This window comes from Silene latifolia, chromosome 1, assembly GCF_048544455.1.
Source record: "Silene latifolia isolate original U9 population chromosome 1, ASM4854445v1, whole genome shotgun sequence".
NCBI classification, from domain to species: Eukaryota; Viridiplantae; Streptophyta; class Magnoliopsida; order Caryophyllales; family Caryophyllaceae; genus Silene; species Silene latifolia.
In genome coordinates this window covers 172186172-172258260 of record NC_133526.1, presented here as the reverse complement: position 1 = coordinate 172258260, position 72089 = coordinate 172186172, and the positions used below count along the sequence as shown (strand labels likewise).

General features: G+C 40.4%; 3 protein-coding genes and 1 non-coding gene across 4 annotated transcripts; 3 read left to right on the top strand and 1 right to left on the bottom strand.

The window, feature by feature from the left end:
• Positions 1–18782: 18782 nt before the first annotated feature.
• Positions 18783–18889, top strand: LOC141619917 (small nucleolar RNA R71). Its single transcript, XR_012531839.1, has one exon. It is a non-coding gene; the product is annotated as a small nucleolar RNA R71 (small nucleolar RNA).
• A 3861-nt stretch (positions 18890–22750) lies between these two features.
• On the top strand, positions 22751–25821 carry LOC141587685 (uncharacterized). Its single transcript, XM_074409162.1, has 5 exons — positions 22751–23917; positions 24344–24672; positions 25192–25275; positions 25368–25605; positions 25666–25821. Exons 1-5 carry the CDS (start codon positions 22751–22753, stop codon positions 25819–25821), a joined length of 1974 nt encoding a protein of 657 aa, XP_074265263.1.
• A 2620-nt stretch (positions 25822–28441) lies between these two features.
• On the top strand, positions 28442–31756 carry LOC141611839 (U-box domain-containing protein 44-like). The gene is made up of 4 exons (XM_074430484.1): positions 28442–28623; positions 29042–29599; positions 29672–29987; positions 30072–31756. The coding sequence occupies exons 2-4, from the start codon at positions 29042–29044 to the stop codon at positions 31634–31636; spliced, it is 2439 nt and encodes an 812-aa protein (XP_074286585.1). The 5' UTR covers positions 28442–28623; the 3' UTR covers positions 31637–31756.
• A 134-nt stretch (positions 31757–31890) lies between these two features.
• Positions 31891–34802, bottom strand: LOC141611848 (F-box/kelch-repeat protein At5g42350-like). Its single transcript, XM_074430496.1, has 2 exons — positions 34606–34802; positions 31891–33982 (listed from the first exon to the last, which is right to left on the bottom strand). The coding sequence occupies exon 2, from the start codon at positions 33889–33891 to the stop codon at positions 32152–32154; it is 1740 nt and encodes a 579-aa protein (XP_074286597.1). The 5' UTR covers positions 33892–33982; positions 34606–34802; the 3' UTR covers positions 31891–32151.
• Positions 34803–72089: the final 37287 nt, after the last annotated feature.

Sequence of the window (72089 nt, the reverse complement as noted above, 5' to 3'; positions counted from 1 at the left end):
TGAGAATCATTCTAGACATAGAATGCTAAGGGTAACGAGTTCTTGGTGTTCATGTCTCTACTTTGTGTCTTGACATGGCACGTGGTATTCGAACGGTTTCCAATTTTCCACAATAAATTGGTGGCGACTCCACAAATGCAAACGCTTGTTTCCCAAGCGCCCCCGTGGCCCATGTGCACAATACGCGAAATTGAAAATGTGATGAACACTTCATAACCCAATGAAACTTCTAATAAAAAAATAAAAAAAATTAGTTAATAATATCGGTGACACATACCATTTTACTAACGATAGAGATAAGAAAGTTTTTGCTTACAAATTTTGCCTTCCATAAAAAATATATAAACAATTGAGGATGCGTTTTATGGCTATTAAATATTATTTTTTCATTATTATCAAATTTAATATAGGTATAAATAAAGATCAAGTTCATGACTTTTGAGCATCCATTTTTCATTATTATGAAGTTTAATATAAACATAAATATGGGAAAAATGAGAAATGGTATGTAAAAGGTTTGCATTGTTATTATTTTTTATTATTATTATTATTATTATTATTATTATTATTATTATTATTATTATTATTATTATTATTATTATTATTCTTGTTGTTGTTGTTATTATTATTATTATTATTATTATTATCATTATTATTTTTTTTCTTACAAACTCCACTTTGCATGAAAGTCGTTTAAAAAGTTATCTTGTATATGTAATTAAAATATGACATATTGATGATGATAGATATTTTGGTTTTACTTTTAATTATATTTATAAATTTGTAGATATTAGTAGCTTTATAATTCAAATTATTAAATTTTTTGTTTACTACATATCAGACCTTTTAGCTACTATCTTTATGGTTAAGAAGGAGTTAGATGAACAAATTGAATGATTTAAATGATGAGACTAAATTCTTAATTTATTTTTATAATTTAAATCTTGATCTTATGGTTTCCACGCAAAAATAAATATTACTAAACCTTATAATGAGTTTTAATAAATTTATTAAAGTAGCCTTAATATTAACAGAAAAAAGTAACTTACCACCTCCTATTTACCGTATTTTATAAACTACCACCTTGTATTTCGTTTATTACAAATTACCACCTACATTACACTGTATATATCCGAACTCCCACCGTATTTCATTTCCGATCATAATTAAACTTGATTCCCGACTCATTAAGTGAATAAACTATGGAGTGACCAAAACACCCTTGGCGTAATTCTTTCAAAACAGTCACTACTATCTAATTAGAATACAAACAAAATCAAACTTCTTGAAACTAGAAGTAAATCAAAGAAAAATTATGTTTAATGAATCAACATCCAACAATCAAAATTAGGCAGACCTTCATGGCTTCATATGTAAAGAAAACCAACAATCATTCATCCCATCTATCTTACACAATCTCAACGAGGAATTGGTATGTAGTTTACTTTGAATTACTAAAAATTTTCCACATTATACCCCTCACCATCCAATTTATCACCATAAGCCGGCCTCCAACTTCTCGCCACGATCACCCTGAATTCACAAAATCCTCTCCCCCACACACAAAAACCCTAGATCTAGGATTTTCGTGGGTGATAAAGACGCTTTCATAGATTTGGGATGGTATTTAAGAGGAATCAGTTTGTTCTGATGTGGTGGTGGAGTATCGACTGAAAAGTGAGCTCGCGGTTGATAGTGGGAAAGGGATTGGTGTGGTGGGTTTGAGTATGTTGCTGGAGGTGGTATTAGAATGGTGAAGAGTGAAGATGGCGGGTCTAGTGCAGGATGGGTTTAGGGATAATTAGGAGGATAGGTGGCAGATGAAGAAGATGAGTTTGTGAGGTCGATATTTGTGAAAGGGTTGACAACGCAGAGGGTGGTAGTGAGGCGGTGGTTAGGTGGTGGTGGTGGTGGTAAGAAACGAATCAGTTGGGGGATGATGATTTGAGGAGCATGATTTTTTTTCTGGGTGACTGAAATTTGTTGATGATGATGATGAATTATTGGAGTGTTGAGATGATGAATGATGTTCTTTATCTTTTAGTTTTAGTGTTAGTATGTGTTTTGAGTGAATTAAAGTAAGGGTATTGTCTTTTTATAGTTTGTTAATTTAACGAGTCGAGACTTGAGTAACTGATGTGCGGGATTGAAATACGGTGGTAGATGAGATATATATGGTGTAATGTAGAGGGTATGTTGTAATAAACGAAATACAAGGTGGTAGTTTGTAAAATACGGTAAATAGGAGGTGGTAAGTTACAATTTTCACTAATATTAACAATATTAATTAATAGAATTTAATTATGATAATCCTACATGGCAAAAAATTAAATGTATTAGGTTACCTTTTAACTATATAGTTAAAATATGACATATTGATGATGATAGATATTTTGGTTTTCCTTTTAATTATATTTATAAATTTGTAGATATTAGTAGCTTTATAATCCAAATTATTAGATTTTTTATTTACTATATAAGACCTTTTAGTTACTATATTTATGGTTAAGGAGTTAGATGAACAAATTGAATGATTTAAATGATGAGACTAAATTCTTAATTTATTTTTATAATTTAAATCATGATCTTATGGTTTCCACATAAAAAAAAATTACTAAACCTTATAATGAATTTTAATAAATTTATTAAAGTAGCCTTAATATTAACAATATAAATTAATAGAATTTAATTATGATAATCCTACATGGCAAAAAATTAAATGTATTAAGTTGCCTTTTAACTATATAGTATAGATTATATAGATTTATAGATGTGGCATTCGTAATACACGCGTGGCTTTTTCTTCGCATATGTGACTTTGTCTACGTGGCCTTTTAAGGATGCCCTTTTAACATAGTTTTATAGATAATATTATATTTAGTAATATTATATCTTGCAATTTAGGCAATTGTCTTATACTATAAATGAGGATCTCTTGTAATTCTTATTATTCAACCAATTCATAACGTCAATAATACAATCAATTGCTCTTCCCTTTTATATTTTATACAGTCATGATGTCTCGGGTGATCCTACGCAAGAAACATCTAGTGATCGTACTCGAGAACCTTATCAAGAACCATCTGGTGATGGTGATCAAAGAAAACTCGATCTTGAACATGGTGGTCGAACAGAAGCCCAGATCCTGGATGCTTATATTCAGTACCTCAACTACAGGGATATTGGCTTGATTGTCAGAGCAACTGAAGAGTTTATCAAAATAAACCATCTAAATATCTTCATGCTCGAAAAACTGCTTTTTTTCCGACCTGAATTTGCCTTCAGACAGGCGGAAGTCGAGGCGCTCCTTTCCTTTGCAGAAAAGGAGCTCCCTTCTCACCTCTCAACAGAGATCATCACTCCTACTCCTTCTGAAGTGGCGCTCCTATCCGTTAGTAGCGCAACATTCCGGGATGTCCTGCGGGGGTTGACAGTTCACAAGCTGTGGAAGTGGATTCTTCAGCAGCCTTCCCTGGCCTCACTATCTATGCATTAATAAAGCATCTCACCTATGCGACATTGCTTTGGCAAATTTTTAGCCCTCTGTTCTGGTTTTCAGCGGTTACCACGCCAGTGACATCCCTCCCACCCCCTCCACCACTGCCTCGCCTCTAGGTCGATCCTCCCTCCCTCTTTACATTTCGGGTCATTTAATTAGGTATCTCATTCTGACTCTGTTTATCCAGAATTTACACTCAATATTCACTAGAATGTTATGCAGTAGAACTATCCAATCGTAAGCCAACTAGTTATACAAGATATTGTCTGAAGGTCTGCTTGTACTCTTAGAACTAGTCGATATAATAGTTAGGTTTCTGAACTAGTTGCAGAATGATTGTTAAAAGGGTATATACGGTATTCTACTATCGAGTAATAATTTTGTAATGGTGTGTTTCTTTGATAGAATGTCAGATTAAGAGTAATGTTTGTGAATATGAGGATTAGGCATTGTAATAAAATTGGTTTTGGAATACTTGACTTATTTTATTTAATAGATTGGAGAATTTATTTAGTAAATTTCGATGCTTGTAGTATATAATTTGGTGTCGAAACAGAAAACGAAGGCTGCTTATTGTCACAATTGGCTTCTTGGCCAACCGAAAGAAAAAATCATTTCGTGATAGTATGTTACATGAAAACGGAATTTGGTAATAACATAGGTTTCTGACCACGGGTTACTCGGTCGAGTAAGGATTACTGGTCCGAGTAGGGTGTCTGGTGTCCTGAGTTTGGGTTCTGATGTCTTGGAACTCGACCGAGCTTGTTGTTACTAGGTCGAGTAGTGCGTACTCGGTCGAGTACATCGAGTACTCGGACGAGTAACCGGTCTGACGGGTTATTTCCGCGGTTTGATTAGAATAATAAGGGAGATATATATAATTCGATAATCATTTCGTTAATCAGTTTCTAAAACCTAAAACATTTCTCTAAACTCTCCCTAATCACTCCAACCATCAAGCAATAAAGGATCTAGCATTTGGGTTGTCGGATATTGTATTCCCATGTCAAACAAATTGTAAGTATTTGTTCTTATTCCTATTACTATTAGTTTGTAGTCGTTGTAACCCTAATTTGGGTTAGTTTGGGGGTAATTGGGTTTTAGGGATGGTTTGTGATGTAGTATTGTTTGATTATCATTGTTATAGGTGACGATGTGGCACTCGTTATGCATTTGTATGATTGATTGCAGCGTAGCGGATTGCGAAAAGGTAGGGTTTTCCCTACTCAGTTGGGTGTGTAATTGGTTAAGTTGTTTGTGATTAATTGTTGGCATGTTATCTTTAGATTGGAATTGATGGAGGTTTATTGGATTATAATGTTGGTTGGTTGTTGTTGTGGGACCATGTCGGGAGATGGTTCCAACCCCATGTTCGCCTCTTGTGACTCCCGTCACAAGGAGGATGTGCACATCAAGGAGCTGGGTAACCCCGATCGGGGACACCACACCTCGATCGGGGTCGTGTGGTTTTAGTCCGTTTCTCTTAATTCCGTCTTAATTTGTATAGAGAATCTAATGCTATGCCTTAGTGCCTCTTAATTGCTCCGGTTGAAATGCTCATATGGAATCCGAAATGGCATCCTAAGCTTCTTCCTCTCAACTTTTTTATGGGCTTTATTTTATTTATCTTTATCCATTGACCCATTTGGATATCTTCATGCTCGGATTTCCAATTTCTTCCCAAAAGCCTCTATGCTTCCCGGAACGCCCTTGCATGGTCAAGACTTGTTCTCATTAGCCTCGTGAACTTGGGTAAATGCTAATTTGACGGGAAAAAGCTACTAACGGCTTCATTTCCTACAAAATGTAATGAATACGAGCAAAAACACTTAGAACACGAAATTAGCTCACAAATACACTAATAGAAGTGCAATAATCAAATAAAACCGAACTAAAATAGAGAGTAAACTATATATAAAATGGATCTATCACTAAACTAGTTAACATCTGCAATAACGCTCCAGGGATGAGACGTACTCTCCCGCTCGTAATGTAAGAGCATTATTTTAATTCCGACGTAATGTCGTTGATTACTCGTGTTATAACTCCCTATGAATTTATGTGTGTGTTACTTTAATAATATTCCACGTCCACATTAATGAGTCATAATTATATACACATTTATGCCTCTCCTTAGTTACTTTTGAGACGGTTTTGTGCTTATATATGTCATTTATATGCCGTTATTGCTAGAATGTCGATACTTCCGCCTTTTGTTGTTTTAATGCAGATTGGATACATTCGAGGAACAAATGGTTGATAATGAGCACAGCGGGGTCGGCAAGACGGAGTATAAGAAGGATGGCACAAGAATCAAGAGGAATAAAAAGGAAAGAAAAGGAGAAAACATGAAAAAAAGCTGAATTCTGAGGTTCCTCGATCGAGTCTTCCAGCACTCAATCGAGTGTTGAGTGTGTACTAGATCGAGTGCACTTGCACTAGATCGAGTATCCTACTTGCTGAAGACTTTTCGCGCAATTTCCTAAAGTCGGTTTATGTTTTGTATAAATACTAAACTTGTGCCCTACTATTGTTTTACCCCTCTTTTACATTAAAAACTCTTAGACTACTTTAGACTTAACATTGCTTCCGGATCTACATACTTTAATTACCGTATTCATTAATCTTTCCTTAGTTATTGTTAATTCAATTTCTAGTTTACACAATTAATTCATTGTTAAAAAATGGACTAAAAAATGAAGAGATAGAGAGAGAAACCCTTAAATCCTAAAAAAAAATCAATTAACAGCTCAAAAAACCCTAAAAATGTCGATTGATTGTTTAAATGTTGAACAATTTCCCTCTCTAATCTCTGTTTTACCAAAAACAAACACTGTAATAAGTAATAATACTGTAGTGGCGTCTACTTCTATGGATTCTGATCCTAAAATTGTGGTTGGGGGTCCTGGAAGTGCTGACATTCGTAAAACTAAGAGTATGAATCAAGTTGTGGGCGTTGATAAATAGGAAATTTGTCGTCTACTTCCTATACCAAAACTATTTGTAAAACCCGAAAAAGCGTAGTATTTAGTCGGGGTCGAACTCAAGGATGGCGGGGGTTGCTACAAAGTTCGATTAGGAGTCAAGTTTAATCAAAATTAAAAGAAAGGGTTTTGGTTATAATCACTAGAGCAAAAGACAAACAAGTTGATGATAATGAATATGGTTAATTAAAAGCTAGGGCCTTCGGGGTCATCAATATGGTTTAGGGGCAAACATGAAGATCAAAAAGGGTCAATGGTGAGAGATTAACCTAAGATGAAGAACCAATGTCTTGGCTATCTTAAAGGTGGCTACTAATTTTCATTAAGTATCACACCCCTCCTAGACACACATCAAGACCCCCAAAAACTTTCATTCCAAGAGAGAATTAAGCAATAATGGAAGAAAGGCAAAAGCTTTCACTTGAGCAAATCAACAAACACCTTGAGTGCAATGAATAGGAAAGTTAAACAATTTCACCAAAGACCAAAATATTCAAAGAATCATGCCCATAAATTCCATAAAGAATCACCCTAAACCCTAGAAGGGATCTACTCACTCATGTTAAGGGAAATTATGCTAAATAGAGAAGAAAAGCAAACAACACAAGGAGGAGACATGATGAATGTTATAGCAATATCAAAAGACAAGGAAAATGTAAACAAATGATAAACAAGTAAAAGAAAGGAGAGGAATTATACCAACAAAAGGAAAGATGAATGCTTGATTGATTAATAAGAAGGAAAACCCTTCAAAATCCCCAATACAAACTTCAACAAACAAGTGTAAACAATTGACTATTACTAGAACTAACTAAGTCTTGCTAAATATTAATAATAATTATTGAAAGATTAGAACTTGATTAAGGAGGTATTACAATAAATATGGAATGTTTCTCAGATCTAGGGTTCTGTGCAAAAGGGTTTAAGGAGGAGGTATTTATAGGCTATCATTGGATTAAGGGAGGAAAGAGTGGAAAAGCCCATTTGCGTGTAAAGTGCTCTGTGCTTGGCGGGCACGCCGCCAGCGTTCTTTCAAAAAAAACGAGAAAAATGAAGGTTGCGTAATCCCCTGCCGGTGGACCGGCTGCCGGCAGAGGATTTCCTCTTCTTGAGATTTTCTTCCAATTCTTCATATCAGGTACCCTCTGCCGGTTGACCGGCTCTGGCCACTACAGGCCGTGTAGCGTTGCTTGAACTTTGGCCAAAAACTTCTTCAAAAATTTGACTAAGTATGGGATTGTGTTCCCTGCCGGTGGGCAGGTCGGCCCCGACGACAGAACATCTGCTCAGCTTTGTTTCCTCCTTTTTCTCCTCATAGCCATATCCCACGCCGGTGGGCGGTGGAGCCGCCTTGCTTAGGTAGAGGATTTCTTCTTCAAAATCCTTCATCTCCCTTTTCTTCATGTAAAGGCATTAGAATGCCTTTTCTTGCCCCAATTCCTCCATACTCGACTCGGTTCCTACAAAAGGACACACAAAATGACAAGTACGGGGATCGGGCACAAATGCAAGGAAAGGCACACGAAACCGACTCGTTAGGAGCCGGAATGCGTAAAAGAAAGAGGGAAATGAGGTGTAAATAAGTCGCATATCAACCTCCCCACACTTAAACCTTACTCGTCCTCGAGTAAGTCCAAAATCAATGCACAAGTCCCTACTAAAATAGACATGGAGAGTGAGTGCACAATATAAGCATCACTCAACTAAACTACTACTTAAGCCGATCGAGTATTAGCGCACTCAACGCCCCTTCAACTCACAATTTGACACTCATGAGGGGAGAGTGCCCTATTGCAAGGCAAGTTGGGTCTTGCTACAAAATTTTTGATGCGATCACTCAATTAAACACAAGTCGACATATACGATGCATCACAAAAATCAAACCGCTTTCCTCATCTAAGCGGCCGTTTTACTTTGAACGATTAAAGGTTTTGGTCGGGAGATACCGTCTCATAGTCTCGGCAGGGTGTCAATGCCCTAATGGTGGCTCAAGCAACCTAAATTTGACAACCCAATGCCTAGGAAACAAATTCAAAGGCGGGGAAGGGGGAAACAAAGCCTAACCTTCGAGAATCACATGACACACTCAAGATTCAACCAAATTGACCCATGACTAAGGGGACCAAGACTACCGACTTCCTCACGGTTTTCACTAATCTCTCATTTCGTTTTTTTTGGACCGGGTGATTTTTGTGTAAAAAGTAACCAAAATCACTCATCTACTCGACTCGTGAGACATGCCCGCAATCTAACATGGAATTCTCTCCTACAAGACCATTAGTGAGATGCAAAAAAAGGAAAAATATGCATACAAGAAACAAGGGTTGTAATGGGGCTAGGCGAAGGGTCGAAACGGGATTGGTGCAAGCACCGATATGGCTCATTTGGAGTTTAAGATCAAGTAGTTGTCAAAATTTCCCTTTTCTTCCCGACTTATTACAACAAATGAATGAATCAAAAAGAACATGATATTAGTTGCCTAAATCACACAAAAATTTGAAAATCCGACTCATTTGGAAAAACATCATTTCCCCTTTATTTTTGCAACGGCTTTTTCTACTCCTTTGATGAAGGAGTGTTGCTTGGCTTTTTCTCATCAACAAAGTAATAGTGCAAATTTTTTTCTTTTTTCATTACATTTTTCTCTTTTTCTATTTTCTTTTCTTTTTCTTTTTCTTATTTCAAAAACCTCTTTATTCAAAGCAAACCAAACTAAACCATCATTCCGACTCAAATGGATTGTGCACATCCACTAAACCAAGATTCAAATCCCCTTGCTTCATACTACCCCAAACTCATAGACAACTTTCTTGATCAAGGTCGGTTGTTTTTGGGTTGTAGTTAGTATTGTAGGTATCAAATGAAAGGTCAAGGCTCAAAAGGGGTAAACAAAATCGGTCCTAGTCTAAAGGGTCAAAAAATTAGGCTTATTTGGCAATGTGAGGCTCAAAAATTGAAATGCAACTTGTTGTTTCAAAATATGCATATAAATGAACATCTCATGGTCTAAAAGGAAAGGACGCCATGCTTGTGCATCGTGATGTGACACGCCACGCGAGGAGCCTACTCACACCTAAAGGGGGACCGGGTATGGATGTACCGGTCCCAAGGAGGCTCTAATCCTCACATTTGAGTAGCTAGGTCGAAATCTAGGCCTAGTCTACGGTCTATGGTCTCACAAGGTGGTCAAAACTCTCCGGTCTAGCCTCATTTCCCGTATATAACGAGGATGTCACAAGGTGCAAGCCAATAGGAGGGGAAAGACGTGGCCAAGACAATATCATCATTGAGGTATCATACTCCCTTCCTAGACCAAATTTGTTCAAAAATTTATATACAAACTCGATGCAAAATGTAAATAAAGCAACAAACACGTATTCACAAGGTACGAAATGCATTTCTAAGTACTAGCAACCTAAATAAACATGCAACAATTGTCTAAACCTAGCAGCACGTAAGCAACACACACCAAGTTCCAAAATGGAACATCCTTATCAACATAGCCCATCCTCCTCCATACATACAACAATTGTAAAAGAAAAGGAATGGAAAAGGAGAAAGAGATAAGAAAGATTGAACCGAGCGGTCTTCTAGTCTCCTAATGCCTCAAATGTCCCGTATGTGCCTGCGCCACTTGTTAGACAAACATATATATACAATGCAATTTTTTTTTTTTTGAATTTTTGAAATTTTTCAATTTTTAGGCATTTTTTGAATTTTTATCAAATTTAAAGGTGCAAACAAATATTCACAAAGTGGATATTTCCCTCCCCACACTTGAAATTTACATTGTCCTCAATGGAACAAAGTATAGGGAGAGAATAGGAAAAATAAACAACATATTTTTGGTGGTTGTTGAATTTTTTTTTTTTTTGTTTTTTTTTTTGAAATAAAAATAACATATTTTTGAGTTTTGAAATTAAAATGCATATTTTTGGGGGTTTTTTTTTTTTTAGGCCCTCCCCACACTTATTCATTTACATGGGAGGGCAATTGAGTGAAAGAAAATAACATGTTTTTGGTGATTTTAGTCATATTTCAATTTTGTAGTTGATTTTTATGTTGAAAATGCAATGCATGCTCTATTCTATGTGCAAAATTTAAATGACAATGCAAGTTATCCTAGGTGAATGCAATTACTAAATGTGACAATATATTACAAATTAAAATCTAATGCAATCCTATATGAATGCAATTATATGAAGTTCTAACTAAATGCATACAAAATTTAAATATGAATGAGAAGTTTGGATTGTTGGGGGACATACTTGACATTTGGATTGAATGTGGGGAGCATACCGAAGGCTTTGGATTGAAAAGGGAGGAAAGATAGGCCAAACTCGAGGCCGCCTAAGACTCAAAGTCCCCGTCATCATCATCATCATTATTATCATTATCATCATCATTGTCATCTCCGTCCACCGCTGCAAACGCGGACTCTCGAAGGAAGTCGTCGGTGTTCATGGGAGCGGTGGAATCGCCGAAATTCCCGCCGGACGAAAGGAAGCCGCCGGAGGCCGCCCCGGAGCCACTCCCAACCTCGGGGTGGGATAAAATGGAGGGTGTACCCCCGAACCATTGAGCATCATGCCCCTCCTCTTGAGAAGCGGGAGGGGGAAAAACGGGTGGGGCAAAATAATCCGGCCGGATATTGATGTCGGCGTAGACAAACCGGTTATCCTTGTGGTAACCACCATCCGGCTCAAGGTAGTAGGAGGGGTGGAGATGTTGAGGGTGCTCGTAGTTCCTCCTCATATAATCATCATAAATCGGAAATTGACCCACGGAGGTGTCATAATATATCCGATCCAACCTTTGTTCAATACCCCGCCTTTCACTAGCGGCGGTTTCCAAACCCAACCGCATGTCACTCATGAATTTGACCAAATCGGCATGCATAGGAGGCGGGGGAGGAGGGACGTTGCTAGAGGAGCCTTCACCAAAGTTACCCCCCCAAGGTTGAGGTTGGAAGGTGGAAGGCGGTCGGAAGGAGGGCATGGAGTAGTGGAGAGAGGATGGAGTTTCCCTCCGGTTGTCACGACCATAGGTGATGGGGTTGGTCGGGGGAGGTCGGGTCTCATCGGGCTCTTCCTCAATCTCAAGGAGGTAGGACTCCTCACCGGGCTTGATTTTGAATTTGGAGGCATTGGGAATTGGGACGGAATTTTTCTTTTGAACTTGCCAATACTCGATTCCATCAAAAGGATTGACCTTGATCCACTCTAGGTTTTTCGTTAACCATTGCTTGGTGATGTAGGTCTCCCCCCGGATCCACCTCATGTTGTTCAAGTTCACCGGGCGGTCAAGGTTCTTAGCAATTCGTGTTATTATCCCACCCACATGAAGAGGGACTTTTTGCCCCGGTGATTTAGAAAGTGATTGCAAGTGGAGGGCCAAATGGTGACCCACATTGATTTCATAGGGGGCCGGGGTGGTGAGTAGGTAAGAGCCCAAAATCTCCAATTCGGTAACCCGAAAAACCCATGGCTCATGGGTCGCAAAAATAGAACCTCCCACAAATCGGTGCCAAATTCGAATGGGGGCATTGTGGCACGCAATCTCCGGCCTTTTCACGCCGGTTTGGTCATCTAAGCCCGAGATGGCTTTCCACACCCGAGAAAAGTGAGCGGTCTCGGGTGCCTTGAATTTTGGGGGGTTGTTAAGGCCGAAAATTCGGCAAAGCCTTCCTAGGGACATGGAATGATCACGGTTCATCAACCGGAAGTGTATTTGCTCGACCATACGGGTTTGTCGGTGCTTATCAAGACGGAAACTACTAAGGAATTCCCAAGTGAGGCGGGGATAAGTTTCCTCATGCAAATCATATAAGCCTTTCATACCAACACCCTTAAACAATTCAAAGGTTTCGTTGTCTAATCCCATATTTCTCATAGCCGGTCTACAAATGAATTTAGTCGGGGTTAAGGGGCGATTTTTGAACAAGATAAATTTACCTTTTTGCTCTTGTGTGACGAACTCAACGTCCGGGAAGTCGGGATCCGGGTTAGTGTCACTCGCCGCCGCCTCGACCAAAAGCCGTTGAGCTTCCGCCATTTCCGACCTAGTTCTCTTGTTTGCCATTCTTGATGAAGAAAGGAAGGATAAAAATGGAAGGAGGAGGGAAGGGATGAAGGAGGTTGAAGGGAGGAGGTTGATTAATGGTGATTTGGGTGAGTTAGGGTTAATGGAGGTGAGGGATGAGGGAGATGAGTGAAGAAAGAAAGAGAAAGGAATTTGAGAAAATGGGGTTTCAAGGGTGTGTTTCGTGCGTTATAAAGATCCCCTGCAGCTGGGCTAGCCGGCAGCCGGCTTGCCGGTAGGGGGTTTCGAAAATCTTCAAAATAAATCCAACGCGCTGCCGGTGGAGGGCACCGGCTGCCGGTCCACCGGCAGAGAATTCCCCTATACTTCCTTTTTGATGTTCAGCGGTTCCTCTACCGGTGGGCCGGCTGCCGGCCTGCCGGTAGGGAGTCCTTCTCCTAATACTTCCTTCAATTTTGGCTCAGCATGTGCTCCTCTACCGGTGGGCCGGCTGCCGGCCTGCCGGTAGAGGATTCTCCTCCTTCAGCTTTTCAAATTTTCAACAGGTAAGGATCTCTCTACCGGTGGGCCGGCTGCCGGCCTGCCGGTAGAGAGTTATCTTCAACTTAATTCCTCCAAATTTTTCACAAAAAAATTTCAACGCGCTACCGGTGGAGGGCACCGGCTGCCGGTCCACCGGCAGAGAGTTACACTACGTCAATTTCAACTGTTTTTCCTCCAATGCTCACAAATAAACCTCCAAGTCCTAATCTCGCCCATTTTTCGAGTTTTCAACTTTCAAACCGACGACTCGTGTCGGGATCTTGGGCGAGGCTAGGGGTCCCACCCCCAAATTCAACTTTGTCAAGAATGTCCAATCCAAACTATCTCACACTCTATCTACATGCATGCTATTTACAAATGGTGGTTCTTGTGGAACACCACCAAACCAATTCACTTTTGAGAATTTCAACTTTCCCTCTCCTCGGGGAGGGGTTCCCCGAGATAGAGCACTTCAATAGGACCTTTGCTATCACCGTCATAGTATCGCTTGATTCTTTTCCCATTGACCCTAAAAGTTCCCCCTTCTTCACTCCATAACTCGAAAGCACCATAAGGAAATACTTTCATCACTTTAAAGGGTCCGGACCATCGTGATTTGAGCTTGCCCGGAAACACCTTAATCTTGGAGTTAAAAAGGAGAACAAGGTCCCCAACACTTATCTCTTTCTTCATGATTTTTCCATCATGCCATTTTTTCGTTTGGTCCTTGTAAATTTTGGAGCTCTCGTAAGCCTCCAATCTCAATTCTTCAAGCTCATTCATTTGGAGAAAGCGCACTTCTCCGGCAGCATCAAAGTCAAAATTCATCTCTTTAAGGGCCCACCAAGCTTTGTGCTCCAACTCCACCGGCAGATGGCAAGCTTTTCCGTACACAAGCTTATACGGGGTGGTGCCAAGGGGTGTCTTAAAGGCGGTTCTCAATGCCCATAAGACATCCGGGAGCTTTTGGGACCAATCTTTTCGGCTCTTGTTGGTGACTTTCTCCAAAATGGCTTTAATTTGGCGGTTAGAAACCTCCACTTGCCCACTAGTTTGAGGGTGGTAGGCAAGTGCGGTTTTGTGCCGCACTCCATGTGATTCAAGTAAAGCTTTGAAGGTACTCTTGCGGAAATGAGATCCGCCATCGCTTATCACTACTCTCGGTGTTCCGAACCTTGGGAAAATCGTGCCTTTGAAAAGCTTCATCACAACCTTGCTATCATTGGTGGGGGAGGCAACCGCTTCAATCCATTTGGATACATAGTCCACCGCCACCAAGATGTATTCATTTCCACAAGAGTTGGGAAAGGGTCCCATGAAGTCTATGCCCCAACAATCAAAAAGCTCAATCTCCAATATGTTAGTCAAGGGCATCTCACTTCTCTTCCCAATGTTCCCAACCCTTTGGCAAGCATCACAAGATTTAACCAAGTAGTGAATGTCTTTGAACATGGAGGGCCAATAAAACCCACCTTGGAGGATCTTGGCAATTGTTCTAGAGGTGGCCAAGTGTCCTCCATAGGCGGAATTGTGAACTCGGTCGACAATCTCCAAACCCTCCTCTCTTGAAACACATCTCCGGAACATTCCATCCCCACACTTGCGGAACAAGTGAGGATCATTCCAAAAGTATCTCCTAGCATCATTTCTCAACTTTCGCCTTTCTCTTGGTTCCATTTCATCCGGTAGGAAACCACTCACAATGTAGTTAGCAAGATCCGCAAACCAAGGGGTTTTGGCGGTAACTTCCATGAGTCCATCATCCCGCAACCACTCATTGATGGGTCCACTATTGTCTTGTATCCCATGATCTTCAACGGTCAATCTAGATAAGTGATCGGCTACAACGTTTTCCGAACCGGCCTTATCCTTAATCTCTAAATCAAATTCTTGAAGAAGAAGGACCCATCTCAAGAGCCGGGGCTTCGCATCTTTCTTCACCATCAATTGTCTCAAGGCGGTGTGATCGGAGTAAACCACCACCTTAGACCCAACAAGGTATTGCCGAAATTTCTCCACGGCATGAACAATTGCCAACATTTCTTTTTCGGTAGTAGCATATCCACATTGAGTTTGATCAAGAGTCTTGCTAGTGTAATATATCACATGATGCTTCTTATCCACAACTTGCCCAAGTACCGCACCAACCGCGAAGTCCGAAGCATCACACATTATCTCAAAGGGAAGATTCCAATCCGGAGATCGGATTATCGGTGCCGTGACCAATGCTCTCTTCAACCTATTAAAAGCTTCAAGACAAGAATCATCAAACACAAAGGGGGAATCCTTAAGGAGTAATGAGGTTAGGGGCTTTGCTATTTTTGAAAAATCCTTGATAAAACGCCGATAAAACCCGACATGGCCTAGAAAACTTCTCACTCCCTTAACATTGGAAGGGGGTGACAAGTTCTCTATGACCGCAACTTTGGCCCCATCGACCTCAATACCCCTCCTTGAAACGATGTGACCGAGTACAACCCCCTCCTCCACCATGAAATGGCACTTTTCCCAATTAAGGACGAGGTTATGCTCCTCACACCGTCTCAACACACTAGCCAAGTTCTCAAGACCAAGCTCAAACGAGTCCCCATGGACACTAAAGTCGTCCATGAAGACTTCCATGCTTTTTTCAAGAAAATCTGAAAATATTGCCATCATGCACCTTTGGAAGGTGCCGGGCGCATTACAAAGCCCGAATGGCATCCTACGGTAAGCATAGACTCCTATTGGGCAAGTGAAGGTTGTCTTCTCTTGGTCATCCGGGTGGATGGGAATTTGGAAAAACCCGGAATAACCGTCTAAGAAGCAATAATATGCATGGCCCGCGAGCCTTTTTAGCATTTGGTCAATGAAGGGAATTGGGAAGTGGTCTTTGAGGGTGGCGGCATTGAGCTTGCGGTAGTCAATACACATTCGCCACCCGGTCATGGGTCTAGTGGGTAGAGTGGTGCCATCCTCTTGTTCAACCATTTGTATCCCCCCCTTTTTGGGTACCACGTGGACCGGACTAACCCATTTGCTATCGGTAATTTGGTATATAATACCGGCCTCTAGGAGTTTCAACACTTCATTTTTCACCACCTCGGCCATCTTTGGGTTAATCCTCCTAAGACCGTCAACCTTGGGTTGACTCCCCTCTTCCAAAACTATTCTATGCATGCACAAACTCGGACTTAAACCTTTGATGTCATCAATGCTATACCCAAGTGCTCCTCTATGAGTTTTCAAGATTTCCAAAAGCTTCTTTTCTTGGGACTCACTTAGGTTAGCATTAACGATCACCGGATAGGCCTCTCCCTCATCAAGGAAAGCATATTTGAGGGAGGGAGGCAAGGGTTTGAGTTGTACCTTTGGAGGGAGAAAGCCCTCCACTTTCTTTAATAGTTCCTCATCAACATCGTGATCCTCTTTCATTGCCTCATCATGCAAAGAGATTTGAAAAACCTCTTCCATCTCCGCCTCTTCACGGGCTACTTCGTGCACTACTTCATCAATTACCTCGATTGTGCTTAATCTTTCTACACTTGGACCTTTCATCAAATTTGGCAAGTTAAATTCGATTTTGTTGCCCTCAATTTGGAAGGTTAGCCGCCCATTCTTCACATCAATGAGTACTCCTCTGGTGGCCAAAAATGGCCTACCTAGGATGATGGGAGTGTGGCTATCCTCCGGAATATCAAGGACAACAAAATCGGTGGGAATCAAAAACTTTCCAACCTTGACGGGCACGTCCTCAAGCACCCCCATAGGGCGTTTGACGGACCTATCCGCCAATTGGAGAGTCATGGTAGTGGGAGCCAAGTTTTGAATGCCAATCCTTTTTGCAACCTTCAAAGGAATAACACTAACACTTGCTCCCAAGTCACAAAGAGCTCTTGAGATAGGAACACCGCCAACTACACAAGGAATGGAAAAGCTTCCCGGGTCACCAAGTTTAGTGGGCAATTTGTTAAGGATATGAGCACTACATGCTTCTTCCATGGCCACTATTTCTTGGTCACCCAAGACTCTTTTCTTTGTCAAAATGTCTTTTAAAAATTTTGAGTAGGTTGGCATGTTCATTATCACCTCCGTAAAGGGTAGGGTAACCTCAAGTTTCTCAAGCATATCACAAAATTTTGCATACTTGAGGTTTTCCTACTCTTTTTATGGCTCTTGAAGGGTAAGGAATTTTAGAAACAAGTTGGGAATTGGAAGATACCTTTGGAGGAGCCGAACTTTTTGTTACCTTTTTAGAATGTTGCAAGGGTATTTCTTCAATAGCTTCCTCCTCATAAGGGAGGTCTTCCACATATCCATCAACACCCTTGTCCACTTGAATTCCTCTTCTAGTCAAATCTTCACAAGCTTTCTTTCCTTTCTTGTCTTCATTAGCTTTACCCGAAGCCTCAATGGGTGAGCTTTCTTCTTCATCATCCATTTCTACCTCATTCCCCTTGGGATCTTCATCAACTTCCAACTCAAGATCTTTGTAAGGGTCCTCAAGCTCTAAACCACTCCTTAGCACTACCGCATGAGCATGGTGGCTATTTGAGGCATCTTTGGAGCTTTGTCCTTGAGCCAACAAACCACCGGGCGGCCTTTGAGGGTTAGCCATAGCATGAGAAGCCATCCTAGATTCCATTTCCCTCATGTCCTTAAGAAATGTAGCTCTCAAGTTTGCTTGTTCTTGTTGAGTAACTTTTGCAAAATTAGCTATCTCTTGGCTATGTTGAAGTTGCATGTTCTTAATCATCTTCAAAAGCTCCACTTGAGAGAGCTCACCTTGGGGTTCTTGATGAGGTTGGTTGGCTATGGGTAAAGGGAACCCATAGTCATATCTAGCATTGGGACCTTGGTTGTTGTTTTGCCCCACTTGAAAGTTACCTCTCGGACCATAGTTGTTGAAGTTTGATCCTTGACCTTGTTCTTGAGACCCTTGAACATACCCTTGCCCAAATCCTTGATTTGCTTGATTTACTTGATTCCCTTGGTAAAACCCTTGGTTGCTTTGGTTTCCACCAAACTCTTGGTGCCCTTGTTGTTGGTTGCCATAGTTTTGGGGTGGATTGTTGCTTGACCATTGGTTTTGATTTCCAAAATTATTTCTTGGGTTTTGGAGAATTCCTCTTGGTTGAGCAAAACCGGGTGGATTGGTTTGGGTTTGTGGTTGGAGATGCTGGGGGTTTTGAACATTGGTGCTTTTGTAACTAAAGTTGGGGTGGTTCCTTAACCCGGGGTGGTAGAAATTGGTATTTGGATTGTAGGTGTTTGGGTTGTTGTAAGGAGGCCTTGGTGGTCTAGGATTGTTGTTGTAACTTTGAAAAGCGTTCACCTCTTGAGCATTATCTTCATAGGCACCATTGTAATTGTTGCCACATAAGTCATATGTATGACCACTTCCTCCACAAAGTTCACAACTCGCGACTTGAGCAACTTCTTCCATGGGCGGCCCATATGAGGTCGCGGCTTGGTTCACTTGATTCTTTGAAAACTTCTCAAATTGCTTTGTGAGCAAGTCGAGCTTGGCATTTGTCTCGGAGTTGGAGGCATTTTCCTTAGGAAATTTCCCGTTCCTTCGTAGCATGTTCCCTCTAGAACCATAGTTTGCCTCCGAGTCTACCATTTTTTTGATCAATGCCGTGCCCTCTTCATCATTCAAGTGGTCAAAACCTCCCCCCACGGAGGCATTTACCATCTCCTTAGTTCTTGGTAGTAGAGTTTGGAAGAATGTTTGAGTAATGTACCATTCTGGTATTCCATGGTGGGGGCAACTTGCTATCAAATCTTGATAACGGTCCCAAGCCTCACCTAAGGACTCCCCATCCTCTTGTTGGAACGTATGGATCTCGTTGCGGAGCATCGCGGTCTTTGAGGAAGGGTAGTACTTGGCCATAAATGCTTGGGCTAAGTCATCCCAAGTAGTGAAAGTATCCGGTGGGTGAATGTTCAACCACCGGTCCGCTTTGCCCGTCAACGAAAACGGAAACAACATCATTCTCAAGGTGTCTTCGGACACCCCATTCTTCTTCATCATCGAAACTTTCCTCTTAAACTTCCGGAGATGAGCATGGGCATCCTCCTCAATATGACCTCCAAACAAGTCCTTCTCAACTAACCCGACTTGGGCGGGATGCATTTCAAAGTTGTTTGGGGCCAAGGTGCCAAAATTGATGGGATTATATGAATCATTATGGTTAGGCCGGTTGTGATCTCTAAGAGCCATTTGTGGTGGGTGGTTTGGTTCTTGATGTGGTGGTGTTTGAGGTGGACTATTGTAATTAAGGAAGTTATGAAAGGGGTTCTCTACTAAAGTCTCAATTGTGGTATTTGGTTGAATCGTAGTTGTTGTATCAAAATTTTGTGGGATGTGTGAGTTTGGTTGATCAATGTTTGCTTGGGTGGAATTATTCCTTACTCTTTCAAGAGTCCTAGTCCTCAAGGTCCTAAAAATCCTCTCGGGGTCGGAGTTGAATAGAAGAGCTTGGTGATTCCTTCTAGGCATACACTTAACGAATCGTAAGTCTCCTAGTGTTTTTACACACTAGGGAAAGGCAAAAATCACACACACTCTACAAACAACAATCAACTACTAAAGCAAACTAACAATCGAGACAAGATTAAAGCAAAGACTCTAAATAAAACTAAGCATAACCTAACGCCATCCCCGGCAACGGCGCCATTTGATAAATAGGAAATTTGTCGTCTACTTCCTATACCAAAACTATTTGTAAAACCCGAAAAAGCGTAGTATTTAGTCGGGGTCGAACTCAAGGATGGCGGGGGTTGCTACAAAGTTCGATTAGGAGTCAAGTTTAATCAAAATTAAAAGAAAGGGTTTTGGTTATAATCACTAGAGCAAAAGACAAACAAGTTGATGATAATGAATATGGTTAATTAAAAGCTAGGGCCTTCGGGGTCATCAATATGGTTTAGGGGCAAACATGAAGATCAAAAAGGGTCAATGGTGAGAGATTAACCTAAGATGAAGAACCAATGTCTTGGCTATCTTAAAGGTGGCTACTAATTTTCATTAAGTATCACACCCCTCCTAGACACACATCAAGACCCCAAAACTTTCATTCCAAGGAGAATTAAGCAATAATGGAAGAAAGGCAAAAGCTTTCACTTGAGCAAATCAACAAACACCTTGAGTGCAATGAATAGGAAAGTTAAACAATTTCACCAAAGACCAAAATATTCAAAGAATCATGCCCATAAATTCCATAAAGAATCACCCTAAACCCTAGAAGGGATCTACTCACTCATGTTAAGGGAAATTATGCTAAATAGAGAAGAAAAGCAAACAACACAAGGAGGAGACATGATGAATGTTATAGCAATATCAAAAGACAAGGAAAATGTAAACAAATGATAAACAAGTAAAAGAAAGGAGAGGAATTATACCAACAAAAGGAAAGATGAATGCTTGATTGATTAATAAGAAGGAAAACCCTTCAAAATCCCCAATACAAACTTCAACAAACAAGTGTAAACAATTGACTATTACTAGAACTAACTAATTCTTGCTAAATATTAATAATAATTATTGAAAGATTAGAACTTGATTAAGGAGGTATTACAATAAATATGGAATGTTTCTCAGATCTAGGGTTCTGTGCAAAAGGGTTTAAGGAGGGGGTATTTATAGGCTATCATTGGATTAAGGGAGGAAAGAGTGGAAAAGCCCATTTGCGTGTAAAGTGCTCCTGTGCCGGCGGGCCGGCTGCCGGCAGCGCGTTCTTTCAAAAACTGAGAAAAATGAAGGTTGCGTAATCCCCTGCCGGTGGACCGGCTGCCGGCAGAGGATTTCCTCTTCTTGAGATTTTCTTCCAATTCTTCATATCAGGTACCCTCTGCCGGTTGACCGGCTGCCGGCTACCTGTGCCGGTAGCGCGTTGCTTGAACTTTGGCCAAAAACTTCTTCAAAAATTTGACTAAGTATGGGATTGTGTTCCCTGCCGGTGGGCCGGCTGCCGGCCTGCCGGCAGAGAACATCTGCTCAGCTTGTTTCCTCTTTTTCTCCTCATAGCCATATCCCCTGCCGGTGGGCCGGCTGCCGGCCTGCCGGCAGAGGATTTCTTCTTCAAAATCCTTCATCTCCCTTTTCTTCATGTAAAGGCATTAGAATGCCTTTTCTTGCCCCAATTCCTCCATACTCGACTCGGTTCCTACAAAAGGACACACAAAATGACAAGTACGGGGATCGGGCACAAATGCAAGGAAAGGCACACGAAACCGACTCGTTAGGAGCCGGAATGCGTAAAAGAAAGAGGGAAATGAGGTGTAAATAAGTCGCATATCAGGCGTCCAACCTTATGACCTGGATGCGATTCATTCGGAGGACCAGGATTGGGTGGTTCAACATCGCCGTAAAGGTAAAGCGCAGTTGGCAGTTATAGAGGAAGAACCGGCTGAGTTACTTCGATTTACCGTTGACGATGTGAAAGATGAACTGGAGTACTGGCAAAAGTCGGTTTATTGTTTCATATTAGGTGCTAATCCTCCTGTAGAGGTGGTGAACCGTTTTATCAGGAGAATTTGGGCTCAACATCCTATTGATAAGGTGTCTTTCCTCTCTAATGGAGTTTTTCTAGTAAGATTTACTTCCAAAGCTGCTAAAGATCGTGTCTTGCAACAAGGGCACTTCTTGTTCGATAATAAACCTCTTATTGTGCGATCATGAAGTCCTGATGTTGAGTTAGTCAAAGAGGATGTTAAAGAGGTACCGGTGTGGGTTAGGATAGAACATTTACCTTTAAAATTTTGGGGTAAGTGTCTTCCTTAGATTGCTGGGTTGTTGGGAAAGTTTATTCAGTGTGATGCTGCTATTAAGGACAAGACTAGACTTGGGTTTGCTCGGGTCATGGTGGAGGTTCCTTTTGATAAAGCTATCCCTGAAAAGGTTAAGTTTTTGGATGAAGATGGACTTGTGGTCTCTGTTAAGGTTGAATTTGAATGGAAGCATGTTCTTTGTAAACATTGTCAAGGAATTGGGCATGAATCTACGAAGTGTCGGAAAGCAAAGAACCCACAAGTTCAGAAGTAGATGGGGGTCAAGGAAGGAAAACAAAACAATGGAGACCTAAATCTCGGCAAGGGAAGAAGGCTCTTGCTGCTCCTGTAGTGGTACCTGCTCCTAAGCCTGCTTCTCCTGATGTTGAAATTGTCACCCATATTGAGAAACCTAACTAGTTTTAGGTGTCTTGGTTAAGGAATGGGAAGTATCATGTTGTGAATACACCTGCCAGAAAGATTATTAGATTTAGCAGGCAGGAGTTGTTGGATAAGGGACAGAGCTCGGATAAGTTTGGTAATACTACTTTTCTTGAGTCCCTTAACACTGCAACCCCTACTGTAGGTATAGGTGTAATTGGTAGTGTGTTACCTCCTCACAGGGGTAATGCATAATTTTGGATTTTGGAATATCAGAGGATTGAACAGCCAAACTAAACAAAATATTATTAAGTGGTTTCTCCACCATCATCAGGTTGGGCTGTTTGGTCTCCTTGAGACGAAGGTGAAGCCTTTGTCTCTAAATAGTGTGAGAAATAACCATTGTTCTAATTGGTGCCTATCTACTAATATTATGTATCACAAGGGAGGTATAATTTGGGTTTTGTGGCAACCTTCTATGTTTAATGTTCATTTCTTGGATTACTGCTCTCAAGCTATTCATATGGAGGTCAAAGATTTAAGCACTTGGTATATATTCTATATTACCATGGTTTATGCCTTCAATGGTGTTGTTGAAAGGAAGGATTTATGGAATAAGCTTTGTGCTTACAATAGAAATATTAAGGAGCCTTGGGTGGTTTGTGGGGATTTTAATACTGTTTTGGCTCCCTCTGAGAGGTTAGGTGGTACTACTACTTTTGAGGAGATGGATGATTTCCAACAGTGTGTCTCTGAGTGTGGGTTAACTGATTGTGCTGCAATTGGGTCCTTGTATACTTGGAATAATAAACAAGAGCCTTCCTCAAGAGTTTTTAGTAGGCTTGATAGAATGTTGGTTAATGTTGAGTGGTTGAAAGATAATAGTGAAGCTTATGCTCATTTATATACTGAAGGTGTGTTTGATCATACACCTTGTGTGGTTCAGGGGCATTGTAATCTGGCTAAACCAAGGAGATGTTTTAAATACTATAATATGTGGAGCCAAGCCGAGAAGTTTAAAGAGTGTGTGAAGCAGGTCTGGTGTAAACAGTGGTCTGGCACACTTATGTTCAGTCTTGTCAAGAAACTAAAATCCCTCAAGTGGCCTCTGAAACATTTAAATAAGGAGAACTTTAATGATATTGTGAATAATACTGCTAGGGCTAAGATAAATCTTGATTTTAGTCAAGGAAAGCTTAGGGGTGATCCTCTTAACCCTGAGCTCATTAATCAGGAAATTGAAGCTTCTAGTAGTGTTAGATTTTTAGAGAAAGCTTGTTCTGAGTTCCTCCTGCAAAAGTCTAAAGCTACCTGGGTTGATAAAGGGGATGATAACACTAAGTATTTTCATTCCATTATTAAGGGTAGACAAATGAGAAACAAAGTGATTAGGATTGAGGATACCAATAGGCATATGTGTGATGAGCCTAGTCTTATTCAGGGTGCTTTCCTAGATTTTTATAATCAGCTTTTGGGTACCTCTGAAGATGTTATTCAGGTTAGTCAAAATGTTGCCAGGCTGGGGAAGAGGTGTACAACTGAGCATAAGGGTATTCTTTTGTCCCTTGTGACTGATGTGGAGATTAAAAAGGCCTTATTTTCCATTCCTAGCCATAAGGCTGCTGGGCCTGATGGTTATTTCAGTGCCTTTTTCAAGGATGCATGGGATATTGTGGGGGAGTCTATATGCAGTGCAATCAAGGATTTTTTCTCTACTGGTAAGCTTTTGAAACAGGTTAATCACACTCTCATCACTTTGATCCCTAAGTGTGCTATTCCTCGGAATGTGACCCAGTTTAGGCCCATCTCTTGTTGTAATATTATCTATAAGGTCATTTCTAAACTACTCTGTAACAGATTGTCTGAGGTTTTTCTTAATGTCATTAGTGATAACCAAGGGGGTTTTGTCAAAAGAAGGAGTATAGTTGAGAACATTTTAATATGTCAGGACATTTTTGATTGTATAATAGGAAGTCTGTGTCTCCTAGGTTCCTTCTCAAGGTAGACTTGAAGAGGCCTATGACTTTGTCAGTTGGGTTTTCCTGGAACAGATGCCGACTGCCTTAGACTTTTCTGCACCTTTTATTGCTTTCATAATGGAGTGTGTGTCTACTGCTAGTTACTCTTTGGTCTTGAATGGTGATATTTTGGTTTCTTTAAGGGGAAGAAAGGTCTCAGACAAGGGGATCCACTGTCTCCTTTACTTTTCACTATTGCTATGGAATACTTAAGTAGAGTTCTGGCTTATGTTACTGAAAACATGAAGTTCAAATATCACCCCATGTGTGGTAAGGTTAAATTAACCCATCTAATGTTTGCTGATGACTTATTATTGCTTAGTAAAGGGGATGTGGGGTCAATAATGGTGTTGTTAAGAGCCTTTGCTACTTTCTCTAGAGCTTCAGGATTTCATATGAGCCCATCCAAAATCAATGCTTACTTTAATGGAGTACCTGGTTGGGTTAAAGAGGATATTTTGCAAGTCTCAGGGTTTTAGGAGGGGCAACTCCCTTTCAAATATTTAGGAGTGCCTATTATTGCTGGGAGGTTATCTAAGCAACAGTGCCAAGTTCTTGTGAAGAAATTAACTGGTAAAATTTCTAGTTTTGGAAATAGACACTAGTCCTACTCAGGGAAGTTAGTACTGGTCAATGATGTGCTATCTTCATTATATTCTTATTGGATGAACATTTTTGTGATTCCTAAAAGAGTCTTGAATAGATTAAATGCCATTTGTAAAAACTTCTTATGGGATGGAAAGGTGGAGCATATGAGGGTTCCTCTGGTCAGTTGGGATAAAGTGTGCTCACCAAAAGAGGAAGGTGGCTTGGGTATAAGAAATAGTCTGGTGTGGAATAGTGCTGCAGTGGGGAATCTCGTCTGGTGGATTTACTTTAGTCCTGATAAACTTTGGGTTAAGTGGGTCAACCAGATTTGTTTAAAAGGCAAAACTTGGACTGAGTATGTTCCCAGTGGTGATATTAGCTGGGGATAGAGGAACATTTGCAGAGTTAGAGATCAGCTGATTCCAGGTTATGTTCAAGGGCAGTGGATACTGGATCCTAGGGATTATACAGTTAGAAGTGTTATACAGTTAGAAGTGGATACGAGTTGCTGAGAAATAAGCTTTAACTTGTACCTTGGCATAAGTTCATTTGATGTTCATGGTCTGTGCCTAAACACAGGTTTGTTGGATGGTTAATGTGCAGAGAAGCCTTGCAGGTTAAAGCCAAATTGTTTGCATTAGGAATTTGTTCTGATGACCCGTGTCTTCTGTGTGGTAAAGAAGCAGAAACACATATTCACATGTTCCAGGGTTGTGAATACAGTAGGTGCATTCTTGAAGGGATGGCGGTTTTGTTCAAGATTTCAATACCTAATGCAAATCTACTGCAGTGGGTGTGGAGTCAGAATTGGTCCAAGGTAAGGAAATGAGTCTTGACTTGTGCTTTTATGGCCTGCTTCTATCAAATTTGGATGCAGAGGAATAGAGTCCAAGCGGAGCACAGTCTAATGCGGCCTGCTTTGGTGATAAATCAGATCAGGCAGGTGGTGAAGCTGCGAATTTGTGCTAGCCATGCCAGGATTATAGATAGTAATGATAAGAATTGGATTGGTAGCATTGATATATATAAGTAGGGCTTTTGTTCTACAAAATTGCTTGTATCAAAACTGAGTAGGTTGTAATAGCCTTGTTTCGTGCTTAATGGAAATTCTTACATTTCACCCAAAAAAAAAAATTAATTCATTGTTCATCTTTTTTATGCTTTCAATTATGTTTGTCTTCAATGTTGTTGTTGTTGTTGTTGTTGTTGTTGTTACTAGTATGTGTATCTAAACTCCTAATCTAGGGTAAAGAAGATCTAGGATCATGTTAGAAGGGGGTAACTAATACATTAACTGTTAAATTGCTTTTGGTTGTTGTTCAGTTATGGTTTTGAATCTAATTGATTAATTACTGATCAGAGTTGATTAATTAGTATTGCAAATTAGGATTATCACCGACCGGGTTAGGACTAATATAGGCTACGATAACTGAATAGACTGACTTAATGATAGCGACCGCATGTTAAGTTTAGATCTAAAGGGCATATTAGAACCGACCGATCTTATGGCCTTAAACAACCCAATTGCTCTGTTAATTAATTAAATCTCAGTCCCGAATAACTGACCTAGTGAACCCGATCCCTAGACCTTTTAATCTTATTGAACTCGTTATTTATTTATTTTGCAATTAATTTTAGCAAACCAATCAATTCCTTCAAGAAAACCGTTACCCTTAAGACAAACTTAGTCATTAGCAAACTAGATAATTATCGCCTCCCTGTGTGTCACGGTCCGGTACTTTTGCCGGATCGTGGCGCGCATCCTTGCCCGGCTCAAGGCAAGATGCAAGCGACAAGGATCTTCGTACTAGTGAAGGATCGCCCACTAGCACGATACTCGGGTCTCGGCAACACTCGACAGGATTGCAACGAGAGCGTCAAGCACTAGTGTTTGTCAAGCACTAGGTATTCGTAATCGATCTCGGGTGTGTGAGTCGGGATCCTAGAGTCGATCCCACAAACACGGCTTGTTAGAAAAGTGAAGGCAAAGAGTCGTTTTCAACAAAGCAACAACAAGCAACACGAAGGCACAAGGTAGGAAGCAGATTTTCATTCACTAGTACTCCCTAAAGAGGAAAATTTGATAGTTACATCCTGGTAGTAGGAAACATTGAAAGTGTAGAATAGCGATATACCTATTTATGGAAAGAAAATCTATGCTAACTATGCTAAACTAGGAAAGTATTTACTAAAAATATACAAGGAAAATGAAATTACATAAGCATGAATAAATCTAAGGGTTCGAAGTGTGCGGATCATAACACTGTGGATACGATACCCTGCTGATCATTAGTTATTTGTTAGTATTGAGTTAGGATTACTTTGATATAGGTGATACGACTTTAGCCTTATCACACATGATGATATTCCGGATACCCTCATATGGGGGTTGTCCGTGGATGGAAGTTTCTCTACCAAAACAGCAACATGGTTATCGCAAGGTTTGTTCGATCAAACTCTTGACAAATGTGAATTTCACTGGATTTGGAAATTGAATATTCCTCCAAAGTTAAATTTTTTTCTTTGAAAGCCTGTGTTGACGACTTCCCAGCAAAAGGTACGCTGCTAAAAGAGTCATGTTAATGTCCCACCTCATTGTGTTTTATGCAACTATCCTATTGAAAACAAATATCATTTCTTTTACAAATGTCCCTTGAGTGAGCCTATTTTCCAAGACATGAACATTATTAGTTTTAACAATTTTTTGTCCAAGTATGATAATATTGCAAGTCAATTTTGTAGTGAAGCTCAATTGTCTCAAAGACCTAATTCCAAAAGATGATTTCATTAAGATTATCTTTATTTAGTGGAATGCACGGTTTTATAGAAATGACATTATCTTTAACAATGTTCATATCAATATTAGCAAACTTATTATTTTATATAGTAATAACATTAAGATCTGGAATGAGACTAGACATAAGGATCTCAACAATCCCGAAAAAGACGAAGTCAACTAGAATCAATTCTAGCAAGAAAAAAATGTGGTGGGAGAAACCTAGATACGGTTTTCTAAAGCTAAATTTTGACGGTTCGAGAATAGAAGGCAATAAAGCTGCTTTAGGATATTGTATAAGAGATCATAATGGTAATGTCGTTTTGTTAGGAGCAAAAAAGTGCGAATCTAATAGTATTTTTGTTGCGGAAACTCTCGCTTTAAAAGAAGACATTTTAGCAGCTAAATACTTATGAATCTCAAAGTTAATTGTGAAGAGTGATAATTATGTGTTATTAACTCAATTCGTAGTACTTGGCAAATTTCTTAGGAAATCTCTAGTACTATCAAGGATGTGAAATTAGACTCTTCATTTTTTTCGATGAAGTGATAATTAAACATTGCTTCCGTGAACCCAACAAGGTTGCTGACTTTATGGCTTCTATTGGACATTCATGTCCAACTCTTTCGAGGTGGTTTGAAAGCCGATGACTTCAACTTACCTCACTCATTCGAAAGAATAAGATAAATTGGTTCTTGGATCAATCTCGCAAGTCAACGTTGGCTGTCTGTGAATAGCTGAATACTGGAGTACAATACAAGTCAAGTGGGAGAGTGAATACAAGTCAAGTCTCAAGTGGTCAACCATGAACGTTCTTCCTTATTTCTTCTTCCTACTTGTATTGTATTGTACCACCCTGATTCATTCAACAACTTATTATTACTTCTATTTCTCTAACTATACTCATAATCATCACTTACTTTGTTTTTTTCTCGATATAAACCTCATTATTTCCTTCAAAATTTCACCATTATTATCGAGCATAGACATTTCCATTCGCGTGCAAGAGGATGAACGTTCAATTTATAAATTGCCCTTAACTTTCCAAACCATTTTCGGTATGTTTTCTGCTCCTATCCATTTGACTCACCCTTTTGAGTTATATCATCTATTTATTGTTAGTTTCTTTATGTTCATTACTCCTGTTATGAATAGTTTCTTTATGTTCATTACTCCTGTTATGAACTTGTTGCTCGGAGTCGTATGTGAGTTTCGATAAAGATTTAGAATTGATCGCTTATAGAGTATAACAATTAACAAATGTATCACGAATTAGATGGTATGTATTCCTATCATATCAGGGCGACTTCCTTTACTATTTTTGGAAAGTCCTTACTCCTCGTCTTGGACGACTCGTTATGTGTAAAATAAAAAAGTTGGCGTGAACCCATTTCTAATAATTACTTTAAAAAAAAAAAAAAAAAAAAAAAAACATTTAAGCGAAAAAAAAAAATTCAATTTAGGCCTTCATATCAGATGGCAGGGAGTTCAGGTGGCAGCTCCGACCGAGATAGCCAGGCAGATGAAAGTAAACAACTTGAGAGACGACATATTGAGCCGGTCTTTAGCACCTTCGTGTGCCCTTTAACCAAGGAAGTCATGCAAGATCCTGTAATTATAGAAAACGGAAACACTTTTGAACGCAGCGCAATTAAGAAGTGGTTTGAGCAATGTAAAAAGAGTGGAAGGAAGCCTGTATGTCCATTAACATTGAAAGAGTTGAGAAACACTCAGTTGAATCCTAGTATAGCTCTAATAAAAACCATCAAAGAGTGGGAAGCCAGGAACGAGGCTGCTCAACTAGACGTGGCGCGTAGGTCATTATCTTCTGCCTATCATTCAGAGACTGACATTCTTCAAGCTTTGAACTACATTAAGTCCATTTCGAAAGGAAGTGGGTCAAATAAGCATGATGTTCATGAGCCTGAGATAGTACGGTTGGTGGTGAAGATGCTGAGGAATAGCAGCATTACTGTACGATCTACAGCTCTGAAAACACTCTGTGTCGTAGCTGAACAAGAATCAGATTTGAAGGTTATACCTTCTGCTATCCTGATTTGACTCTTATCGGAAATGAAAACTTCTCATAGTTTAAAATGATTGCAGGAGGTGATGACTGAAGGCGCCACTATTCGTACCATAGTGAAGTTTCTGTCTCCTGAACGATCCACAGAAAGGGAGAAAGAGGAAGCTATATCTTTGCTCTATGAGCTGTCCAAATCCCCAAATCTTTGCGAAAAAATTGGTTCAGAACAAGGAGCAATACTGATTTTAGTTAGCATAAGTGGTAGTGAGTCGGAAAATGTCAGGAATGTTGAGAAAGCTGATAAAACTCTGGATAATCTGGCACAGAGCGAGAATAATGTGCGGCAGATGGCTGAAAGTGGTAGCTTGGAGCCTCTTCTCATGCTAATACTGAAAGGTATTTTTACTTGCTTTTTCTGTATATCCCGACAAATAGTTTACGTCTGGTTTTTGATCAGTTTACTTGAAGTAATCCTTGCAGGAACTCCTGAAACTAAAAAGTCCATGGCAGCGTTCCTAGGAAACCTGGTTCTAAACAACGACGTCAAGGTTGCTGTAGCTAAAACAGTAGGGCCATCACTAGTGAGTCTGATGACAAATACTGATATAGAGACGAGAGAAGCCTCGTTGAAAGCTCTAAACCAGATATCATCTTATGATGCAAGTGCTAAGGTTTTAATACAAGCAGGAATTCTTCCTCCCTTACTGAAGGACCTCTTCAGTGTTGGCGAGAAACAGTTTCCCATGCGATTGAAAGAGGTTTCAGCCACTATTCTCTCGAATCTTGTCAATTCCGGTTATGACATTGGCTCGGTTATAATCAGTCCCAAGAAGGAAACCTTGGTTTCTGTAGACACAATACGCAATTTGCTCCATCTTATCAGCAACACGGGTCCATCAATTGAGTCAAAACTCCTCCAGGTTCTTGTCGGACTGACCAGTTACCCCAAGACTGTTTCTTCTGTTGTTGCTGCCATCAAGAGTTCCGGGGCTACTATCATCGGTTTGGTTGAATACATCGATGAGCAAGATTTGCGTTTAGCCGTATTAAAATTACTGCTCAACCTTTCTCCTTATATGGCCCAAGAATTAGCTGATGCCTTAATAGCATCGGGTCAATTGGGATGTCTCCTCAATATTATTATGGAAAATAGTGGAATCACTGAGGAGCAGGCGGCAACTGTCAGCCTCTTGGCTGAATTACCGGAAAGTGATGTGGTACTGACCCGAGAAATGCTCAAGAAAGGTTCTTTCGGGGACATGATCTCTAGAGTAAAGGAAATAAACCAGGGTGAGATAAGAGGGGGTCGTTTTATGACTCCCTACTTAGACGGCCTTGTTCGTTCTCTTGCTAGGATTACCTATGTGCTAGCAAATGAGCCTGAGGCCGTGGATTTCTGTCGGGTACAAAATCTTACAGGACAATTTGTTGAATTGCTTCAAGTCAATGGCTCTGACAATGTGAAAATAGCTTCGGCGTGGGCTCTAGAGAAGCTATTTTCAGAAACCAGCAAGTTGACAGCAAACCCACCAACTGGTATGTGTGCATCAATATTCACTTGTTTTGGCAGACTCCCTGACCGCACCACATTATGTCGACTTCATGGTGGTCTTTGTTCTTTGAAAGAAACGTTCTGTCTGGCGGACAGGCGGACACAGGCAGTTGAAAAGTTGGTAGCCCTTCTAGATCACGAAAATGACAAGGTTGTCGAGGCATCACTTGCTGCATTATTGACATTGGTGGACGATGGCGTCCACATTGAAGAAGGGGTTATGATATTACATGAGACCAATGGAACCAAACCCATTGTCGAGATTTTGGTTGAGAAACGTAGTGAAAATCTTAGAAAGAGAGCGGTGTGGGCAGTCGAAAGATTCTTGAGGACTGATCGGATAGCTACTGAGATTCCGAATGAGCAGAATATCGTATCAGCGCTTGTAGATGCCTTCCATAATGGAGATAATCGCACTCGACAAATTGCCGAGCGTGCATTAAGGCATGTTGACCGGCTCCCTAACTTCTCAGAGGTATTCCAAACTCCATAGTATGGAATATTGATGTCTCTTTTCGAGATTCGGAGAGCATTGTGATACAGTATTTTTGTATATGCTGTAATTTTGAAAACTCCATTGTTTGTATCTTCTCATATATTGTTTCTCCATATAAGGTAACTTGTCGACTCGACTAAGCTCGTTTATCACCCCATTTACTGCAGACAAAATTATTTCCCATTCTTGCTACTTCCCTGAAAAAGGAAGTAAATTCAGGGATTCAGCTTCAGAATTTGCTACATTACCTCTTTGAACAGTATCGAAATTTGACATGAAAATTGAATGCTTTTACAGAATCAATTGCAAAAAAAGAGACCCCATTACTGGTAAACAGACACTGTTCTTTATGAGTACATTAATAATTAGCATACAAAAGAATCATCTACATTGAGCTAAACAAGGCACATTCCGGGATGCAATAATGAATATGCAAGACTTGCAGGCTTGCAGCAGTTGTGAACTTTTCTTCTACTGTATGTTTCCGAAATTTATGATCAGCCGAAGCAGGATCACAGATGAAGGGCCGCGATTGTTTTCGTCATGCAGGAAGAAGCATCGAGTTCCCGACCGACCCGGTTCCTCGAAATATGGGTCCAACTCATTACCTTATCAGATACTCCTACATTACAGACTGTAAAGAAGTCCAGAACTTGGCCAAATATTTTGAACATTTCAGCCCCAAAAATCAAATCTTTATCAGCAACAAATGCAGCATTCCAGTCCATAGGAGCGTCAGGATGAGTCGATACCTCGGTCCACGTAAGATATGTCAGATCCAGCTCCCACATTTTTCGAATGGCTTTGTTTCTCCTGCCTATTTGACCATCCCCTTCACACCAAGAGACGGAAAGCATGAACAAACGGGTCCCACAACAAATGAGTTTCGGGTAGTATTCATGGACTCGAGGAGGCGACGGGGTAGTTTGGATAACCAGCCAGTACCCCCGTTCTATGTCATACCCGGCAAGTTTGTCAGATTCCGAGTAAACAAAGAAGGTCTTGTCACAAACAACTCCAGAGCAAACAATCCCGAAATCTACAGGAAGTTTCTGAATTTCAGTCCACTTATTTGACATGGAGTCATAAATTTCCCCGGAATCTAAAGGCTCATCCCAAGATCCAAGCCCACCAATGGCTATCAGCACAAATCTTTTACCACCATCTCTAAGGCTTGAAGTCTCGGTTCTTTGTCTTAGAGGCCGGCGTTGCTTTTTAGTGGGGCCCATGATACTGGCATTTTCATCAGAAAGGCTTCTTAGTTGCCGCCTGACTGAGAGCCGGTGAGGATCTTCATAAACATCAGAGACCCCACCAAGCCTCGACCTGGGGAAACGCCTATCTTGACGGGTTGATTGAGTCGGAGTGATTGGGCAGTCTACAGTGACCTCAGATATCCCAAGAATGGGCGACGATCTAGCATATTTCATAGATTCAGCCTTACGCCAGGATTTGGTAGAGGGGCTAAAAACCAACATACTTTTATGTGTCTTAAAAGAGCTTCTATCTACCCTTCCGAAACTAGTCAAGCTAGAGCAACCACCAACAATGTAAATCTCTTCATGCATGCTGGCAACGGAAAACATGAACCTCCCTTTGAGAACCTCAACATCTACTTTGTGCCATTGATGAAGGTCAACATCTAGCACACGAACTTCCCCTGAGCAATGCCCATCCTTAACCGAACCAAACACAAAAAGCCACGGAGTTTGATAACAGCCTTCTTTCCTCATTTGCATAAACCGAGGAGTTGTGGTCAAGTGGTTCCACTTCTTGCACACGAGACGAGCACTCATGAGACTCGACAATGGAAGCCTCATCAAACACATCTCTAAAATGTCATCTGGCAATGAAATATTCATCCTACCATTTCTATGCAACTCGTCGAGTTCTAAGCCCTTTCTACTAGATCTTTTCCGAAATCGATCTTTCCTCCCATAAGAGCAACAGTCCTCAGTACCACACCTATACGCGCTCTTGATACCTTCTTCACTAGCACTCAACCTCCTAGTGCTCGAACCTCCAAAATCTTCACTACAGTCAGCTCCCACTTTACAACCCCCAACTCTTCCGTACATTGTGAGACATCTCAAAGAAACCCCACCAGCACTGTCCTCTTCACCCCCATCACTTCTATGCACTCTTTTCTTTCTTAGTTTTTGGCTAACACTCCTCACTAGCTTTTTCGATACACTCAAAGACTCGAAATCCTGACAAATGCCATCTTCAAGTATACGCCTATTCGTAAACATTTCCCAAGTTTTGTTATGAAGAACACAAACGGTTTAATTCATATCTCCCCAAATTCAAATATAGCATTCCAGATGAAATGTATCTGCATTACTGAAAATTTACATACCTAGTTAAAATGCATAGTTTTGTTTTTCATAAGTTGGGATCATAGTTATAAAAATCGACAATGACACTATTTGGCAATATTGGCAGTATTTAGCGAGATTAGGCTGCAGCAATCGATACCAAAGCCGATATCTGATACTACTATGGTTCGGATTTCAGGGATCATTCCACTCAATTTATCAAATCAAATGGATAAACAGCATTAAACAAATAGGCATTGATTACATCAAATTACAAGATTTGCCTAATCACATAGATTTCAATTTCAAACGAAACAATACATACCAAATTCGCAATCATTTGTCTACCCTTGATTAAAATACGACTCACAGTGAATATAAAAGGTAAGCAAATGACCGAGACGGAAAGAGTAATCAATAATCAATAAAAAAACAACTAAAATATCGCAAATTTGGTAGTCTGAGAAGCAAATAAATAAATTCTACAAGTAAATCAAACCCAGATCTATCTAAAATCATAAAAGAAGATTGCATGTTAAAATCAAGTGAATACCCATTATTCTATCAATCAAAAACAACAATCCCACATCGATTTCATAACCAAAAACCCAGAAAAAAACGGAAAGTAGTTGAGAAACAGAAGCTCACCAAGAAGTGAAATTTATTCAACAAAGTTGATCATAGAAATTGAATAAGGACAATGAAGTGGGATTAGGAAGAGTTATTTGAAGAAGTTTTAGGATTTGTCTTGGTTGATACAAAGATCCAAACAGATACAGGTTATTTGAAAGAGGATTTACAGGGTAGGGGAAAAGTGGGGGAGAAGAGTATGCCAATTGCCAAGTATTGTTATTTGTAGGGTTTTTTGTCAAAAGCTACCTAAGATTTGTCTCATTTACAAATACACTACCTATCATTTTATTTTTTGCAAGACAATACCTTTAATTTTTTAAGTTTTGTTGAAACTACCAAAATCTATTTTCCGGCCAAATTTTGGTCAAACTCCGGCACTGACCTTATTTACTCCAATTCTCACGTGGGAACTCTCTTACTTTCTCATTTTTTTCCCTCATTCCTCTTTTACCATAGTCCCCATGCCTATTTCCCTTTCACCTTGACCTATTTAGGATTGGTGAATATTATTGTAACCCCCCATCCATTATTTTGTAATGACAAAATGTAAGCAATGTAATTATGCAATTAAAAAGAACTGGTATTTGAGTACATTACATTGCATTTCATGTCAAAATAACCTAATATAACATCTATTTGAAGTCTACATTAGCCAGCATTGAAATACATAGCAAACAATATTGAAAACACCAATCCTATGAATATCTTAGCTTTCTTCTTCTATGACCTCAACATCTCCAACGCAAATCTTCATCTCATCACATTTGACTTCGAACGCCTTCAAATGCATCTTCTACTTAACTCCTTGCTTAAGTTGATTAACTTTTCTCATCACATGAAACTTCAAGATGTTTTAGGTACAACATGAATGCCACAGTTGTATACCTTTCTTCTAGTTCAGGTTTTCGTGGATCTTGTTGAGGTACTTGACATTGGCAAAACCAGAAATGGAGATGAAGGAGATAAGAAGAAAGATAAGGGGGGTAGGAGAAGATCATGGTTGTGAATGAGAAGGGGTTAAATCAGGACAAGAATGAGGAGGGAAGAGAGGGTGTTGAATTTTTTCAAGGGGAAACAGAATGAAAGGGTAAAAAAGGACATTCCCACGTGATAAAAGGAGTAAACAAAGTCAATGCCGGAGTTTGACCAAAATTTGGCCGGCAAATGGATTTTGGTAGTTTTCAACAAAATTTAAAAAATTAAAGGTATTGTCTTGCAAAAAATAAAATGATAGGTAGTGTATTTGCAAGTGAGGTAAATCTTAGGTAGTTTTTGACAAATAACCCTTATTTGTATGACACACTGTCTTAAATCTTAAAATCGGTCAAAAACTCAAAATATTACCCTACGGTGTTAATAGGTTTTCGCATTTTTTAGACAACTTTTTATGTGATTTAGTATGTATTTACCCGTTATACCTTTATCTTAAACAAATTTGTGTAAATTCAAATTTTAAGAAAAGTTAATTGTGGGGACGGTTTTACATAACGAGAGTATAATATGGATCCAAATATAATTGTGCGGATGGGTAATGTAATGTTGAGAGAATATGCTTCACAAATAATTTGTATAAGATCATCTTAGTATGTGTGTTTCAGATATAAATTACGTAATTTTGTAAATGTTATTGTAAAATTACTTGATATTTTTATGCATCTATACCTATGAAAAATAAGTAACACCATGGATAAAAATTAAGCAATTGTACAATGTATTTGTTATGGTAAAGCCTCTTTATACGGGATTATTTGACAACTGCTCTCTATATCCATGTTGTATTTTCTCAAATGGGTTTTTCTAAAATGTGTCCAAAGGGCACATGATAAGACTTATCTACATCTAAAATAATTGTCCTAATTAATCTATTATCTTTTTTTAGAGTACTCCATCACCCAATCATGTGTGGAGAAAAATAAGTAATAGGTGATGGTAATTAGGACAAATGAAACAATTAAGATCAACCTATGCCTAAACTACTTATTATCATGTGCTTATTGGCACATTTTAGAAAAACCCATAATGACGTGTGTTACTATTTTACTAATGTTTATTGTACTTATTATAATAATACTTTTATTATTATTATTATTATTATTATTATTATTATTATTATTATTATTATTATTATTATTATTATTATTACTAATCTTATTTTTTGAATGGACTTTTACTCGTTAATCTCCATACTGGGCCAAACTACTCGATTGTTTTAGTGAGGGTAGAGTTTTGTCAATTTCATTTCATTTTCTTGATAATATTGCTATTTCTCATTTAAGACTTGTAAAAGCATGTTAGTATACATATAAATAGCTTGGTTAATTCAAAACAAATATATGTTTAACATAAATAAAACCAAATAAAGGAAATAAACAAATAAATCTTAACTAAAAAAATTGTTGAAATTTAAGTGAAAATCGGACTTCATGTTGAGAAATTAGCCTAAGGAGGAAATTAATCTAATAATAGTGTTACCAAAATATCGGGACTTGATATTAATCCCAACCAAAATAATAATGAATTGTTATCATCAATACTATCTTGAAACTCATCTATATAGTTTGTAACATGTAAAAACTACAATTGTATACGATTATTTCAAAAACTTAAATAACACTCTTATATGATGATATAGTATAACTGTATAAGGTATAGCGACAACATTCTAAAAATAATTTCAATGTAATAACAACAATAAAGCTCGTACGATTGTTTTATCAATAAAAAATTCAAAACTAAAGTTATTCATTGTGGGTGTCAATAATTCTTACATGTATTTACGTTATTGTATAATATAAAATAAATAATGTTGAGAACAAATTAGTAGAGAGTCCCAGTAAAAAATAAAATAAAAAGTTTTTTCATTGAGATAAAAATATTTAAACTTACAAAGTTAATAAAAAATGACAGGGTCACATGGAAAATCTATATAAAATTTTTACATTACACCTGCTCTAACGATCTTAATTTAAACAATGCACGGAATAGCCCATGAAAAATAATTATTTGAAAAGTGATACCTAGTGACATTACTTTACACTTTTGTATATTTTTCGTTTTAATTTCACACTTTTTTAAAGATTTAAATTTTAAAGTCACCCTTTTCTCAATATGGCAATAATGGCATTCTGCCTTTTCACAATCACAATTTAGCTCAAATTTTATGCTTTTTGCGCTCCACATATAATTGTGTTTAGTTGGTTGGTTTAATTAGACCGCGATCGGGTATTATCAAATGGCTAGTTTATGCATTATCAGAAATTGTAAAATGATCGTTTATTAAGTTATTACATATTCCGATTTTCCGATAATATCATAAACTGTTTTTTTAAGGGTAATGATAAATACAGCCAATTAGGTGGGTTGTATTTAAGAAACCAAAAGAGAAAATAAATTGTTGATATAAGCATTAATTGTATTGGTTAATGTGTAATTTTTTTTTTTTTTTTTTTTTTGTAATTTAGTACTTAATTTCTAAGTTAATACCCAAATTAGAATGTATTTAATGCTTAAATACAACCCAGTGTGTTGTACTTAGCATTACCCTTTTTTAATGCGTTCCCTAAAGGCATAGATTAATAACCTAAACGTGATAAAGATTCACAGGATTTTCTCACTAGTTATAAAAATGAGCTTATACTTAACATCTCATGTGTAATTTTACATGAGAATTTGTGCTAAATTAATACACCTTATTATTCCCACTGTTTTTTTATATATGACTTTCTCACATTTTGAGACACTCCCTTCTCTCTTCAATATCTCTTAAAATATAAGACTAAATATTATGATATGTATACTCATATGAAAGTGTTTTTCGTAAGGAATTTAATGGTACCATTTTTATATTTTTTGAACAAATATATTTTTGTAAATATTAAAGTCAAAGGTTTATCTCGTAAATGCAAAACGTCATATATAAAAAAATGGAGGGAGTACAAAACAAGTTTCAACAATAAAAATCATCGAATTTTCAAGTTATAAAAAGTCCTCCTCTTTTAAACTAAACCCTACTTAATTTAAAAGGCGAGACTCGAAGTAACCGAAAATTCAATTAGTGTCATTATAAACGGATATATCTGTCTAAAGTGAAAGACGGGTCAAATATGCTTAAAATGGTAACAATGTTACTGGTCTTATGCTTAGAGTGAATGGATATTTAGTTCGTCTATAACTATAGCCTATAGACGGATCCCATCTATAACGAGAATTTGTGCTGAAAATCAATCAATCAATATCTATCTATATTATTAAAAGAAGCTTTTTTCGAGCGTTTATAGAGAGTCTAACTTATTAAAACTTCTTATATTTTCTAAAATTAAAAAATATTCACGTAAAAGATAAATAAGAGATATAGAAATTTCCACAATAACCTCATCTTGGAAACTAAGTGATTCAGTAAAATTCTACCACTAAGGCTCCGTTTGGCACGACACTTTAGGTAGCTTATTTGACCAAAGTAACTTATTTGACCAAAATTTCAGCTACCTGATTTTTTTGCAAGTGTTTGACAAGTAACTTATTTGGTCAAATAAGGTACCTGAAATGAAATGTTACATCGGGTAGCATTTGTCAGGTACCTGAAATGACTTATTTTCCATTTTTTACTCCTTTATTCTATAATATTAAATAATTTTCATATACTTTTACGTCATTTTACCAAAATCAGCTATCTTTTCAGCTAGTTTGCCAAACACATTTTTATATAATCAGTTACCTTATCAGCTCATAATTTCCAAATTTCCTTATCGCTTACCTTTTCGTGTTTCATTAGCTTTTTCGGTTTTTACCTTTTCGGGTTTCAAATCCTTTTCGAGATAATTTTGCCAAACAGAGCCTAACACAATTTTATTCATACAAGGAGTTAGGCAAGGGTGATTAATTTATTAGAGATTAACTAAGTTAGACATATCCCTATATAAACATGGTAGAACGGCCTTAAACATCTAATCTTATTAATATTTTGTCCACTGTAGATTATAACACATTTATGCTTGTGAGAATTAATATTCATATTAATATTAATATTATTGATTGATTGATTGATATGTGTTTTCTTCATGTTAGCAGTAGCTTTTGCATAATTTTGTGCATATAATTGACGTTTATTCTTTTTTGTCCGATTTTCAGGTGCATCAAATCAAGCTCCGCAAAGGTTATATTTCACGGTACATGATCATCTATATGCAATAAGAATTATTTGGCAACACGTACTGTCTCTATATGTAATGCATTGTATTTTGCATTAATTATATATCGTGGGGTTTATGCAATTTTTACATTTATTTTTGTTTAAATAATTGAATTTAATAGTTCCTGATGAAGTTCATGCATGTTCTATTTTACGTATTTTGGGACTTCATCTCGATATCATATTCCAGAAATTATATATCAGCGGGCATTGTGAGAAATAATTAAACAAATTTTAGGGATTTTGAGTTAATTTTAAGGGTTGTTCAGATTAGCTAAGTTTTAATTTGTGTGTAATTTTCTGACATGGGAAATTTTAACTCAAAGCACACATAGATAAGTTAACCGATTGCATATTTTCAAAAAATAAGTTGGTGTATGTTATGCTTGAGTACACATATTTTGTTATTAGTATGTTAGAATTAGTGTAAATGTGTAACTCATGGTGTGCTCTTAACCTCTAAATTATTGATCTTTTACTATAAGTTGAATGCTTTGGGAGACTCTATATATCAACAATATTCTAAATAACGTTTCGCAAAGCGGAGCATGACGCTAGGTAATGTGTTCTGATTATCGCAAAAATATTAATTTTAAAAGTTTTTATACATATTATTATCATTTATTGGTTTGGTTATATCAAATTATCAACTTAATAATAAATCTACCAAGCACGCATAATGATTTACTTAACGAATGTTATACGGTCGCTTTTCATTAAACTGGGAAATATCTAAATAATAGCGTAGGAAATTCTGTGATTATGTATATATACGTGCTTTATTACTAATTTTTCGAGGACGCTTATAAAAGTAAGTGTATAATTAATATATACAAAAATTTTAGAGAGACGGTCTCTCAATAGCGTTATTAAGAGACCTCTCACATGATAGGGTGAGGGACCTACGAAATTTCTTTTTTCCATATTATGTCTCCCACTAAATTAGTGAGAGACGATCTCTCATGAGACCTATTGATAATATATTGCTCCGAATCCGATACCCCCGTTTTAATCATTTGTTTACCTTTAAATAAAAATAGCAAATAAATGACTGGGTTTAAAAAAAATCTCTCACAAAGAATAAATAAATAAATAAATGAGTGAGACATAGGGGATTAGGGGGTATTAAGTTTAATGGTCAAACTCTACTTATGGGCTATGGCTACGTAGTATACATGACTTCAATTTTGAAACACTTCTATTTTGAAACGGGGAGTATTAAGAATTTAATTGATTACAAAACACTATTGAGTATAACTTCATATACAATTTGGCTTCATATCAAACATCAAATAGTCCAACACCATGCAAATTTTATTATTTTACAGAATTTTATCCTTCTTAACACATGCGCTGTGAGATAATAGATAAGATCGACTTTTAAATAGGTTTTGGAAAACGTTGTTATGTTATTTCACTAAATAAACATATCAAATTTTTTAGGTATATTTGGAGTATTAGTTTTCAAACACACCCTAATAATAAATCATTTTTTTTTCACATATATCTTGCTTTATTTTTGTTACAATAGGAAGTGGATAATTCCAATTATTTTATTTGCTAAGTGTGCGAAGTCGTATACCAAATGTACTTTAGAAGTTCGTAAACATAAATATATATACACCCAAGTCATACGCAATTTAGGAAATAATATCATGTAGTACAAATTTACATACAATACAATACTTATCTTATCACAAAACTTTTATAGATACGCAAGATACAAATTTTTATCAAATGCTGGATCAGGAGCTAGCTAGCTAGAAGCTAGCTGATAGTAATATTCCACTTAGATACATATGAGTTATAAAGATAATGCACGTCACCAAAGATTAGAATTTATGTTAACATGGAGGTTTTAGAAAGAGATTTTGTAGACTAAGCCTACTGTAAGAAATGAAGCATTAGATAGTAACACCAGTCGAAAACCTCAAAAAGTAAAACAAGCACTGGGCAATATGTGTACTCCAATAGACACTTTGGATAGAAAATGAGAGCTCGATTCTTTTCCATCTATTAGAATCGGAGGGAGGGGGAATTCATATAGATAAATCGTTGTATTATTGAATCGTAATTCTGAACGTTATAATAGCATCATATATATAATAGTACCTTAAATGTTCTAATATTAACAACTTAATATACCTTCCATAATATTAATATATTATTACAATATCGGTATATTAACATATACCGTAATGTTCTAACATCGATCCTCTGACACCATCCTAAGTTAAATCACCTTTCCTTACCACAAGTCTCTCACAAGCAAGGGTTTAATGTATCTAATGATAGTGTATGTATTATATGAGTAGATTAAATGAAATATTATATGTGTATATGTGTATTTTTATCCCTTTTTTCGGTATTTGTGTCCAAACTAAAGATAAATAAATCACCGAAACGGAGAGGCTCTATACTAGGGACGGAGTTGTGTGGTTTACCAAGGGAACATAGAATTCTTATTAAATAAATTCATATCAACTTGCAATTTATGTGAATTAAACAAATGTATTTTGGTTGAATATAAACTTTAAATTATATGGGAACTTCTAAGCAAGGGAGGCTAAGTAAGCAGTAAGTGGGTTATATATCCGATGTACTATCAACATTTGTAATAAGAGTAGGTCTCCTGAGAGATGGTCTCTTAATAAGCTTTATTGAGAGATCACTATACAATGTTAAGAAAAAATGGTACTAAGGTAATAATTAAATAGGTACAAATCATGATTAATAATAAAATTGGTACATTTATTATGTAAATATCTACGAAATTACTATGTTACGATTAACAACAAAAGGGGTACGAAATACAAATAAAAGGGTATGAAAAATTGATCTCTTAATAACTTAATGAGAGACTGTCTCTCCCAAGTTTGACAATTACTTTTCCGTACAACGACCTTACATTAAACCATAACTTAAGCCATTCATGTATGACGGTAATAACATACTCCGTAATAAATAAACAATATTTTATGCATTTTGTAGATCACTTTTAGACATCTACCTCCTCCCTTCTTATCTTGCATTATACACTTTTTTAACATTTTTATATTACTACATCATACGGAGTCCATGATAGAATATTGCAAATAGGCCGGTGCATCGCACGGGCATTAAATCTAGTATATAACTAAAGGAGGCTTTTTTTTTCTAATTATACTATTAGCATTAAAATTAGGAGATGATTAATTATTTACAATTTTCCTATTATAATTAGGAATATAATTTTCCTATTAGAAATGAGACTTAATTAATTATTTTACAATTTTCCTATTAGAAATAGGAAATAAATTAACAATTTATTAAGGCTTTCTTTTCCCTAAATATACTATTAGAGTTAGGAGATAATAATTATTTAAAATTTTTCTATTATAATTAGGAATATGATTTTCCTATTAGAAATGAGAATTAATTAATTATTTTACAATTTTATTATTAGAAACGGGAAATAAATTAATTATCTACAATTTATTAATATTAATAAATTATTCATTAGTATTTGTTCACTTTTTATTAAATTAGAAGGAAAAAAACCTTTGATATATTTATAATATCCAATTTTATAACAACTTCCGATTAAAAAAAAAGAGGTATTATGAGGCTAGGCCGAACTGGGTTGTGACAAATGTGCATGCATAATACGTATTACATGGAATTTACTCAAGTAAAGAGTAAAATGAATGCTGAAATCTGCCCCTACGTCTTTTGTTATTGCTAATGTCATATTTAATTATACATAATATGACGTTTATTTTTCAAATGTCATATGTATTTCTCTTATTAATTTTAAAGTTATTTCCGTCACAATACACTTAAACTTCTATTGATAATTTATTATTATATTATTTACATTTATTTGTCATTATATAAAAGTATATTAATCAAAATTTAAATAAATATTCACAAATTATTGATAAGTACAAAGTTTGATATCTATTTTTCAAGGAGTGTTAAACGATAAAGAAAGTTGCTGCTAATTTGCGTATCAAAATATCATATTATGACAAATGAGTAAATGTTTTGAAAAACTTTATTGTGCGATTGTTTTACAATTTAAAGTAAAAATGGTACCACGAGTAATAAAATAGATTTGAATGAGGCTTGAAGGTAAATTAGATACACTTATTATAGAAATATGTATAAGGTTAAGATTCAATTCATGCAACGATCAACATTAAAAAAAAAAAGTCATCAAAAACACATAAAAGGGTAAGAGTAGTCTTTCCCTAACATAGTGAAGACCGTCTCTCTCAAGCTTTTCTTTTGACAAATTTACATGCATAAAAAACGGTACTATTCAATTATATGGAGCAAACTAATTATTGTTGATGCTGTGTGTGTGTGTGTGTGTGTGTGTGTGTGTGTGTGTGTGTGTGTGTGTGTGTGTGTGTGTGTGTGTGTGTGTGTGTGTGTGTGTGTGTGTGTGTGTAAATTGAGCACATCATCACTATAATTTAGGGAGAGATACGAATTGGGGAAGGGTGAGACATATTCGTCATGCATAATACGATGCTTTAACCACCTTTAAGCAAAAATATAAAAATAAATGAAAAAATTTAAACCTAAAAGGAAGCCACGTACTTGCCAACTGATTAATAGTATTTTAGTCACGTTTTACCCCGCATTTATATCTCATTCCGACTCGATTTTGTGTGCTTTAAATGTTAAATAGCTCATTTATTTACTAATTTATAATAATTAGTCGTATTAGTTATATTTAATAACTAATTGTATTTTTATATAATATTAGTATTATAATTACTTTATTAATGTTATATAGGTGAGACGGAAATCAAGGCGAAAATTGAAGTGGAACGGGTCAGAGCTTGAAGTCAAAGAGGAGAGGAAATAAAGGTCAATCTTTGACCTTTCACCATCATCATCAGCTCATTTTCATCCACCAACAACAATCACCCATCCCCTGCTCACCTCCACTAAACAACATCACCACAACATTCAACCATTCACCAATTCGTCACCATTGATACACACCTTCATCATCATTCGTCTCCATCATCTTAAACCCGTCAGTCCTCTGAATCATGACTCGACAATAACAACATGCAGCAGCAGCAGCTTCCCCTGCATTATCAACAACAACCTGCTCCACCATTTTTCAACCTCCACCATTCATCTTCATCACCTTCATTCCCGACCTCATTCACCATCTCCTCCGTCGAACACCAAGCACCAGCAACTCACCCATTCCGTCACCAATTCACCATCACTCCAGCAGCTTCATTCCGTCGACAATCAGCAGCAACCCAGCCTCATATAACCTCTTCATCCCGCCATACCCGCATCTCCCCTGCCATCTTCAATCAACCATCCATCATTCGTTGACTTTGACTCACTTCACCATAATCATCAACCCAGAAATCACCTCCATTCACGCCAACACCGCCATTAATCGTCATTCATCTCGTCATCATCAATCACCATATCTTCATTCACCATCACTGTAACACCCAGGATATTTAAGAACGTTGTTGACCGATCTTGTTGACCAAACAAACCTTAGGGATGAATGGATGAGGGATCAGGCTTGTAACATGAGGTTTATGGGATTACTTGCTCGACCTAGCTGAGGCTACTCGGCCGAGTATCACCCATACTCGACCGAGTAGAGCCTACTCGGCTGAGTACTCATGTACTCGACCGAGTATGGTTGCTGTTGACACGTTAATATAAACGCAAGTTCGCGAGATTCATTTCATTTTCTCATTTCCTCGACAGTTTCTCTTTCTCTAACCCTAACCTATCTCCCTCCTCTATCACTCCATAGCTTCACACTTTAATGGAATTAGCCTAAACCTCCACCATGGGAATGACGGGATTCGCTGGGGAAGAATGACGTGTGTGGTGGTCGTCTATGTCACCGCCGATGTGTAAGGTTAGGTAAGTCCCTGCCTTGTGTTCTTTTGAGTGATTCTTTGAGTATAGTTGTGTAATAGGAGATGGTTATCATTGTTAGGATGCTTATTGGAGTCGTGCGTGGCTGTAAAGGGAAGTCTTGCATGCTTTGCGATGAGGTAGGGTTTCCCTACTCAGTTTACTGTTAATTGATTTAAGATTGTGATTGTATTGTGTATGATTGTTATCTGTTGATCATCGGAGTATGGATATTGTTGTGACGATGATGGTGTGAGGGTGTTGAGATGGCTGTGATATCATGTGATTGTGGTTGTGGTGGAGTCACTTGCGGGAGTGGCTTCACACCCTAGTTCGCCCTCCGTGGAACCCGCCACGGGAGGGGATATGCACATTAAGGGACAGGGATTATTAGTCGCTCGTTGATGAGCTGGACTAGGTGGGATGGGCTGCGGTCACCCACTGGCGGCGAGGATTACCTGTTGCGATGGGTAATCTGGCAGGGCTACGCCCTTCGGGGCGTAGTCGGTTACTGTGCGAGGTCGTGAGACTGGAATAGAGGATGATCAGCTGTTTATATTGTTATTCTGTCTTACATTTGATTAGTCAGTACTGACCCCGTTGTTGTTGTTTTGTGAAACCTGCGGTGATCCATTCGGGGATGGTGAGCAGTTGGCTTAGCAGGTATTGTTGATTATGGCGGCTAGGATTGGAGGGATCGAGTCATCACGCTACCAGTCTAGAGAGGCAGTGTCATGAGTGTTATGGTTGTACCTTTATTATAAAGACGTTGTATTGAGTCGTGTTGTATAAGATATATTAATATTTACAATAGTTCTTTTATTGTCTAATTTGATCTACCTCCTCGGGAAACCGAGATGGTAACACCGTTGTTCCGGGTGTAATTCCGGAGCAGGATTTGTGACCACGTGAGCTTGAAGAATGACGTCTTTGCTTGTCTCTTCCTTTTGCTCTCTCCTGTAAAGATGAACAAACTGAGGGCTCGGCTTGGTACCGAGCGTACTCACTCCGACGCTCAAGTCAGTAAACTTAAAGAGGTAAGTTGTGTGTTAACTTGGCAAAGTATATTGTAGAGAGATAAGGGAGTTTATACCAGATTTTCGGTTAGTTTGTGGGATCCTTTTCTCAATGAGAGAAGTGGAGTATTTATAGACTTTCACCTTTTGTCACGTAGTGGCCAAGTGGCCAAGTGACTAGCAGGTGGAAAGACTGTCTAATACGTTGACTCCATGACGAGGGGACTGGATGTGAGTACGCGGATATACTTCTCGGCCGGCTAGTTGCCGAGGCCGAGACCCAAGTGACAGGCCGACAGGCTGCGCTCGTTAGGGCCGTCTAATACGTTGACTTGCTATCTTTTGGCTTTGACCTTGCTCAATATGTTGACTCGGTCAGCGGGTGCAGAATATGCCCCATCAATTTGCCCCCAGCGTAGTCTATGCCGTGGTATGGACCTTCGATGAGTGTTGAGCGTATTCTGCGCATGTTGAGCTTCTTCCTCGGCTTCTTCTTCCTCGGCTTGGTTCTGTTCAGGCCGTACCATATCCCCCCTCCACATGGTTGTGTAATGGACATCCAATGTGGAAAAGAAAAATGGCGATGGCCGAGACCAAGGTTGAGAGTGTCGTGTGCTTTTGATTGCCCCCGGCCGGTGCTGCCAAGCTTGGTTGATCAGCTGGCCGTTAGCAAGTAGATACCAAGGAGCATGTCGAAGAAGATTTGTTACTGTATGTCGATTGACATTCCGTGGCTGCATGCTTGACACGTGGCTTGGTGCTGATTGGTGGACGCTTCATGGGCTTTGCTCGATTGGTCCATCGAATGGGTTTTGCTCTATAAATAGAGCGATTATCCCCTCATTTTGGCCATTAAACTTCATTTTCTCAAAAAATTTCCTCTCTCTTAGCTTTTTCGAAGAAATTTCTCTCTAGTCTTCAAAGCGTTACTCGGCGTAACACTTTCTTCCAAGGTAAACAAACAAATTTTTCCCAACTTTTTACTTGTTTAAATAATTGTTGTCACCATGTCTTCTGCTGATGCTATGCCTAGTACCTCTGCGCGGGGCGAACTGTCGATCTGATGAGCGAGGAGCCACTTTGGTTGTCACCCGATAGGGTTCGGGGGCCCCAAGTCTCCTTCTCCTGAAATTGATGAGAGATTTTTGGAGGGTATTGATGATGATGATGACGAAGAGAGGCCGCGTTATTCGTGGCACGGCGATGCCTGCTCGATCAATCCTGATCGTGTTTGGACGAATAAGTTCGCTAGTTGTTCCGGTCCTGATCTTTTTGAAGACCATTACTCCTTCGGCAGGGGGTATAGAATCGTTGTCCCTGAGGGTGATCGGGCAGTCTGTTGCCCTCCCGAAGGCTGTGTCGGCGTGTACATCAGACATCTGGAGTATGGGCTCCGATTTCCTCTTAATGAACACGTCGCCACCATAATCAAAGCCACGAACGTCGCCGTGGCACAACTGCATCCGTTGGCCATTAGGACTATTATTGGCTTCGTGTGGCTTTGTCTCTTTAAGGGGGAGGCCCCAATGGTTAACCTGTTCCGTCGGCTTCATCATCTTCGGCAGACTACCCTAGGCGGCTCGGGGTGGTACAGCATACAGACCGAGCCGGGTTACGTCACCGTTTCCAAGCTGACATCTTGCAAGGACTGGAAGGGGCGGTGGGTATATGTTGAGGTGCCGGAGGACTATCCACTGCCCTGGTCCTTTCAGAGCCGCGTCAACTTGCGGTGTGAGAATCAGGGGGAGCATGATAGATATGTCTCCTGGAATAAGCTTAAGATGGACGCCAAGAAGGTCTATCTTAAGGAGGACGAAGAGCGGGCAATGAGCCTGTTCGAGGCCGAGAAGGATGGCACGCCGAAGGATGGATGCCCCGACGCGGATCGTCCTTCAAGACGAGCCGCTTTGCCACGTCGGCCTCATCCGGCCCTCGGCCGGGGGTGAGTGGGGTCGGTGTGAGGCCCACTTTTGCTTTTTATGCTTCATATTTGCCCTGTTTACTTCTTTTACTTAACTCTTGCTTTTTTTCTTGCAGATCGATTCGGCCAGGATCTCTCCGTCTCTATCCTAAAAAGGTTGGGACTCGACCAGGGCGGGAGAGTTGTTGAGCTGCATCCTAAGGCCGCGCCACGTGATCGCAGACCGGCCCCGCACGAGCTTATAGAGGAGGCGATGAAGGCAATGGATGTGGCGGCGGCTCGAGCGGAGATCGGCGGTAACATGCCGCGCCGGAGACCAAAAACAACGTCTACGGCGGCAACGGCGTCAGCTCCAGCTCAATCTTCAATCCCCGTAGTCCAAAAGGAGCAGGTGGTCGTCGATGTCAAAGAGGAGGTCACCGTTGTGGAGGGTCCTCCTCCTTCAAATAAGAGGAAGGAAAAGACGCATGCTGCTGCTGTTACCGAGGCAGGGAAAGAGAAGGGGTCAGCCGGCCCTCTGCCCAAGAAGGGTAGGACCGGTGCGGATCTAACCCATGGCTCGGATTTAGCAGGTTCCCTAGGCGTCCCTGATGACAGGCTTTCTGATATGTCGATGAATGTTGACATGGATGCTTTGTCTGGATTTTTTGTAGATCAGCCGCCGCCAGCTGTCGTTCTCACTGAACGGCAATTGGAGAAGCAGCCTATGCAGACGGGCGATAGAAATGTCACCGTCGACTCCTCATCCCAGAAGGTTTCCACCGCTCAGCTTACGGCGGAAGGCATAAGGTTGTCCAAGAAGCTGGTGAAGTGGGCTGAACAAGCCGGCGCTCATATTATGGAGCAAGAAAAGGTCATGGCTCGAGCTGCCCCTGCGCTTGAACGGCTTAGGCTCGAGCTTGCCGCTGCTAAGAAGGAGGCCGAGAGGTCGAAGGAGGACTTCCAGGCCGCCATGAAGGACTTCCTCGCTGAGCGAAAGCTTAGGGAGGACACTGAGAAGGCGGTCCTAGCCGAGAGAGCCAAGGTTGAGGCTGCAGAGGCTGACGCCGCTAAGCTGCGGGAGGAGAGAGACAAACTTCAGGGCGGTTATAATACCATGGTTGAGCAGAGGGAAAGATGGAAGTCCCTGCATCTGGCCGAGGCGAAGGAGCATAAGAACACAAAGGCTATCCTTGCTCAGAGGGAGAAGGACATTGAGACGCTGAAGACCGTCATCATCCCTGACATGTGTGCCCAGTACCGGGACCAAGCTGAAGATGCTACCAGGGATGCAATTAAAGAGCTCGTTCCTGAAGGTTCCTTCCCGTGGCAAGATTTTGACCGGCTTCTGGATGAGAAGGCGGCTGCTGCGGAGGCCAAGGCCGCGGATGAGGCGAAGGCGGCGAAGGCCGCTCAGGAGGCTGCGGAGAAGGCGGCCCGGGATGCTAAGGTGAAGGAGGCCAGAGAGGAGGCTGAGAGGGCAAAGGCAAGTGAAGCTGCCAAGCTTTCCTCTGGGCCGCCCACCGTTGGTGATGCTGCTACTGCTGCCGGTGGCGAGCAGCAACAAGCATAGGGAGACGGGCGGTCGTCGCCAAATTCACCCGGCCCTTCTGACATCTTCAGCTGTTCGGGGGCCAACTATTGAGCCTTTCCTCCCTGCCATCCTTTTGGCGCTTCAAGTCTTATGTTTGTAACCTTTTGTTGTACCTTCTTTTTTTTTTTGATAAACTTTGGTAGGTTGTGTTTAGGCTATCCCTATGGGGACGGCCGTCGACTTTGTTTTGCCTTGTAAACATTTTTTAATAAAGTTTGTTTATTTGCCTCCGGCTTGGCCGAGGCTTTGATCTCATTCTCCATTGAGTTGTCTTCTTACGTTTTTAACATATTCAGCGCTTTTTCGTTTTTACCTTCGGCCTGGCTGAGGCAGTTAGATTGCGTATCTCAACTGTACTTAAACGTTTTTAAACATGTTGGCATGTCGGTCGCTTCCTCCTCCACTCCCGGTCTTAGCCGAGGCGGTCAGATTTGCACTTCCCAACTGCCGTTGTGAACATGTTAGCGTATCGGTCGTTGTTCTCCGTCACTCCCGGCTTTGGCCGAGGCAATCGAGGTTACGGCTCGACAGCGTTCGTATCTATAGACATATTGATCGCTTCCTCTGCCACTCCCGGATTGGCGGGAGCGATCGATTGCGTTCTCAATCGTACTCATAAGTTCTTAAGCATGTTGGTCGCTTTCGCGAGTATCAACCGCATTTGTAGTGATTGCCGGTGGCGTCTACTAAGCATGTTGGTCGCTTTTGCGAGTATCAATCGCCATTGCGGTGGATGCCGGCTTTGGCCGTGGCGTCTACCTTGGTACGACTACGGAGGGGACTCTTCATTTTGATGGAAAACTTGGATCACTATTCATTAGATATAATCACGCGTGGGGGGTGCCCACAACGGTCTCAGACACCTCCGCCGCTATATGAAGTATTTTCTAAGGTTGTATGTGTTCCAGTGGCTCATTAGAGGCACTCCCTCCATGTCTGTCGGCGCACGTCCCCGCCTCATTTCTTCAACCACTTTGTAGGGTCCTTCCCAGTTGGCCGTCATTTTACCATGGATGTTTCCTTTGTTTGTTGCGGCCGACTTTCTTAGGACTAGATCTCCTACTCTTAAGTCCCTTTTGTGGACCCTACGGTTGTATGCTCTTCTCATTCGGTTTTGATATCTTTGCGCCAAGTTGAGCCGTGCCGTATCTCGACTTTCTTCGACCAGTCTAGGAGGCTCTCGGGCCTTCCTCATTTTCGACTGGGTCAAAGGTTTGCGTTCTAAATGTCGGCACCGCTGCTTCAATTGGCAGGACGGTCTCAGACCCATAGACTAGGTGGAATGGACTGTACCCTGTTGCTTCTTTTTCCGTGGTTTGAAGTGACCACAGGACGCCGGGTAGTTCATCAGCCCATCTTCCCTTTAGATCTTCAACCTTCTTTTTCAACCCGTTCAATATTGTTTTATTAGCTGCCTCCGCCGCCCGTTGCTCGAGGGTGGCGGGTGGACGGAGGAGTATGCGAATTTGATACCGAGCTCTTCCAAACCGAGTTCATCACCATGTCACTCCAAAACTCTCGGCCGTGGTCAAATACCATGACTTGGGGTAACCCAAAACGAGTTATGATGTTCTCCCAAATCACCTTTCTTACGGCCGCCGTGGTCTTGGCAGGTACCACGACAGCCTCGACCCATTTGGTGAAGTAGTCAACGACGACGATCAGGTACTTCCTTCCTCCGGAGGCCGTCGGAAATGGTCCTAGTAAATCCATCCCCCATTGTGCAAATGGTAGGGGACTAAGTACTGGCTGCAGGTCTCGGGAAGGTGCATGTATTACCGGAGCATGCATCTGACAATTCTTGCACTTCTTGGTTTTTGCCCTAGAATCTTTCAGCATGGTAGGCCAGAAGTAGCCGGCTCGGAGAGCTTTGTGGGCTAGCGTTCTCGCCCCCATGTGATGTCCGCAGATGCCTTCGTGAATCTCTGTCAATATAAGCTCCCGCGTCCGGGGCCGACACATTTCAAGAGTGGTCTTATTACGGACCTTCTGTATAATTCTCCTTCGAACACCAAGTACCTTGCGGCGATCCTTCTTATCTTCTGAGAGAGACTGCGGTCCTCCGGTAAATCTTTTGTTAGTTTGTATTTCATTATCGGAGTCATCCACGTCGTCTCGGCTTCGATGTCGCCCACCATGCCAACGGTCTCAGTGATGCTTTTAGCATTCCCGATATCCACCAAAGACGGTTCGACCGACATTCTTGATGCTTGAATCGCAAGTTTTGAGAGAGCGTCGGCTCGGTTGTTCTCGGGACACTGGGATGCACTGTATTTGGAAAGATTTCAATTTTGCGGTGTCGACTTTTACCCTTTCCAGGTACCTCACCATCCCGTCATCTCGAGCCTCATACTCTCCCCAGATTTGATTAGTCACTAAGAGTGAATCTGTCTTCAACACAATATGCTCCGCCCCGGCAGCTCTAGCTAACTCGACTCCAGTTATCACCGCCTCATATTCGGATTCGTTGTTTGAGGCCGAGAAGGTAAACTTCAAGGCGTACTCAAACTTGTCCCCGTTAGGACTGGTGATAAGGATGTCGGCTCCTGAGCTGTTCGCCGTGGAGGACCCGTCGGTATACACTTCCCATACGCCGGGATGTGATTCTTCTTGATATGTGCACTCGGCTAGGAAGTCTGCAAGCGCTTGCCCCTTTATCGAAGGCCTCGGCTTGTACTGAATGCCAAAGCCGGAGAGCTCCACCGCCCATTTGATAAGTCTGCCGGATTTTTCGAATTTTTCCAACGCTTTCTCCAATGGCTGGTCGGTTAAGACCGTCACGGGATGTCTTGTCGAAGTAGGTTTTAACTTCCTTGCGGCAACGATGACGGCGAGGGCCGCTTTTTCGATAACTCGGATAATTTCTTTCGGCGTGAGTGTATGGCCGATAAAGTAGATTGGGTGTTCTTTGCTTGTTTTCTTCCCCGACGATTACGACCGACCGTGGCCGAGGTAATGTTAAGTATAGATATAGCGTCTCCCCCGAGCGTCGGCACGGACGGGGTCGGGAGAGTTAGAAGGTGGGCTTTCAGTTGCTTGAAAGCCGTGCTCTGTTCCTCCCCCCAGCTAAAGTCTTTATTCCCCTTTAGCACTTTAAAGAATGGGGTGCTCTTGTCGGCCGACCGAGAGATGAAGCGGGCGAGAGCCACCATCCTCCCGGTCAACATCATAACCTCTTTTCGATTCCTCGGCTCCGGCAGGTCTAGTATTGCTTGGACTTTCTCTGGATTGGCATCAATTCCCCTGGCGCTGACAAGCACGCCGAGGAACTTGCCGGCCCGGACACCGAAGTTGCATTTCATTGGGTTAAGCTTCATCTTATATTTCCTTAGTGAACAAAATGTTTCGCTCAAATCGGCCAAGTGCTCGCTGTCAGACTTGCTTTTTACAATAGCATCGTCAACGTAAGCCTCAATGTTTCGCCTTTTTTGATCTTGAAACACTTTGTCCACCAGCCTAGTGTAAGTTGCACCAGCGTTCTTCAAACCGAACGGCATCATTTTGTACATGTATGTGCCGTTACCGGTGATGAATGCGCACTTAGGCATGTCTTCTTCGGCCATAAACACCTGATGATACCCTGAGAAGGCGTCTAGCAGGCTTAGCATAGTGTAGCCTGCCGTTGCGTCAATTAAACTATCTATTCGAGGCAAGGGATAACAATCTTTAGGGCACGCTTTATTAAGATTGGTAAAATCAACACACATCCTCCACGCCCCTGACGATTTCCTCACCATTACAACATTGGCTAGCCACTCAGGGTAAGTACAAGGCATGATAAAGCCCGCCGCTAATTGTTTGTCTACTTCAGCTTTGATGGCCTCATCCTTCTCGGCCGAGGAGTTCCTCATCTTCTGCTTGACAGGGCAAGCGGTGGAGAGTACGTTCGGCTTGTGAACGATCACCTCCCGACTCACGCCGGCATCTCGGCGGTGAGTATGCGAAGACATCTTTGTTCTTCCTCGGCAGTCTAGGAGATCGGCTCGAATTTCGGCTCCGGCCGACACCGAAGCGATTACGGTGCGCCCGGGTCAATTTCCACTTCCTCGGTCTCGGCTCCTTCGACCATGCCGACGTTGGTGTGCATCGGATCACCCTCCTGCTGTAAGGATGGGCTCTTCCCTTTCTCTGATTTTTTCGCCACTTTGAGGGATAGCATGTTGCACCCCCTGGCAGATACTTGGACATTGACTATTTCGTCTCTTTGGTCCTTTGAGACGAGCTTTTGCGCTTCCCCCCGGTCCGAGATATACATCAATGTCAGGGCCCGGATGGACATCACTGCATCGGCCTCGCTCAAAGTGACTCGGCCTATGAGAACATTGTAGGCAGACGAACCATCAATGACCACGAACTCAGATAAAAAATTCTTGGCCGCATCGGCTTGGCCAAACATCACCGGCGATCCCGATTGACCCCGGGGGTACCGGCCGGCCGGAGAAGTCGTATAGCGGGTTGGTGCGAGGGCTCGGGTCTTCAATCTTGAGACCGAGATTGAGAAAGCACTCCCTGAACATGATGTTCGTGTAGGCGCCTGTGTCAATCAGGCACCTCTTGACCAAGTGGTTGGCTATGTCTAGGTGGACTACGAGCGGGTCTCTGTGCGGGGCAACGACTCTTTCGTAGTCCTTCTTTCCGATGGTTATATCGGGGATTGTGGAAGCGGGGATCGCTGTTTTGGGCACAAAGTTGATGGCTTGGTATAGCTCATTCAGGTGCCGTTTGTGCCCATTAGCTGACCCACCGTTCTCGTTCCCCCCGATGACAACCTGGATCACTCCCATTCGCATAAATACTGATTTTCTATTCGCCCCGTCGGAGCTTGTTTCTGGGCCTCCAGCTACATACTTGCTGAGGGCCCCCTTTCGGATTAGCTCCTCGATGGCGTTCCTCAGATGCCGACAGTTGTCGGTCTTATGGCCGGCTTGGCCGTGGTAATCGCAAAACTGGCTAAGGTCGCCGTCCCCCCTCGCCTTGGGGGGCCTTTCCCATTTCTGCCCTTCATTCTTGCTTAGGGCAAAGACCTCGGCCGGTGATTTGACCAGGGGGGTGAGACTGCTGTACCGCTTCTGGGTGTATGGTTGACACGGCTATCGCAACCCTATCAAAGATAAAACCTAACGGTCTCAACTAAAATGTAGCAGAGGCAGTCGAGTATCGAATCCACAGGGAGGTAATGTAATTATAGCTGTCTATTTCTAATCCAAGGGTAACAATTGGGGTTTGTTTGAATTTGGGTTCTAAACTACGAGATTTAAAGGAAAGAGAATTAAGAGAGAGCAATAAAGACAGGAAAAACGATTTAAACTATCAAGAAGAGAGGGACATGTCGGGATTTCGGTTCACTACGGTAGTCCTGTGACTCAGCTGTAAATGATTCAGACGAACTAGGTGTGAGACGGATGTTAAAAGGTTCTTTCGGTCCACTTCCTATCCTAAAATACCACTAACTTAAATTTCGTCCTCATTAGGGTAGTCTACTGTTTATAGCAGGCCTATTTAGTCCAATCTTTCGATCCAGGATTAATTTTAGCCAGATTAATGGGTGACATAGAAGCGTGCACTCAACTAGGTCGGAAATTACAGTTAAATTGCTATAGTGACAGAGTCTCGTAATTAATTCATCTAATTCATTCACTACATCGTCACATTTCTACCGCAGATCCCCTAATCCCAACATGAAGGGGGTTTAGCTACTCATATCGGTAATTAAACTAACAAAGCAATTAAAATCCCAAGAAAAACATTATAAATAAACGATAAATTGTAAATAGGAAAATTAGGGCAAAGGAAATAATAGCATAAACAAGAAATTAAAGCAACCAAATGATTATTATTAATAAAGAAAGAGAAGGAATTACAATCAATGCGAATCCGGCGTAAAGAACAATTGAATCCGAGCAATAATAATCCCAAAGTAAGGTAGCAGTGAAGAGAAATAAAAGTGACGTAGTAAAAGTTTTCTACTGTGAAAGATAGAGTAAAAGATGATAAAAGATGTCTATTGACCTATGATCGGTCCGTTTCGTATTCACAAGTAAATAGATGTGGTCGTTGGTCACGGTCGAATCAAAACACAATTTATAGCTTAACAAGCAACTCTACAATTAGTAAAGAGGCAAGTAAAGGTCGGATCCCAAGGGACGGGAGTTGAAATGAGATTTCTATTGTAACTAGTGGTGTCTAAGGGGTGTCACAAATTGGGTTGATGTAGAAGGTTACTAGACTAGAATAACAATGAAAATAAACAAGCAAGATGAATTAAAGGGGTGTAAACAATTGATTAAAGGCACTAGGGTGTCATGGGGTCATAGGGGAATCATGGGATATGATCATACAAACATGTTTTCAAATTATAAGCAAGCAATTATTGTTGTGATGGATTGAGTTGGGTTATATCTTACAATCCTAGGAAAGTTTGGGTCCCGGAGCCGAATCGATTAGATTGTACAACACCTACAAGTCGACTTAATCTTCCCTACTCAACAACATGCATGGTCTAATGAGACTCGAGTTGGGTTATGTCTTACAAGTCTCATTGAAAAGATAGGAGATGATAGTAAATGCAAGGATTCATAGGCTTAGCATTTCATCAAATATAACATGTGCATGAGTTGAGATCAAAACAAGCAAGCAAATAAGATATGAAAGCATATTAATTTAAGCATGAATCATTCCCCATGTTGGTTTCCCCTAATCACCCATTAACCCTAGCTAAGAGACTACTCACTCATTATCATGTTCATCATGCTAGCAAGGTTGTCAATCATACCAACAATATGAAACATGATGAATAAATGAAAGTAATTAACAATAATTAAAAAGGAATTAAGAGATTATACCTACTAATGATTCCAATAATAAAGCAAGAATAATAGAAGTACTTGAATGCTAGATTGAGAGGTTGTCAATCTCCCAATAATAACCCAAATAATCTTCAATTACCCAAAATAAAGGATGAACAAAAGAGAGATTAAAGAACTAAAACTTGGATTAAAACTTGATTAATACTTGATTACAATATTGAAGAGAGATTTGATTGATATTAACTACACTAATTATTGATAAGAAGAACATGCTCCTCTAATTAGACTAATGGGGTATTTATAGTGAAAATTAGAGAGGATGCATTAGGGTTAACTAAGGGCTAAACTAGTAATTACACTTTTTAAGTTGAGCAAGGAGAAGCCGGTATTTTTGGAGAGAAGGGCTTCTCTTTTCGTAGCTTGAAGAAGACAACCCGTGCTGTGAAGGAATCCGGGTGGATTAAGGTCGGGACGGCCGAATTTGGGCGATGGAATCCGAGCGGATTCTGGGGGGGAATCCGAGCGGATTCCAGCTGGGACGCTCGGATTGTGCAAGGGCAGGACGGGCGGATTGTTGACAATCCGCTCGGATTGTCAGTCAGCGTGGTAACTTCTTCTTTTCTTCCCTTTTCTTCATAAATTCCTTGGGGATTTCCTTGGGGACTCAAGGATCTTTTCTCAACATTGTTCTTCTACTAAGATATGTACAAAGGCCTTCTAATCTTGTCTCTCCTTGATGCTTGGTCATTGAATTTGATCAATTTAGTCTCGATTTGCCATGAAAATGCAAGATTCTTACTCATTTCCTACCAACGGATCAAAATCTCAAAGAATATGCAAAACAAAGAACTAAAGATAAGAAATGACCCAAATAAGCACTAAAAAGCATGGAAACAAGGGTAATTCGGGGGCTAAATATGCGCCAATTATGGTCACATCAACCTAATTAACATAGGTTTAAATAGAAAAAGTAACTAAGGCTTGCGAAATAAAACATCACACGGACTGATTAAAAGCACATAATGACGAAACCACTCGATCGAGTGGATTAAAACCACTCGATCGACCAACTCCCCAGCAAAAGTTACTCGATCGACCAAGAAGTCACTCGATCGAGTAGATGGTCTCTGTGCAGCTTAGTGGTCGAGTGAAAAACCACTCGATCGACCATCAGGGCATGTGAAAACCACTCGATCGACTGGTAAACAGCTCGATCGAGCACTTTATCTCCATCTCAGCTCAAGTCCACGTCTAAATGCCTCGTAATGCGTGCCACGACGCTTCCAAATGCAGTATCTCACTCTGGGACAATCCCGTCTCCTCTAAATGCATGCAAAAAGGACGAAAAAGAGTACGATTCCACTACTCTTGCGTTCATTTCTACAAAATAGACAAAATGAACCAAAGTAGCCAATTCGGGGCAAAATACCATAGAAATAGTATAAATGTGCATGGAAATACGTGCTGAAATAGGCTAAAAAGACTATATATTAGGCACGTGTCAATGGTCCCGAACTCCCCCTGTCGGATAGTGAGTAGATCCGATGTCTCCACGACCCTTCTCTTGTTGCAAGCATACTGGGCTATGAAGTTGTCTCTCAGGTCGGCATAGCAGTATACCGAGCCATTAGGTAGCCCCTTGTACCAACTCTGGGCCATCCCATGAAGGGTTGTTGGGAAGACTCGACATCATACCTCATCAGGCTGCTCCCATACCGACATGTACGACTCGAAAGCCTCGGCATGGTCGGTTGGGTCGCTATCCCCTTTGTATGATAGGGGCGGCAGCTTCAGTTTAGTCGGCACAGAGACTTCGAGGACATAGGCACTGAGGGGCTGTCTGACCACATGTCGAATGACACGCGGCGATCGGCTCCTCGCAACCTTAGTCCGGCTTCTCTCCATCTGGCGGGAAGGGCTTCTTGTTGTCCGACTTTGGAGAGTCGGACTTCTTTCATCTCTTCGGGGCGGGCCTCGTTGTTGCCGTGGCGACGCTGTCCTCCCGCAAATGGGGGAAGGACTTTGGTCTGCCACTGGCACCACGGGCTCCGCCGGCGTCCTAGTATGCCCAGCTCCTTGTATTACTCCGGTTAAGTTGTTCGGAGTCACTTTATGGGCCCTGGTCACCTCTGGAGGCACTGCCGCCCCTGTCGTCGTGACAGGGGTAACCGGCGTACCACCCATCAGGTCCAGGAATAGCTTCAATTTGGCCGCATCGACCACATGTCCCATGACAGTGACTTGGCCGGTCGGCAGCGGTGTTTACGGCTCTCTTGGCATCCCGTACTTCACCGCTCAATGACTCGGCGGTGGGGACTGCCCGATCTCAGAATTAGGGAACGCGTCATCCTGGTAGAATGCAGTTTCGTCACTCACAATTATTTCTTGTTGTTTTGACATCCTCTTAGCTCTTTGAATGGTTTTTGGTTTTGTTTGGTTTTTTTTTTTGTAAGGGAGGTGACTAGCTTTTAGTATCTTTTCCCACAGACGGCGCCAATTGTTCCGGGTGTAATTCCGGAGAAGGATTTGTGACCACGTGAGCTTGCAGAATGACGTCTTTGCTTGTCTCTTCCTTTTGCTCTCTCCTGTAAAGATGAACAAACTGAGGGCTCGGCTTGGTACCGAGCGTACTCACTCCGACGCTCAAGTCAGTAAACTTAAAGAGGTAAGTTGTGTGTTAACTTAGCAAAGTATATTGTAGAGAGATAAGGGAGTTTATACCAGATTTTCGGTTAGTTTTTGGGATCCTTTTCTCAATGAGAGAAGTGGAGTATTTATATACTTTCACCTTTTGTCACGTAGTGGCCAAGTGGCCAAGTGGCTAGCAGGTGGAAAGACTGTCTAATACGTTGACTCCATGCCGAGGGGACTGGATGTGAGTACGCGGATATACTTCTCGGCCGGCTAGTTGCCGAGGCCGAGACCCAAGTGACAGGCTGACAGGCTGCGTCGGTTAGGCTGTCTAATACGTTGACTTGCTGTCTTTTGGCTTTGACCTTGCTCAATATGTTGACTCGGTCAGCGGGTGCAGAATATGCCCCATCAACCGTCATACACTGGGATGGTCCTTGGTAAGGCATTCTGGCGTACGGGGGTGTTACAAAGTGGTATCAGAGCCGAAGATTTTGGAACCTGAACCAATGAATCTAATGAATATAGGGTGTCAATTAAAATGAACCTGGTGTATGTACGTTGGGAGCCCCAGCCGATGCTAGATTTTGGGTGAGTAGGCGCCCTCATTTCAAAATCATGGCCCCATCGGACTTAAGCCAGACACGGGAAAAGGGTAGCTAGTGAGAGTCGTTGATTGCTTGGTGATGATTGTTGTGTGTATCTATTATTAGGGTGATATGTGTTTTGATGTATGTGTGGAAAAGTTGAAGTGAGCGATGGAATAGTTGCAATGTGCGACCGGTGATAAGTTAACCAATTTGTTTTACGATGAATGTGTTGTGTGTTGAATTGCTACGTCGCAAATGTGATTATGGTGTATGTTTGGTGTTTAATGGAATTAGAGATGATGTGACATAAGAGTTAAACCTTGCAGGTACTGTAATTAGATTGTTGAGTATGCTATAAGGATAGAATATAATAGTTTCCTGGCAAAGTGAGGAATGAAGGTAGGAGTGATGATTGTTCCGATGATGGATGTGATGTTGTTATGTGTTTATGTGGTAGAAATCAGCTTTAATAGTGACGAGCCGGGTGCACGGAACTCCGAACGATATTATTTAATTTTTGCAGGAACAATGAAAAGTTACGACCTCTTCTTCGTTTTCGGAAAACTCGACCGAGTAGATGAGTGTACTCGACCGAGTAGACCATACTCGGCCAAGTATCAAGCTTCACAACCGAGTGCCCGTTTTGTGAAAATAATAACCGCTTTTGTTCTTCAAAACTCGATCGAGTAAGAAAGGTACTCGACCGAGTAGTCGACACTCGGCCGAGTATTCCCAATACTCGACCGAGTATTGCTGTAGCAGGACTTATACGGGTTATACAAAAACCCTATTTTCGTTCCTTTCTTCCTTATTTCCGCCTCCCACCTTTCTTTTCCTTCTCTCTAAAAACTCCATATCCTACCTCCCTCAAGCTTTTGGGTAAAACTTTGGTATTCTACTTGTTCTTGCTTGCCTCAAACCAGTTTAAGGTAAGATTTAAACTCAATTTTCTCACTTGTTTTCAAAGTTATGGTATAATAGCATGCTATATTTCGATTTCCTTGCTAAAACAATTGAAATTTAGTCTTTAACTTGTTGATTCTTGGATTCAACTGTATATCCATCTTGTGTATGCCTTGATTGATTAATTTCATGGTTTAAAATTCAATTTCTGAATTCTAGGGTTACCAAAAACGAAACTCTCCTTGTTGTTGATGATTACTCCTTAAATTGAAACAATTTAAAGCTTGGAACCATATGAGTTGTAAGGTAATTGGTGATTTTCTGATAGTTGTCGTAAAAAGATCGTTCTAAAATCGATATACAATTGAAAACAGTCCGTCTTTTGCGCTAAGAATTTTGTGTTAAAGATTGTTCTCTTGCAGTATGGTGAAAACCAGAGGCTTACCCAACAAAAGAACTCGTGCTAATGTCCAGCTTGAGACTGGTCAGTCAAGCACTGAACCGGTAGTTCCGCCAGTGGAGGCACATCCATCGGTAATATTCTCTGATTTCAATCATCGTAAGGCTTTTGTGGCTCTTATGCGTCGTCCTTTTCGCCCCACCCGCTGTGTTAACCCTGGTATCCTTGAGACTTTGGGGATCAAGGAGGACATATTTCATATTTTCAAGATTTTGGGCATGGAAGGGTGTTATCATATGAGAAATGACCTTAGAGTTTTTGAGCTCTTTTGTTTATGATAAGAAGGGAAAGACTGTCTCTTTTTGTCTCATGAATGAGGATCATGAGCTTACCCTGGACGAGTTGGCTGACCATTTGGGTTTAGAGGCCGAGGAGGATGATTACCTTAGTGATGTGGCCAAGAATAGTGGTGCACCTCTTTACCTTCCATATTTGACTAGCAGACCTGCCCCTAGTGCCAGTGCTATGCATATTAATGATGTTCAGCACGTTTCCCTTCGTATGTTTCTGAGGATGATGACCTGTTTGTTATACTCGAGAGATGATGTGAGCAAGCTTAATTCTCACGAGGTCATGTTACTTATGTCTTACCTCAACCTACACCGTCAGAAACCATTCTACTACAGTGCTCCTGGTGTAGTGTGCTCTAGTCTTGAGCGCATGGCACAGTCCGAGACCCGACACATTGCCTGCGGGGCCATAGTGACCCGCCTAGCTCAGCGCCTGACAGATTTTGAGGCCCCACCTCCTGAGGGGAATGAGTATGTAGAGATTGTGCCTACCATGGACGCTCAGTACTGGTGTCAGAACCGATGGTTGAGGAAGATGGATGATGGGTCGTATGCCTGGAGAGTGAGGGGAACTATGTGGATGGTGCTTCCGGACCCAGCCCATCTCCCTGTTGTTGATCATTTGGCTGAGTGGGAGACTTGTGCCATTCATGACTGAGCCCCGTCCCCACCGATTGACCCGCGGATTCTCTTAGACTTACCCGAGCCGGTCCACCGTGCCTCGAGGGACGACGGCAGCACCTCCCCCACCTAGGGAGCGCCGTGGAGTGAGGCAGTCTAGGGCAGACCCGGTTGTACCTGAGCTCTCTTACTCTGCCCCTGACTCCTACCCTTACCACCCTTATCAGTACTCGCCCTACCCCACAGTGCATGACCCTAGGATGCAGCCTCATGAACTGGCTGAGCGGATCTCCTCTACTTTGGTGCTCCACAACCTACATGAGATGACCCTTAACCAGAGCATAGGGACACAGCTTGCACAGCCTGTCTGGTAGAGGGGACCGGGAGTGGATACGGGAGTATTCCACAGCTATGGTGTCGACCCGACCTACTGGAGACCTCCGGAGGAGAGTGAGTTTGGCTACCTTGCGGGACCATGGGGAGCCAACTCTGGCAGTCAGCTAGGAGGGGACTACTCAGCAGCAGCAGGCTTTCCAGGAGCAGGGAGTTCAGGTGCAGGTACCTCATTGTGAATGCTCTAGGTAATGTCGTCAAAACGCTCTCTGGTTGTTATAACTCGACCGAGCATAGTTACTACTCGACCGAGTAGAGCTTACTCGGCCGAGTATACAAATATACTCGACCGAGTAGAGCTTACTCGACCGAGTAGAGCTTACTCGACCGAGTAGTCTTTCATACTCGGCCGAATATTGCTGAAACAGAGAACTGATGGGAAATAGCTAGGTGAATTACATAAGTTATGCGATAATTGTATGAAAGAGTTGTTAGTACCTTATTTTGTTATTTTATACTATAACATGTTCCGCAGATGGATTATGATCGTATCACGGATACGTGATTGTTGGAATAACCTATGAATTGGTGAATGTTTCGTTGTATAACATTGGTTGGTTACCAGAAACTTAAATTGTTTAGGGGAGGAAGACCTGAATCACTAAATTATATGAAAGGTAACACCATACTCAGACAGCGTGGTAGTTGTAATAAGTTTTATATGTATATATGTTTGATTACAGTGATAATTGCCTCAACGAGTTACGCATAAGACTGCTATTTCTCATTAAATATATTTTATTTTTATACACTACTTGGTTGCTGAAATATTTTTGTCTTTATAAGTCACAAGTGTGTAATGTCATAAAGTAAGATATGCTACAAGAGTCTATGAGTAATGTCACCGTCATGAGGTACGTATTGGCTTTTGGCACGGGAAGTAGCTAGTGGTGAACTTCGGGGACGAAGTTCCTTTAAGAGGGGAAGAGTAATGTCGCGGAACTAAGTATTTAATTATGTGAAATATGTATTTAATTATACCTATGTTAGCATTCGGAATTTACATTCATGTTTCCTTTAAGCTGTATCCATGTTGTATTCAAGTAATATGAAGATTATACTGTGCACGGGTGTCTCAACTCAATTTATGAGGGTGGTTCACAGTTGTGTATGGTTTGCAATTGCATATTGGTATATTTGTTAGTGCTGTTTTGAGTATTGCTTCGCATTTGTGTACGGTTGATAGTAGTTGTGTCGCGTTTGGCAAAAGAATGCATGTGAGTTCATTAATTTCCGTAAGAGTATGTGAAAGTTGGTGATTAGTATTGTTTGGAGGAGTAGCTGTGATAGGTGATTGTTGTTTGAGTAAGATGGTATGATGGTAATGTCAGGATGGTGTAAATTTGTGCACCTTGGTATGGGTGGTTAATGTCACGGTACGTAAACCTGAGGAGAGGGTCGTGCGGGCTGAACTTTGGGGACGAAGTTCTTTTTAAGGGGGGAAGATTGTAACACCCAGGATATTTAAGAACGTTGTTGACCGATCTTGTTGACCAAACAGACCTTAAGGATGAATGGATGAGGGATCAGGCTTGTAACATGAGGTTTATGGGATTACTTGCTCGACCTAGCTGAGGCTACTCGGCCAAGTATCACCCATACTCGACCGAGTAGAGCCTACTCGGCCGAGTACTCATGTAATCGACCGAGTATGGTTGCTGTTGACACGTTAATATAAACGCAAGTTCGCGAGATTCATTTCATTTTCTCATTTCCTCGACAGTTTCTCTTTCTCTAACCCTAACCTATCTCCCTCCTCTATCACTCCATAGCTTCACACTTTAATGGAATTAGCCTAAACCTCCACCATGGGAATGACGGGATTCGCTGGGGAAGAATGACGTGTGTGGTGGTCGTCTATGTCACCGCCGATGTGTAAGGTTAGGTAAGTCCTTGCCTTGTGTTCTTTTGAGTGATTCTTTGAGTATAGTTGTGTAATAGGAGATGGTTATCATTGTTAGGATGCTTATTGGAGTCGTGCGTGGCTGTAAAGGGAAGTCTTGCATGCTTTGCGATGAGGTAGGGTTTCCCTACTCAGTTTACTGTTAATTGATTTAAGATTGTGATTGTATTGTGTATGATTGTTATCTGTTGATCATCGGAGTATGGAGATTGTTGTGACGATGATGGTGTGAGGGTGTTGAGATGGTTGTGATATCATGTGATTGTGGTTGTGGTGGAGTCACTTGCGGGAGTGGCTTCACACCCTAGTTCGCCCTCCGTGGAACCCGCCACGGGAGGGGATGTGCACATTAAGGGACAGGGATTATTAGTCGCTCGTTGATGAGCTGGACTAGGTGGGATGGGCTGCAGTCACCCACTGGCGGCGAGGATTACCTGTTGCGATGAGTAATCTGGCAGGGCTACACCCTTCGGGGCGTAGTCGATTCTTGTCGAGGTCGTGAGACTGGAATAGAGGATGATCACTTTGTTTATATTGTTATTCTGTCTTTACATTTGATTAGTCGATCTTGACCCCATTGTTGTTGTTTTGTGAAACCCGCGGTGATCCATTCGGGGATGGTGAGCGATTGGCTTAACGGTATTGTTGATTATGGCGGCTAGGATTGGAGGGATCGAGTCATCACGCTACCCGGTCTAGAGAGGCGATGTCATGAGTGTTATGGTTGTACCTTTATTATAAAGACGTTGTATTGAGTCGTGTTGTATAAGATATATTAATATTTACAATAGTTCTTTTATTGTCTAATTTGATCAACCTCCTCGGGAAACCGAGATGGTAACACCGTCATACACTGGGATGGTCCTTGGTAAGGCATTCTGGCGTGCGGGGGTGTTACAATCACCATGAACGACCTGCAATTCACCATGAAAACCCAACAACGCGACACCATTAAACCACCATCGCTACACCTCCGTAGCACCCGCAAACGACAACCACGAGCAGCAGCAGTGACAACACCAGCAACATCATCATCCACCACCATCAAATCTGCATCAACCCAGTCACAATGAACAAGCAAGCTCACAACACCAATTGCGCTCCCGGTAAGTGGGTACCGCCTCCCAACCGGCTCGCAACACAAACTTGTTCTCCCAGACGGGGACCCGTCTGCCGCCCTCATCACCGGCTGGGAATACGCACAAATTTCCCTTTTTTTTCCAGAGAACTCCCAGACGGTCGCATCACCGGACGACGGCCGACCTACTGGGCATCACTTTTGGCGTGTTTCAATCTCGTTTCTTCCTTTTTGTTTCCCTTTTTTATTTCTGTTTTGTATAAGTTTAATCCATTTCCCACTTTGGTGAGATGGACCGGGTATTTGTGTGGAAGGGAGGGAGATTTAGATTAATTATTATTATTATTATTATTATTATTATTATTATTATTATTATTATTATTATTATTATTATTATTATTATTATTATTATTATTATTATTATTATTATTATTATTATTATTATTATTATTATTATTATTATTATTATTATTATTATTATTATTATTATTATTATTATTATTATTATTATTATTATTATTATTATTATTATTATTATTATTAGACCACTAGTATAATTAGACCAACACCTTACCTCACACACCACATTAGTCTACCACTACCAATTAGAGATAGAAATTAGTTTACCTTAGATTTATTTTCTCTAGTCTCTCTATATTGTAACTCAAGAACCCTAGCTTATTTAATTTTCCTCTAAAATTTCTCTTTTAATTAAAGTTGCAATCTTTCTTCAATAATAGTTCAATTATTCTCTAGTTTATGCTAGTTCTTCATTTTCTCAATAGTTTACATTTAGTTTTGGGATGTAATTTGAAGGAAGAAGATATTCATCCTCCATTTTTATTACCCAAGCTTGTTACTTTCCTCTTAATAGGTATAATTCTCATCTTTTATTCATAATTATTTCATTTGTTCACATTTATGTTCTTTACTTAATGTTTTCATTCAAAGTTTCTATCTTTATTATGTTTAGCATGTTTATGTTTGTATTGTTCCCTCTTATTGTTAGTTTTATATCCTTAAACATGTGTGAGTAGTTTTCATCTAGGGCTTAGGGGGATCTCGGGTCTATAATGGGTACGATTTTGGGTTAAAATTATGAGGAATTGGGTGTTTTAATGGTTGTCACTTTCTTGCACATGAAGTGTTTGTAGAATTGCTCCTATGAAAGTTTGAGTATTTTCTCACATGTTTGGTTATCTTGGTGTCTATACTAGTGGATGAACAATCTTGGTGTGTAGACTATTAGACGATCTTTGTGTATGTGTGTGACGAGATTTAGTTAATCACATGAAAGTGGGTTAATGAATTTCTAACTCTGGCAGTCAGCTAGGAGGGGACTACTCAGCAGCAGCAGGCTTTCCAGGAGCAGGGATTTCAGGTGCAGGTACCTCGGGCGCAGGTGGTGATGATGACATGGAGGAGGGTCCTCGTTATTGATCTTATGTTGTTAGGTTATTTGGTTTGATTTCTTTGATGTTGGATTTACTTGGTTGTGATGGATTTGTTTTCTTGTGTTGGATTTATTACTTCTTCTTTGGATGTTGCTTTCGGAATTTGGTATCTTCCGTTGGATGACTGTATTAGGCCATAAGGCCGTTATTTACTTAATTATCGTATGGAGACGTGTTGAATGTCGTTTATGTTAGGAATTAGTTGTGTTTAATATTGCTGCGAAGAATTTGATGCAGGTTGATTGTGAATGCTCTAGGTAATGTCGTCAAAACGTTCTCTGGTTGTTATAACTCGACCGAGCATAGTTACTACTCGACCGAGTAGAGCTTACTCGACCGAGTAGTCTTTCATACTCGGCCGAATATTGCTGAAACAGAGAACTGATGGGAAATAGCTAGGTGAATTACATAAGTTATGCGATAATTGTATGAAAGAGTTGTTAGTACCTTATTTTGTTATTTTATACTATAACATGTTCCGCAGATGGATTATGATCGTATCACGGATACGTGATTGTTGGAATAACCTATGAATTGGTGAATGTTTCGTTGTATAACATTGGTTGGTTACCAGAAACTTAAATTGTTTAGGGGAGGAAGACCTGAATCACTAAATTATATGAAAGGTAACACCATACTCAGACAGCGTGGTAGTTGTAATAAGTTTTATATGTATATATGTTTGATTACAGTGATAATTGCCTCAACGAGTTACGCATAAGACTGCTATTTCTCATTAAATATATTTTATTTTTATACACTACTTGGTTGCTGAAATATTTTTGTCTTTATAAGTCACAAGTGTGTAATGTCATAAAGTAAGATATGCTACAAGAGTCTATGAGTAATGTCACCGTCATGAGGTACGTATTGGCTTTTGGCACGGGAAGTAGCTAGTGGTGAACTTCGGGGACGAAGTTCCTTTAAGAGGGGAAGAGTAATGTCGCGGAACTAAGTATTTAATTATGTGAAATATGTATTTAATTATACCTATGTTAGCATTCGGAATTTATATTCATGTTTCCTTTAAAATTTATCCATGTTGTATTCAAGTAATATGAAGATTATCTTTGGGTGTCTCAACTCAATTTATGAGGGTGGTTCACAGTTGTGTATGGTTTGCAATTGCATATTGGTATATTTGTTAGTGCTGTTTTGAGTATTGCTTCGCATTTGTGTACGGTTGATAGTAGTTGTGTCGCGTTTGGCAAAAGAATGCATGTGAGTTCATTAATTTCCATAAGAGTATGTGAAAGTTGGTGATTAGTATTGTTTGGAGGAGTAGCTGTGATAGGTGATTGTTGTTTGAGTAAGATGGTATGATGATAATGTCAGGATGGTGTAAATTTGTGCACCTTGGTATGGGTGGTTAATGTCACGGTACGTAAACCTGAGGAGAGGGTCGTGCGGGCTGAACTTCGGGGACGAAGTTCTTTTTAAGGGGGGAAGATTGTAACACCCAGGATATTTAAGAACGTTGTTGACCGATCTTGTTGACCAAACAGACCTTAAGGATGAATGGATGAGGGATCAGGCTTGTAACATGAGGTTTATGGGATTACTTGCTCGACCTAGCTGAGGCTACTCGGCCAAGTATCACCCATACTCGACCGAGTAGAGCCTACTCGGCCGAGTACTCATGTAATCGACCGAGTATGGTTGCTGTTGACACGTTAATATAAACGCAAGTTCGCGAGATTCATTTCATTTTCTCATTTCCTCGACAGTTTCTCTTTCTCTAACCCTAACCTATCTCCCTCCTCTATCACTCCATAGCTTCACACTTTAATGGAATTAGCCTAAACCTCCACCATGGGAATGACGGGATTCGCTGGGGAAGAATGACGTGTGTGGTGGTCGTCTATGTCACCGCCGATGTGTAAGGTTAGGTAAGTCCTTGCCTTGTGTTCTTTTGAGTGATTCTTTGAGTATAGTTGTGTAATAGGAGATGGTTATCATTGTTAGGATGCTTATTGGAGTCGTGCGTGGCTGTAAAGGGAAGTCTTGCATGCTTTGCGATGAGGTAGGGTTTCCCTACTCAGTTTACTGTTAATTGATTTAAGATTGTGATTGTATTGTGTATGATTGTTATCTGTTGATCATCGGAGTATGGAGATTGTTGTGACGATGATGGTGTGAGGGTGTTGAGATGGTTGTGATATCATGTGATTGTGGTTGTGGTGGAGTCACTTGCGGGAGTGGCTTCACACCCTAGTTCGCCCTCCGTGGAACCCGCCACGGGAGGGGATGTGCACATTAAGGGACAGGGATTATTAGTCGCTCGTTGATGAGCTGGACTAGGTGGGATGGGCTGCAGTCACCCACTGGCGGCGAGGATTACCTGTTGCGATGAGTAATCTGGCAGGGCTACACCCTTCGGGGCGTAGTCGGTTACTGTGCGAGGTCGTGAGACTGGAATAGAGGATGATCAGCTGTTTATATTGTTATTCTGTCTTACATTTGATTAGTCAGTACTGACCCCATTGTTGTTGTTTTGTGAAACCTGCGGTGATCCATTCGGGGATGGTGAGCAGTTGGCTTAGCAGGTATTGTTGATTATGGCGGCTAGGATTGGAGGGATCGAGTCATCACGCTACCAGTCTAGAGAGGCAGTGTCATGAGTGTTATGGTTGTACCTTTATTATAAAGACGTTGTATTGAGTCGTGTTGTATAAGATATATTAATATTTACAATAGTTCTTTTATTGTCTAATTTGATCAACCTCCTCGGGAAACCGAGATGGTAACACCGTCATACACTGGGATGGTCCTTGGTAAGGCATTCTGGCGTACGGGGGTGTTACAATCACCATGAACGACCTGCAATTCACCATGAAAACCCAACAACGCGACACCATTAAACCACCATCGCTACACCTCCGTAGCACCCGCAAACGACAACCACGAGCAGCAGCAGCGACAACACCAGCAACATCATCATCCACCACCATCAAATCCGCATCAACCCAGTCACAATGAACAAGCAAGCTCACAACACCAATTGCACTCCCAGCCGGGTACCCGGCTGCCTCCCAACCGGCTCGCAACACAAACTTGTTCTCCCAGACGGGGACCCGTCTGCCGCCCTCATCACCGGCTGGGAATACGCACAAATTTCCCTTTTTTTCCAGAGAACTCCCAGACGGTCGCATCACCGACGGACGGTCGACCGGCTGGGCATCACTTTTGGCGTGTTTCAATCTCGTTTCTTCCTTTTTGTTTCCCTTTTTTATTTCTGTTTTGTATAAGTTTAATCCCTTTCCCACTTTGGTGAGATGGACCGGGTATTTGTGTGGAAGGGAGGGAGATTTAGATTAATTATTATTATTATTATTATTATTATTATTATTATTATTATTATTATTATTATTATTATTATTATTATTATTATTATTATTATTATTATTATTATTATTATTAGAATTAGACCACTAGTATAATTAGACCAACACCTTACCTCACACACCACATTAGTCTACCACTACCAATTAGAGATAGAAATTAGTTTACCTTAGATTTATTTTCTCTAGTCTCTCTATATTGTAACTCAAGAACCCTAGCTTATTTAATTTTCCTCTAAAATTTCTCTTTTAATTAAAGTTGCAATCTTTCTTCAATAATAGTTCAATTATTCTCTAGTTTATGCTAGTTCTTCATTTTCTCAATAGTTTACATTTAGTTTTGGGATGTAATTTGAAGGAAGAAGATATTCATCCTCCATTTTTATTACCCAAGCTTGTTACTTTCCTCTTAATAGGTATAATTCTCATCTTTTATTCATAATTATTTCATTTGTTCACATTTATGTTCTTTACTTAATGTTTTCATTCAAAGTTTCTATCTTTATTATGTTTAGCATGTTTATGTTTGTATTGTTCCCTCTTATTGTTAGTTTTATATCCTTAAACATGTGTGAGTAGTTTTCATCTAGGGCTTAGGGGGATCTCGGGTCTATAATGGGTATGATTTTGGGTTAAAATTATGAGGAATTGGATGTTTTAATGGTTGTCACTTTCTTGCACATGAAGTGTTTGTAGAATTGCTCCTATGAAAGTTTGAGTATTTTCTCACATGTTTGGTTATCTTGGTGTCTATACTAGTGGATGAACAATCTTGGTGTGTAGACTATTAGACGATCTTTGTGTATGTGTGTGACGAGATTTAGTTAATCACATGAAAGTGGGTTAATGAATTTCTAGATGTCCTAAGACATTAGGCATAATTCCTTGACTAATTGAACCACCTATTCCCCATATTTGCCTTGTTTCATGCCCAATGACCCGAGTAAACCCGAAAGCTCTAGTCTTTCTCTTATTGATCAATTACAATTTCATTTAGTCTAATTTTATACCTTGTTTGCGTCTTAGTTTATAATTTAATCAAACCCCCTTCATTTATTAGACTAAACTAAAGACTTAAACAAACCAAGTATCTAACCCCCGCCATCTTTGTGTTCGACACCCGACTAAATACTACTTTTAATTGGATTCTTTATAAATTGTTTTTGATAAGGGAAGTGACGATAAATACCCTATATCACCAACTCTTCTATAGTTCTCTACCACATTAATATTCTCATGAAGTTTATGACATTTATTTCATATTAATAAAAAAAAATTATACTACTTCGTACAATTTGTGATTTATAACTTTTAGCTAACTTATTTGAACTTGCTTAAATTTATATATTTTAAGTGAAGAATATTAATTATAAATATGATAAAGATAAAGTTTGATCTTTAATTTTCTCAGAGATAACAAAACTCAATTTTTA

What these genes read in the sequence shown, in the direction of transcription:
- LOC141611848 (XM_074430496.1), bottom strand. Translation starts at nt 33,891, where the DNA reads ATGTTTACGAATAGGCGTATACTTGAAGATGGCATTTGTCAGGATTTC.
- LOC141587685 (XM_074409162.1), top strand. Translation starts at nt 22,751, where the DNA reads ATGGTTTATGCCTTCAATGGTGTTGTTGAAAGGAAGGATTTATGGAAT. An exon ending in CTGGTAAGCTTTTGAAACAG is followed by an intron (nt 23,918 to 24,343) that starts GTTAATCACACT and finishes GGTTTCTTTAAG; the next exon opens with GGGAAGAAAGGTCTCAGACA. An exon ending in GATATTTTGCAAGTCTCAGG is followed by an intron (nt 24,673 to 25,191) that starts GTTTTAGGAGGG and finishes GAACATTTGCAG; the next exon opens with AGTTAGAGATCAGCTGATTC.
- LOC141611839 (XM_074430484.1), top strand. Translation starts at nt 29,042, where the DNA reads ATGGCAGGGAGTTCAGGTGGCAGCTCCGACCGAGATAGCCAGGCAGAT. An exon ending in AACAAGAATCAGATTTGAAG is followed by an intron (nt 29,600 to 29,671) that starts GTTATACCTTCT and finishes AAATGATTGCAG; the next exon opens with GAGGTGATGACTGAAGGCGC. An exon ending in TCTCATGCTAATACTGAAAG is followed by an intron (nt 29,988 to 30,071) that starts GTATTTTTACTT and finishes TAATCCTTGCAG; the next exon opens with GAACTCCTGAAACTAAAAAG.